Source organism: Rhinoderma darwinii, chromosome 1 (genome assembly GCF_050947455.1).
Source record: "Rhinoderma darwinii isolate aRhiDar2 chromosome 1, aRhiDar2.hap1, whole genome shotgun sequence".
NCBI classification, from domain to species: domain Eukaryota; kingdom Metazoa; phylum Chordata; class Amphibia; order Anura; family Rhinodermatidae; genus Rhinoderma; species Rhinoderma darwinii.
Genome location: NC_134687.1, coordinates 21225941 through 21298029, shown reverse-complemented (window position 1 = coordinate 21298029; position 72089 = coordinate 21225941). Strand labels below are relative to the sequence as shown.

The following is a 72089-nucleotide window of genomic DNA, read 5'->3' as shown; positions in this document are numbered from 1 at the left end:
GTGTGTGGGGGGCACTATGGGGGGATTATACTGTGTGTGGGGGGCACTATGGGGACATTATACTGTGTTTCTGGGGGGCACTATGGGGGATTATACTGTGTGTGGGGGGCACTATGGGGACATTATACTGTGTTTCTGGGGGGCACTATGGGGGGATTATAATGTCTGTGGGGGGCACTATGGGGACATTATACTGTGTTTCTGGGGGGCACTATGGGGGCATTATACTGTGTGTGGGGCACTATGGGGGCATTATACTGTGTGTGTGAAGGGCACTATGGGGGCATTATACTGTGTGTGGGGCACTATGGGGGCATTATAATGTGTGTGTGGGGCACTATGGGGGCATTATACTGTGTGTGTGAAGGGCACTATGGGGGCATTATACTGTGTGGGGCACTATGGGGGCATTATACTGTGTGTGTGTGTGAAGGGCACTATGGGGACATTATACTGTGTGGGGGACACTATGGGGACATTATACTGTGTGGGGGGCACTATGGGGGCATTATACTGTGTGGGGCACTATGGGGGCATTATACTGTGTGTGGTGCACTATGGAGACATTATACTGTGTGGGGGACACTATGGGGACATTATACTGTGTGGGGGGCACTATGGGGACATTATACTGTGTGGGGGGCACTATGGGGACATTATACTGTGTGGGGGGCACTATGGGGGCATTATACTGCACTACTTTCTCATATACTTTTGTTTTTAATCCTTAACATTATTTAAAAAAATCCTCTGCTTGCTGTCAGCAAATGAAAACTTGTTTACTTTCAGCTATTGAAAGTTTGTTACAATTGTATCCGGTCTCGGAAATCATTTCAGAAAAAATATATATATTGTATCTTTCATTTATTGTAAAGGGGTTGAACCATATAAGAAAAAAAGGTCTACTTTTTATTCCCAAAAATACCTCCGCTCCTTCACTACGGGGCTGCGCTGTTTCTGGAAGAGTCGTCTATAATCCATATATTTTCTATACATTTTCTATAGGTGGCATTTATGGTCTGATGCGCATGAGATGTAAAATACAACAGTTTATACTTTCTGATGCGCTGAAATGCAGTAAAATAGCAGTAACTGAGGAGGTGACAGCGCTTCATATTAGATGAGATCTTTATATTGTGTTTTCTTCTAGTGAGGACCAAGAAATCCAACATTGCAAGAAGATAAAAGTGTCACCAGAGGACGAGTCATAGTCTGGAGAGATGTTCATGTGCAGCTCTATCATATGTAACATATATATATATATCCGGTGTCCTGCTCTGTCATATGTAACATATATATATATATCCGGTGTCCTGCTCTGTCACACATGAGGATCAGCTGCTATCTCCAGGGGACTCCAGGGGGGACTCCAGGGAGGGGACTCCAGGGGGGACTGACAGGGGGGGACTGACAGGGGGGGACTGACAGGGGGGACTCCAGGGGGGACTGACAGGGGGGACTGACAGGGGGGACTGACAGGGGGGACTCCAGGGGGGACTGTCAGGGGGGACTGACAGGGGGATTGCCCTAACCCAAAAATGTAGCATTACATGGTGCCCATTAATATAAGAGGACCCTGCGTGTAATGTCTAGAAGCACTGGGTCCCCCTTGTGGCCGCTGTCCGCTATGACTACTGGAGGGACACCCCTCTACTATCTCTATATACCCTGATAGCACATGTGGGGGGCAGTGGTATTATATGATGTACAGTGTCCATACATAGAGATTTGTGGAGTCACTCCGGGACTAGCGCCTCTGAGCAGTCCCTGTGCCTGGTAACTACAACTAAATGTAGATAATGCCAGTGGTCCCTGAAGAATAAGGACAACAGGAGATACAATCTCTCCTGCCTGATTTCCCTGCCCCTCACCCGTCCCCATCCCCTAATCAACAGCAGATCCATCTACAAAGACCAGATATACAGAATATTATACGTAAATCATTTCTTCTGCCCAGCGTTGGGACCAATGGTTTACTTCCCCGGAGAAATGCTGGGGCAGAACTTCTGGGGGGTCATCAGTATGTGCCCCCACCAGACCCTCTGCTTGTCTCCACAGCAGCATGGACGTCACAGTATCACCGGTCACCATATCTAGTCTTATGAATAGTCAGTAATGCCGTTGTCTGCCGTGAGTTGCCAGTAGATGCACCGAACGTCTGTGGTGATGACAAGCATGGGGGACATTGTAACATCTTCATTATTTGGCGTAACATTTGTTTCTTCTTTCTCTGTTCCCACCTGCAGGGACATGAAAATAGTGGAATCTCTGCCGACATACGGCGTTCATTACTACAAAGTAAAGGTCAGGGACCGTTCCTCTATAAACACTCCAGAAAAAGTGATATTCTTCTTCACAGACTTTATTACTCGTCCTGGACGACCCTTTAAGGGGTTTTCCCACCTTGGACATTTATGGCATATCCACATATTTATGTCATAAAGGCCCGATACATGCAGGTCCCACCTCTGGGACCCACACCTATCTCCCTGACCCCCGTCCTATCTCATCCATCTCCCAATGCTCCCCGCCACTGTCTGACGAGGTGGTCAGGAGTTACGGAAACAGCATAGCTCGCCGTGCTCCACTGTTTCCGTAGCTCCCTACCACTTCGTCAAACAGTGACCTGGCCTCATCAGGAGCTGGAAGAGGTAGGACGAAGGTCAGGGGGCCCTTTTGTAGAAATAGGGTGTGGGTCCCAGTGGTGGGACCGGCATCTATCGGACAATTATAGGACTTGCCATAAATGTCCAAGATACGAAAACCCCTTTAATGAGGAGGAAAGAATTGGCCGCGCTCCTGCAGTGTTTGATCTTTTATGAAGATATTGGGCTGGAAGTTTTCATGTTACTTTCCTTTGCTTTGTCTGCTGCAGCTTGGCATTGAGCTGCACCCCCCGGGCTACTGTACATTCTGGTTGTAGCGTCACTTAGGTCTACTCCAATAGTTTCTTACACAGATAGGAGGGGACATGTTGTTGCTAAAATGGTTATAATAACCAGTCATTAAAAACCATTTTACCCTAAATAATGAAACATTTCTATAGATACAAGTCCTTGAGTTTTCCTCTTATGTCAGATTGTTAAAAAATCTTCTCTTCAATCATTTCCTAGTAATATCCGGTCCTGAGAAAGCCGTATACTGCCGGTATGTCTGCACTGACATTTCTATCACCAAACCTTCCCTGTTACCCATGGAATTCCCAAGTGCTTGTTCTCAATTCTGGAATGGACACTTGAAGGAGGAGGATTCTGCCAGTGGATAATATTTTTTTCCACATGTTCCGCTGTGTTGTATTGCTGCTTGTCTGGAGCCGGAGACGCATCCAGGAGAAAGACACGAGGCGCACAGGAGGGTCTTACTGCACACTAGGGGGGGGTCTATATTTGTTTTACTATAAGACCGTCCCTCATCAGCGCGCCCCCCGGCTTACAGGGACTTTACATCATAGTAAATGGATCTTTCCATCCCCATAATTGGATCTTTGTATAAATGCTTTGGCTGACAGATCTCATGTTTATCATCATTTTCCCTATTCATAGATTCTGATCTTATCCATCCTTTTATAGATTTGGGGTGAATGTTATTTTGCCATAGACATTTGGGGTGTTAAATATGTCTGTCTCCTTATGAGTGAAGTTGATGCCTTCCAACATATGGGCAGCTGTCGGGATAGGTTGGCACCTGACATTATTATATAGATTACAGTGGACACTTTGTTTGCTGACCGTCCTGTGTGACATGTAAGAGCTCAATAATAACCCCCATATTTGTGGTCTGTGCATCAGTGAAGAGAAGATGGGACATGTTCCTGTCAGTGGTTATACAGGGACCAGCGACATGTGATTGTCAATACAATATCCGGCCTTCACAGGATCCCAGTGCACATAACTCCTATAACCTATGTCCAGTATATATGGCGGTGAGAAATAACTGCCGGCAGCGCTATCACGTCTCTCCCATCCCCCTCAACTGAAAACATCAAACTGATTTTTTTTATTTAACTGTCAGCAGCGCAGGTAATGTGCACTACAGATCCCAGCATGCTCTACTGCCAGAAGGAAATGAACTACATGGATGTATTTAGACTTTTAAAACATCTCTATTGGTTCCTCATTGAACAGAGAAGGTGGAAGAAACACACATTGGGTACAATCTGTCCATGCCAATCGATACACATTTTTATTTTCTAACCTACAACTTGTACAGTGAGAGCTAGAATGTGATTGGATGCCATGGGCAGCACCACTTAGGACCTTGTTGCCATGGACAGCATCACAGAAGCGTCGTCACCCAGTCACGGAATACTCAGCAGGAACGGTCAGTGCGAGGCCGGCATCGAGGAGAGAGGAGCGCTAAGCACTACTGAGATTGTCCCAGCTGGGTTCTAATTTGTTTTTATATCTTTGTTATTTGTTTATTATATTTTTTTATTTTTGTTAGTCCTTCCAGACCCGCACTTCCAAGTGTGTGGAGGAAGAGACAGCCAGATGGCTGCCCCGGGGGCTGGTGGAAAGTTCCAGCCCCGGAGATATCTCCATCGTCCCGGGAAGACCCCGTACAGCCGGGAGCCTAAAAAAAGGCAGACTGGCTTTTTTGGACATCTGAAAGCAGCTTTAAGTCTCGTGCCATATATTAAAAAGCTGTTCACAACACCTCAAAAAGAGTCGGGCCGATACCTGAGACTAAAATCTCCACCACCAACACCTGCAGCCACCACCTGCGCAGCAAGGCACGTTCCTCAGGTACCAAAACCCACCAAAAGATCAGGTGAGGTTCGGACCACTGCCCCATTGCCCAGGAGACCAACTGCCTTTAAGAGCTTCCTTGCAAGACAGTCATCGATCTTGTCAAGTCAGAGAAGGTCAGCAGTGGCAAGAACATCTAGGGTCCGCAGTGCACCATATGCCTTACCACCGCGCATTAAGGTGACTGCGAGACAGCTGTATGACGGCCCACTAGGGGAGCCTATGGGTTGTGCATCACGCAGGATGATGAGGGCCATGCTGAACACCCCATTGGCGGATAATCGCAGTTCGTTTGTCAGCGATGAGGGAGACTATGTCCGGTACACCTTCCACAGAGATACCATCTTTCCGGAGAAGGAGTACCATGGCAAAATATCGTTTCGCCTAAAAAGAGACTAGTGGTGGAGTCTCCTGCAGCGTGCAAATACCATCTTAGTGCACTAGCTGCTAATCCAATTGATTTGATTTTCCGGTTTTGACCTTGGCTTGATTTTTGGACTATGCTTTTTGACTGCCGCCTGCCCTGACCTCGGCCTGTTTATGGACAATGCTTGTATGCTGCCTGCCCTGACCCCGGACTGTTTATGGACTATGCTTGTTTGCTGCCTGCCCTGACCTCGGCCTGTTTATGGACTATGCTTGTATGCTGCCTGCCCTGACCTCGGCCATGTATTGACTATGTTTGCTTCCGGCTCCACAAGTGCCACAGCTGTGTTGTTTATCAGTCCACTCTCCGCAAAATATATTTAGTGCCCACCAGCTTTCTAGGCTGAGCACCCTGGCTACTTACGGACAGTCTGGCCTAGATCTAGAGTGCTAACCATTACACTATTGGAACCTTCTTTAGGTCGTGATGAGGCTAGGGGTCCCAAACCACAAATCACCACTGCCTGGGGTCCCCTTTTTATGCCCTGTTTACTCCTAGAACACGGGTACCTTCAGTGTCCCATGCTTTAAAGGCCAGCCCTCCCTGATTACCCTTAGTACCCTTGTGTCCATGCTGCTAGTGGACAGTCTGGCCGAGATCCAGAGTGCTAACCATTACACTATGGAACGTGTTTTAGGTCGTGACCCCTAGACCAGACTGCAAATCCCTCACCAGGGCTCTCTACTACTGCCTGGGGTCCCCATTTTATATCCCCTGAGTATCCTCCTAGTACACGGGTAACTGTGCCCCCCCTTGTTTCTAGGCTGGAAAGTACTGAGCATGCTCAGTTTCCACATATCCTGACTGCTGATGGACAGTCTGGCCTAGATCCAGAGTGCTAACCATTACACTATTGGAACCTTCTTTAGGTTGTGATCCCTAGACGAGGCTAGGGGTCCCAAACCACAAATCACCACTGCCTGGGGTCCCCTTTTTATTCCCCCGATTTCTCCTAGAACACGGGTACCTTGAGTGCCCCCTGCTTTAAGGGCCAGCCCTCCTGATTACCCTTGGTACCCTTGTGTCCATGCTGCTAGTGGATAGCCTGGCCGAGATCCAGAGTGCTAACCATTACACTATGGAACGTGCTTTAGGTCGTGACCCCTAGACCAGACTGCAAATCCCTCACCAGGGCTCTCCACTACTGCCTGGGGTCCCCATTTTATATCCCCTGAGTATCCTCCTAGTACACGGGTAACTGTGCCCCCCCCCTTGTTTCTAGGCTGGCACGCACTGAGCATGCTCAGTTCCACACATCCTGACTGCTGATGGACAGTCTGGCCTAGATCCAGAGTGCTAAACTGGTCATAACACTTTAATTTCTCTTCCTGTGATCAATGGGAGATGCAAATGTCCTATATTGGTGAACTGACTCTTAAAGGGCCCATGCCTATCCCTGGGACAACTTACTCTAGTAATTGACTCTTCTCTGGGCCTCAGTACTAAGATAACTACATCTAAAAAGATAGACGAGGCATCCTTTCCCTCTCACAGTATTCCAGCTGATGGAGTAGACTTGTTTATCCCTGAATCCTCTGCTGACTGAGGAGTTCATGAAGCATCTGTTAAGGCCGCAACTAGGAGAATGTAATAGAAATTGTCCACTCTCTAAAAAAGGAATTGCTCCAATCAGGAGACCATTGCCAAATCACAGAATGAACTGATGAATAAAAATGAGGAAATGGAGAAAAACAATTCTGGACATAGAGACCGATCCCTACTCAACCACAATTGACTTTGAGGAATCCTGGATTTGGTCTCTAAGTCCCCGACTTCATGAGATTTCTGCCTCCAGATGTCTCTACCGTAGAAAAAACACTGGCCCCAAAGCTGAAAAATCTCCCCCCAGAGTTGGACGACTTTATATAATCTCATCATCACATCGAGATCATTGCCTACAAATGGAGATTCCCATCAAACTAGTAATGTCCAAAAACATCCATCATTATGTCTTCACAACACGGCCCGCAGCTCTGAAAGTCTGAGAGAAATGGAAACTCCTGTCCCATCACCACCGAGAACCTCCGTCACCACCAACATAAGAGAGAATCCCGGAAACTCAATCATGACTGGACTGTAGCTGGACGGGGATGGTAAGTCTAAATACTCACTGTTTCCCTGATGATAATTTAGGATGTGCTAATACTCGTTACATGACGTCTCTTCAGGATTCTGTAGTCTGAATACATGTTCACACCACCACTCTCATTGTTTTACCTTCACCTTTTAGGCTGTGTTCACACGGTGCAGTCATGTCACATGTTTTTGCCAAGATTCCATGGCAAAAATGCAGCTTCTTTGCAAAACCCCTGTGTTCTTGTTGAGTAGTGAAAATCGCTGCAAAAACCGTGATATGACCGCAATGTGTGAACACAGCCTTAACTATACACTTGATGTGATGCTTCATTGGAAGTTAGACCCTGTTCACATTACGTTATAGCCTTCCGGAGGACTTCTGCAGTGTACCTGTGACGGAAGTCTGCAATGTATCGCACTGTTTAGGTACACAGTGGCAAATGGTGGCCAAACCCCACGGCAGAAGCGCTACCTGGAGCCGGAGCTAATAATGAGAATGATAAGTGACGTCACACAAGAGGACAACTCAAAACTTAGATTTAAAGGCCATATTTTAATTTGAGGGGAAAATGTTCATTAATTATCAACTAGTGAAGATTTTTATCTTTAGCCCCTTAGTGACCACCAATACGCCTGTTCATGGCAGCCGAGTCTAAGTCCTGCGCGGGTGTCCTGCAGGCGGGAGCGGGAACTCAGCGGTCATTAGACAACAGTAGCAACCAAAGTTTAACTTGATTGCGGCCGTTTAATCCGTTAAATGCTGCAGTCAATAGCGACCGCGACATTTAACTTGTTTACAGGGGGAGGAGCTCCCTCTCTCGCCCATCGGCGGCCCGCAAATGCAATCGCCTGCCTCCGATGGGGTGTCATGGCAGCCGTGGGCCGAATAAAGGCCCCTAGGCCTGCCCTGGCTATATACCAATTAGGACGTGCCAGATTTACACTGACAGGAAATAATTCTTTGGTAGACTAAGTTACCAAAGCATCAGAGCGTAAAAATGATTAATAAAGATTACAGTTGAAAAATATAAAAAAAAAATGTTCCTATAAAAAAGTGGTTTTGTTCAGTAAAAGTGTAAAAAATAAATAAAAGTGCACATATATGGTATCGCCGCGACCGCAAAGACCCAAATAATAAAGTTAACATGTAATTTAAACCGCTCTGTCACCAGTTTATAAGTGCCCTATCTCCTACCTAATCCTAAACAAATGCTAATTTGTTCTTAATGCCCAACTGGGCGTTTTTTTTTAAACTTTTGACCAAGTGGGCATTGTAAAGAGAAGTGTATGACACTGCCCTATCAGCATCATACACTTCTCTTCATTCATATCCAGCTATACTCCCAGCACAGCGTGATCTCGCGAGATCACGCTGTGCCGTCACTCCCACAGTAACTTTACCGGAGTGGAGGCGATGTCTTTTCATTCTCCCGACACGCCGGTAAAATTAAGTGACGGCACAGCGTGATCTAGCGAGATCACGCTGTTCTGTGAGTATAGCTGGACATGTATGAAGAGAAGTGTATGATGCTGATTGGTCACTGATTGGTCAGCGTCATACACTTCTCTTTACAACGCCCACTTGGTCAAAAGTAAAAAAAAATGCCCAGTTTGCCATTTAGAACAAATTAGCATAAAACTAAAAGTTGTCATAAGTAATTTCTAGGGGTGTGACAATATATGTTTCTCCCAGATGGGATTTGAAGTTGCTGACAATATACTTACCCATGATATTCATCTTTGTCATCTTGGTAACTGCTATTCCAGACATTTTCTGTCTCATTTTCTGTTATGGTGACATCATGTACGCTGTTATTTGGCTAATTTTTACAGATTGCTTGGGGGGAAAAAAACCACTATAAATCTCAGGATTGTTCTCAAACATAAGACATGTAAATTGTGTATATTCTATAAGGGCCAAGTTTCTCTTCTGCAGGACATTATTACCGTCTTGGCCATTATAACTGTTGGGGTCACTATCTGGCACTATTGTTTTTAGGGGCAGTATTGAGTTGTGTCTGGAAGAAGTCCTCATTGCGATTTAGGACGGTTAGAGAAGAAAACTGAAAGAGAACGACTCCAATCATAGAAGACGTCACCAGTGAGTCCAAATCTTTCCCACTAATGTGTCTAAAAAATTGCCTCTAAATAGAATTGTTCTTATGATGTTTCATTGAATCTGTAGACCTTGTGAGGCCGGGTTCCTACGTAGAGTAAACGTTGCAGAATTTCCGAATGAAATTATGTGTGGAAATTCCACAGTATTTACAGGAGCAGAAAAGTGAATGAGATTTGAACAAATCTCACGCACACTCTGTAGAAAAAATCTGCAGCGAAAACCTTTCATAAATTGACCTGCAGTGTGAAGTTTAAATCATGTCAATTAATGCTGCGGATTCGCTGCTCTTTTGTTGCGGGTTTTCCCCATTGAATACAATGGGGGTGTTAAATCCGCAGCAAATACCAAGTGCTGTTACTTTTGCGGTGGAACCGCTGCAATTCCGCCGCTAAAAAATCACTAATTAAATAAAAAGAAACCTTTTTTTTTTAAATTTTATAAAAAAGCTAATACTTGTCATAGCGACGCATTCTTCTGTTTTCCGTCTAGGTCGGCCTCCTGGGATGACTTTTCATCACATGTGACTGCTGCAGCCAATGACAGGCTGCGGCAGTCACATGGGCCGCAGCATCATCCCCGGAGGCCGGACTGGTCAGCGGTAAGTATACAATTTATTATTTTTCTTGTAGCGGAGATTGCACCCGAAAAACTGCACCACAATTTGGTGCAGTTTTCTGGGCGGAATTCCCTGCGGGTTTTAGGTCGGATACGCTGTATACTTTTACACAGCATATTCTGACCCGTGGGAACAGCCTAAGATAATTAGGAGGGGGCACTCATGAAGCCCTTGCACTGGGCCCACCAATGTGTTAAAATGGCCGTGTACTAGAGGGGGTTCCTGACAAGAGATGCTCCACTATGACATCCGTATACCCTAATAGTACATATAGAAAAGGGATGTCTGACTGATACAACCACATTAAATCACTGTCCATAAGGCCCCTATAGATTGCAGACACAGATCTTTTTTGTGGGTCCCCCCAGTTCATCCCTTCAGGAGCCGTTTAGTGGGTGTAATATTATGGTCCCCATAAATTGTCTTTCATGGACTGTATATTATTTTTGTATTGACTTGGGAATATTTGCATTCAGATTATTTTATTTAATAAAATGTAATATTGCAGAATTCAGTCAGATTTGGGTTTTCATTGGACGCTGAGATTGTAATGTAAGTCACAGCGACTCCACATAAATCTCATTGTATTTCCATATCTTTCCAGGCGCAGAAATCCCGGTCTCTTCCCGTTGTGCCCCTTATGTTTTATATACCAGTGATTTACACATTTTATCACCATCCATCTCAGGTAATGACAGAAAGCAGCGGAGGAATCAGGAGATCAATGTGTAAAGGATGTGATGTTCTCCCAGAGGTAGTGGATCCCGGGGATCAGGAGATCAATGTGTAAAGGATGTGATGTTCCCCCAGAGTTAGTGGGTCCCGGGGATCAGGAGATCAATGTGTAAAGGATGTGATGTTCTCCCAGAGGTAGTGGATCCCGGGGATCAGGAGATCAATGTGTAAAGGATGTGATGTTCCCCCAGAGTTAGTGGATCCCGGGGATCAGGGGATCAATGTGTAAAGGATGTGATGTTCTCCCAGAGTTAGTGGATCCCGGGGATCAGGAGATCAATGTGTAAAGGATGTGATGTTCTCCCAGAGGTAGTGGATCCCGGGGATCAGGAGATCAATGTGTAAAGGATGTGATGTCCTCCCAGAGGTAGTGGATCCCGGGGATCAGGAGATCAATGTGTAAAGGATGTGATGTTCTCCCAGAGTTAGTGTATCCCGGGGATCAGGAGATCAATGTGTAAAGGATGTGATGTTCTCCAGAGTTAGTGGATCCCGGGGATCAGGAGATCAATGTGTAAAGGATGTGATGTTCTCCCAGAGTTAGTGGATACCGGGGATCAGGAGATCAATGTGTAAAGGATGTGATGTTCTCCCAGAGTTAGTGGATCCCGGGGATCAGGGGATCAATGTGTAAAGGATGTGATGTTCTCCCAGAGATAGTGGATACCGGGGATCAGGAGATCAATGTGTAAAGGATGTGATGTTCTCCCAGAGGTAGTGGATCCCGGGGATCAGGAGATCAATGTGTAAAGGATGTGATGTTCTCCCAGAGTTAGTGGATCCCGGGGATCAGGAGATCAATGTGTAAAGGATGTGATGTTCTCCCAGAGTTAGTGGATCCCGGGGATCAGGAGATCAATGTGTAAAGGATGTGATGTTCTCCCAGAGGTAGTGGATCCCGGAGATCAGGAGCCAAACAAGTCATAATACAATGCAGAACATATAGAGATTATATATATATTGTTTGTCGTCAGCATGGGGGGGGGGGGGGTTTACTTGTCACAAATTATTTCTTTGTTATTATCTAATAATAAATTCTATATTCAGTTTATAGAGAAAAAGACATCAAACAGTGAATTTAACCGACATCGCTGGACTTGATGAACGCCGGATTATCAACTGTCTGGATTATTGGACAGATATTGTATATACACCGATCAGCCATAACATTATAACCACTGACCGGTAAATGGAATAACATTAATGATCTGGTTACAATGGCGTCTGACAAGGGGGGGGGATATAGGGCTCTTCCACACGCTGCGGAATTGACACGTTTTTTTTCCGGACGGAATTTCGGACGGAATAAACGCAGCAGAATACAGTAGCAGCAAAGAGGATGGGATCTAACAAATCTCCACACGCTGCGTAAATATTCCGAGCAGAGTTTGGCCTGCGGTGCGTATTTTTCGGACCGTCACATGTCAATTCCTGCTGCGGAAAGTGTCCAGAATTGCTGCGTTTTTCAGAGGAGACGTCTCCATCTCCCAACATTGTGAAAAACGCAGCAAATTACGCACCATTTTCTGCCGTAAAAAAGTCAGGAAATGGTGCGTTTTTGCCGCAGCGGAATGTCTGCGTTTTTCAGCTCGAATTTCTGCAGCAATTCCATTGTGTGTGAACAAGCCCTTATTATGCAGTAAGTGAACAGTCAGTTCTTGGAGTTGATGTCTTGGATGCAGGAAAAATGGGCAAGTGTAAGAATCTGAGCCACATTGACAAGGGACAAATTGTGATGTCTGGACCACACACACACACGCACACACAAACGCACACACACACACACGCTATAGGTATAAACTGCTTTAAAAAGGACTTATCAGTAGATATTTGTATTCCCCATTAAATAACTATTCTGGAGAATCTTTTCTTAGAACTCTACGTTGCGTCGTTCCTCTGTTATTCCTCCTGGTAATGTATGAATAAATCAACAACTGGCAGTTATCATTCCCCGTGTCATAGGGGCGTGTTTCTACAGACTCTGAAACTGTCCAATCAGTGCTGAAAATATCAGGCAGTGCAGAGCCACACCCTATTGACAAGGAGAATGGTAACACCCAGTTGTCAATTTATTCATACATTTTCAGGAGGAATAACAGAGGAACGGCACAACGCAGAGTTCTAAGAAAAGATTTTACAGAATTGTTATTTCTTGTGAAATTCTAGTATCCACTGATGAGTCTTTTTTAATGCAGTTTTCACTACGGGAAACAGGTTCAGGAGAAGTTTATTGGTTGGCGGCCAATGGATTTTCACGCTGAAGTTTCAGATCTTATTTCCCATTTTCCAGGCTGCGGGGGGTAGAGAGCAGCGGCGTGTCGCCTTTTCCTGGTAACATTGCCTCCAAATCTAACTGAAAATCTCCTTTTCACAGCACAAGGATTTGGGAGCCGAACTCTGAGCTCATTATTCATGCGGCTGCGGCAAAACTGACAAGACGATATAATATCATTCTCTCCGGCCCATGAGGAGCTGAAGACATGAAGTGACATGAAGTTGTGTTATTCTTGGGGGAGTCACACGGCTGAACCACGCAGAACCCCTATAGTGAGGTGAACATTTCCAGCTGATGTCATTATAGAACTAGAAAAACTCCATCTTCTGATATTTCATAATGGGAATTACTACATAAGGCCAGATTCACACCAACGTGGGGGAACTCGGACATGAAAATAGACTTGAGTCTATTGAGGGATCTGTGAAAATTGAATAAAATAGGACATGTTCTATTTTATACCGGATCCCTTCACACGGTTGTTATAACGGCGGTCACATGGACGTTCTCTACATTCATCTGAATTCAGCCTTAGAAGAATGAAAGATCAGTCCATGTGAAGAGCAATAGTGAGAACTGGAGCTTTATATGAAGAACATGACATTTATCTATAAAGTGCAGCTAAACGTCTGACAAACTTCTGACCGGTCATAGAGAGATGTCAGAAGTTTGGATTGGTGGGGTCCGAGCACTGAGACCCCCACCAATCTCTAGAATGAAGCAGCTGAAGGTCTCGTGTGATCGCTCAGCTGCTTCGTGTCTGTTCGGCTTTTTCCGGAAAGCCGATGTAGCGGAGGACGGGCTCATAGACTTTCTATTGACTCCGCACACAGATACATTTATTTCCAGAAATACCAGAACAGACAGGAACGGCTGAGCGTCACACGAGACCTTCACCTGCTTCATTCTAGAGATTGGTGGGGGTCTCAGTGCTCGGACCCCCACCAATCCAGACTTCTGACCCGTCACTATGAGATGTCAGAAGTTTGTCAAACGTTTAACTTCACTTTATTTGTATAAATTCCAACAAGCAAACCAGCGAGATCCAACTTCCCCGTATCATGTGCAGATTTACAGATCATTGGAGGAGAAATGTGCAGTTCACAATAGTCAGACGTTGTCCCCGCCATAACCGCTCCGTTATATAATAGTAATATCACTATACATTGCCTAGATAGTAGTGCCATACAGAGCGCACCGAGTACCCAACACAGTGCCTAAATAATACTGCCCTACATTGCTCACATAACCATGTCATCCAGTATACGCAGAATACTACTATACAGTGCCATATAGTTCATGAAAAAGACTGCCATGCAATGCCAGGCCTCTGTGGTGTGTGCCATGCTGGCACTGGTCCAGATAGCAGGACTCATTGTGTCTGGAAGTTACATATGGAAGTATAGTATGTCCCCCAGACCCCTGTGGTGCCCCCCATACTTCCATACATCACTTCCAGTAGAAAGTAGTCTTGCTGTCCTGAAAGTGCCAGCATGGAAGTATGGCATGTACCACATAGGCCGAGGGTGAGGGCCATTCTTCCAAATGTCACTTTATACTATTTATTTTTATTATTATTGGGTTTATGATTTCCTTTTCCATTCTAGAACCGTTGACAGTCGGGATGATCCACAGGAGGATTCTGATAAAACCCAAATTGAGGCACCAGAATAGAAATCATCTGATAGTAGCACCAGCACCGCCCAGCAACAAACCCCTGAAGAGGTCAACATTCTGGCAGCATCGTGAGTGGCTGCAGACACGCGGCCAAGTCGGCCTGCACCGCGGTGTAGTATGGGGCGTGGCGACCCGGCGCCCACAACCAATCCATGATTAACACCAGTGTGCCGACTATCTGACCCGAAGAAGAACAAATGTCCAGGGGCCGTCATCCTTCACAGTCTCGCGCCCCATCTACGACATGTGCCAGAAGACCGACAGCTACACTGGTAGAACATGCTGATTGCAGCGGTGGAGATCTTTGTTGGTTCAAACGACCCGTGGGACCTGTATGAGCATGTGGAGCAGCACAGATGGCGGGTGGCGTGTCCTTCTACCCCGACACATTACACAGCTGGACCACCACAACACCCTGACCATTACCAGCCGTATAACAGTCCTCCAACCTTGTTTCAGCAGGACGGGGACTATCAATCTGAATACCACGGCCCCCCACCCACTGGCCAATCACACAGTGGCCCATACCCACCAGCTCACACTGGATCTGGACATGCAGAGTGCAGCTCAGGACCTCCAGCAGCGTCGACCTCTCTGAGTGCTGAACTGTTTGACATGTGATCTTCTTTCCTCATGTGATTGTTCTGCTCAGGTCTGGGCTGTTGTAAATGTCATTTTTGCCCCATGTCGGTGATACTTGTTTATTTTGTTTATTGAATATAAATGTTCTTAAAACAAGAATGTCTGCTGTCATATATAAGGGACTTGTTTTGGACTGTGGTCTGGTTGGGGGATTATGTCCCGGTATTAGAAATTGATAAATTATCCTCAGAAAAGACACTGAATATCCGATCGATGTTGGAACCGCACAACACCGCCAGAGAGCTGTTCAATTGTCCCGGTGCCGGAGCTACAACGAAGCAGCTGATCTGCGGCGCTGCCGGGTGTTTCACCAACACTGATCTGATATTGAGGGCGAGTAAAGGTCATCAATAGAGAAATTTCCTGCAACCACAGGGTCGGTGGGTTGCCTATAAGGGCTTGTTCTCATCTGCGTTGGGGGCTACACCCGGGGCCTCCGTCGCAGATTCCGTGAAAAGCAGTGGAGAGAAAAGTCCTGCGCTAGTCCTATACTTTTACACTTTATTTTTTTACTTCAGATATTACTTTTCAGTAACGAGGGTGTCCACAAGGATGAGTATGGGGTCAACAGCACTGGGTGTCCAGGATCCCAGGCTGCATGCCTGTAAACCACCATAGGGGGCACACTGCTCTCTTAAGTACCGTCATTAGTATATTGGTGACTCAGAATGACGGGAATCGGAGGCAAGTGGTTGGCTAGTTCTGTGGGCATGTGTACTACAATGGAGGCGTGCGCCTGGCCCTGTAATGTGGCTGGTGCTAATATAGGTACGCTGTGTCTGCTGCTGATATGGGTACACTGTGGCTGCTGCTGATAAAGGGGCACTGTGGGTAATGCTGGTATGGGGCACTGTTTCTGGTGCTGAAAAATGGGCAGTATGGCTAATGCTCATATAGGTGAGCTGTGGCTAATGCTGTTATGGGGGCACTGTGGCTGCTGATGATCAGCATGTACTGTGGCCGGTGCTGATATGGGGGGACAGTGGCTGGTGCTGATATGGGGGGACAGTGGCCGGTGCTTATATGGGGGGACAGTGGCCGGTGCTGTTATGGGGGGACAGTGGCTGGTGCTGATATGGGGGCACTGTGGCTGGATCCTTTACATGGGCTATATTGACTGTGACTGGGAAGTGTGTGTTTGCGTTGGACCATGTGTGTGTCTTGGGGGGGTATAAGCGTGCGGCTACATACCAGACAATACACTCCATTATAAAAAATAATAAAGTAATAAACAGATTATTATAATATGACATTTCTCAGTCAGAGTAAATCACAAAAAATATGGTATTTATTTAACATTAACAATCTGGGGAACTTGGACGATGGACTGGATCGGCTTTAACCGGCTGAATACAGAAGAAAACTTTCCGCCTTCTTACGACAACTTCTGTTTTATGACTTGCGGCAGCTTCAATATTATTATACTTGTTTTACATTTGTGTTTGTCTTTAGTCTAATTCCATTGCACTGATTTCTGTGATTTGTAATGTATTTGTTGTCATTTATTATTACTGTTTTTTATATATTTTTGTTATTTTAGAATGGGCTGTCTGTGTAATACATGGAAATGCCGGGTCCTCCAGAGGTGGAGAATCTCTTTGTAGCTGCTCTCTGCTCCGGCCTATAGATGAGAGTCCTGAAAGGGGGACCCCACTATTAACTCTGTATTCCCTAAAAAACCCCAAATCCTAATTCCTCTCTGGTTTCCATGTCTAGTATATTCTGTCCGGAGGAACAGATTCATTCATTGCTATTTATTTTTAATGTTTCAAAACACAACGGCTTTGACAAATGAGACTCGTAAACTTTATTACCGGTCGTATAATGTAAGAGAAATATTTTTCCTGAGAGATGAAATGTACCCGGCTCTGCAGTCAGTGTCAGGCAGGATTTATATCACTGATGATGAATATTCATAATGACTAAGGGATAAAAAGACAATGTACAGCATGTGGTGTGTGTGGTGTGTGTGGTGTGTGTGGTGTGTGTGGTGTATGTTGTGTGTGTGGTGTATGTGGTGTATGTGTTGTGTGTGTGGTGTATGTGGTGTATGTGGTGTGTGTGGTGTGTGTGGTGTGTGTGATGTGTGTGGTGTGTGTGGTGCATGTGGTTTGTGTGGTGTATGTGGTGTGTGTGGTGCATGTGGTGTGTGTGGTGTATGTGGTGTGTGTGGTGAGTGTGGTGCGTGTGGTGCGTGTGGTGCGTGTGGTGCGTGTGTGGTGTGTGTGGTGTATGTGGTGTGTGGTGTATGTGGTGTGTGTGGTGTGTGGTGCGTGTGGTGCGTGTGGTGCGTGTGGTGTACGTGGTGCGTGTGGTGCGTGTGGTGCGTGTGGTGTGTGTGTGGTGTGTGGTGTGTGTGGTGTATGTGGTGTATGTGGTGTGTGGTGTGTGTGGTGTATGTGGTGTGTGTGGTGTGTGTGGTGTGTGTGGTGCGTGTGTTGCGTGGTGCGTGTGGTGCGTGTGGTGTGTGGTGCGTGTGGTGCGTGTGGTGCGTGTGGTGTACGTGGTGCGTGTGGTGCGTGTGGTGTACGTGGTGCGTGTGGTGCGTGTGGTGTGTGGTGCGTGTGGTGCGTGGTGTGTGTGGTGCGTGTGGTGCGTGTGGTGCGTGTGGTGTGTGTGATGCGTGTGGTGTGTGACAGGGAATAGATCTTAAAATGTGTAAAAGCAACAGGGCATCCTTGTCCAGGTCCCGATACTATAAAGCAGTAGTCCCCAAACATTGGCTATCCAGATGTGCCAAGACTACGACTCCCAGCATTGTGTGAGCTCAGCTGAAACATATGTTCTACTTCTATAAAAGTCTGATTTTTTCTACAATTCTTTTTTTCTGGGACATCTATTTTGTCTCCCTCTGTAGAAACTGCCCTACAGAACTGACTGTAATTGACCAAACAAAACTAAGCCACATAGCTAAGCCCATCCTCTTTGGCACTAAAGTCAAAATATGGAGATAACTGTGGTATGAAAGGCTCCGGCCTCTGTCTCGTTTTTAGAAAATTTGAGTTCTTAATTTTGTTTTTTGCCATCTTTTCCAGGTTTTAAAGGGGTTGTCGTTTTTTATTCTGATGACCTATCCACAGGATAAGTCATAAGTATATGATGGGTGGGGGTCTGACACCTGGACCCCGCGGCTATTCCTGCTGCCTCTGGGTACCGGATGTTATGCAGTGGCCGGTGTGGGAAGCAGTTGGCTCTGGATACCGCAGCTCGGCTGCTATACTGTGATCAAATGCATTCAGAGGGTTAACTTCAAGCTCCTGGTCCCCAATGCAAAGTCTGTAGCAGGGACCTCATCTACCATGTGCCATTTATAATACTGGTGTCTTCTTATATGGCAGAGGAGTCTTTGGGCCTCCTCAGGCACTAGGGGTTGGTGCCACTGCTACCGCTGCACCCCTATAGCTCTGCACGTGAAGGGGGGAGTTATTACGTTTCTCTATTTCAGGGCTTTTCAAACTTTTTCTACTCGGCCTCACCGACCAGAACATGGTGATCCCAGGACCTCATGACCCATGGTCATAGTTTGCAGTGAGGGGGGTAGGTATTGTGCTTGTCTTTGGGAATTGACCTTCCTTAAATTTTAATTTTCTTTAATTGTAAATCTGAACGTAGTAAATCTGTTTATACAGAGCTGAACACATGACATGACTCATCCTCCTCTCCATCCTTCCCTGTTTCTTTCCAGGATGTAACTCATTAGTTTTAACAGAGTCAAAGTGAATGAAGTAATTATACAATGACCTAGAAGATGGCCCCCGGAGACCAACGCGTACCCGTCCTGTTGTATTTTATTCACTTTGTTCTCAGTGTTTAATTTCTATATTATTTATGAGGAAGATTAGCCACAGAACATTCTTGATGACAAATGTTACTATTTTTAGATCTGTACTTGGCAATATGGCAAATTGGGCTTGGACCCCCCTATTAGACCTACAACTATCAGACATTTATGGCTTATCCTGTGGATATGCCATAAATGTCTAAGGTGGGAATACCCCTTTAAATATTTTTATGGCATAAAGTACTGTCCCTTTAAGACAAGCATATTAAAGTCTGTTATTGTAGAAGTTATTATATATATCGTCACACAAGCAAGAACTATTTACTGTAAATACGGACGGCAAGTAGAGAATTATCCACATTTACATAATGGTTTGTGGATTTTGCATTATTTTCGGATTTCATGGATGTGGTTTATTTGAGTCTTTAATGTGATGATCTGGATGAAGTGTTCAGCTGAGCAGTGAAATTAGAGGACGGGGGAACTGTCCCTTGGGGTAAGACCTGCGGGGGCAGAATTGATGATTTTCTAGGTAAATAATAGAAGACCCCGCAGCTGCGCTGTATAACGTGTGCTCGGTAGAGTAGAGATATGAGACAAAGTGGTGATCATGGGGCAAGTATTTGTCTTTACGTCCTGTCAGTCACCCTGCAGTGTCCCGGTACAGTCTCCCAGCTGCTGTATGTAAGTGGTCGGGTGGCTGAGGAGTTCTCTCTATGTAATCCCTGTGTATTTTCTGGGGACCAGGAGTTCCAAGTGTGTAACAATATGCATTTCCTTTTATCTGCTGCAAATCTCATTTATACCTAAAGGTGATGTCGTGCAAGGGTTAATATATTCTCACTTTGTACAGGAGCAAAATAGATGGTCACATGCTTCTACTCGAAGCCAATCCGCTAGCTCTGTGGGAGGAGTTAGAAGTTCCAGAGGGCAGAACCAGCAGAAACCGGTTTAGAGTAGGAGACATGTGTGAGGTCGGCCATGAGGTGAAGCGGACAGACCTGCTGTCTGGTGATTCTGCCAACTTTAGCTCAGGCTGGACTAGGCCACACATGTCCAGTTCCCTATCTAGAAGCTTCTAAGCCTGGCGCTGCCAGTGAACTCCCCGGTATCCGGTTGTCAGGGCCTTCATCCGTTTTCCAGCTTTGGAGCGTCCGCGGTGTTCCACAGTGCCGTGAAATAATAAGACAAATCCAAAGCTGTTCCAGTCCACACCGGGAGGGAACGTTTCTCTGTGCCAGAGAAGATAACGCTGTACAAGAGCTTCTCTGCAACGCGTTACGCCTTTAATGGTTCCGCCAGCGTGCGCACTTTCCGGCTATGAAGTTGAGATCCGTTTTGCTGTACGTTCCACAGGAGGGTATCGTGCCAGCGCCAAACCATGAGTAAAAGCCTCTCAAGAAACCATCCACAGTGAGCAAAGATGTGAAGGCCCTGCCCTCGGGAGATTCCATAATATTGGACTGTGTCCGTCGCCCATTTCAACCGCGAGTTCTCCTCATCATCCCAGCCACTATTCAAGCTAGAGACAATTCTACCATCTCAGGGAATGGTGACCAAGTATTTCACACCTCTTTGCCAGTCTGTGTACCACTCCTCTTCTCCTGCACATGACTGTATGTGCCATTAATCTGCACAGACCTCATCAGTAAAGTTTACCATCTTGTTATAACCGAGTTGGTGTCTCTTTACTGCAGACTTGCACCTTGACAAAAGCTGTGTGGGTTCAGAGGTAGAGACGCAGGGGGCGGCCACGCCACCCGTGACATCAATCTGATATCTGCAGGACCACAAGTCCCAGCCAGCCCTGCTGCCACTCATGCACCATCTGGTCTCCCTCTGCATACCGCAGACACACACCCCAAAAATTGTTAAAAGGGTTCTCCCGGGTATGGCAGTGCCATATATGTGGAAGAAAACTGCTGTTCGGGCACACTGTAGGGTTCAGAAGGGAGGGAGCGCCATTTGGCTTTTGGAGAGCGGATTTGCTTGGTAGTAGTTATGTTTGGAGTATTGCTGGTGTTTCCTTTTATAATGTGGGGGTACATGTAAGCTGTGCAGAGTATATCAGGGGCATTGTCAGGGGGTATAATAATGGGGTAAAAAAGCTGTAAAATAATCCATAGATGTGTGTTACGCTGTGAAGCAATCCTTTCTGCACAGGCCGGTATCGCACTGATATATGTATTTTCTTATCCCCTTTTGGTCCACACTCAGCACCTTTGCAGTTTGGGGAGTTTTGCTGGGAAAGTGCTGTCCTGGTATAATACGGGCGCCCTCACTTCCAGCGGATATGTTTGGGCCTCCCCTTCCTGGTTCCCTAATTTTAGGGCCTTGATAAATCGCCTCTTGAAACAGAAGAAATGTTCCCCTCTGATCTGCACAACTGCATATTTTTTCTTTCCCGGCTTATTGGAGCCTTAACTGATTTAATTTTTTCATAGACGTAGTGGTATGAGGGCTGTTATTTTGCGGGACGAGCTGTAGTTATTATTGGTACCATTTTGGGTTACATGTGACTTTTTTATCACTTTTTATCCTATTTTTTGAGAGGCCAGGTGACCAAAAGAACTGCAATTCTTAAATAGTTTTCTTTTAGGTTTTTTTTATACAGCGTTCACCATGCATTATAAATTACATGTTACCTTTAATCTGCGAGTCAGTCCGATTCCGGCGATACCAAATTTATAGAACTTTTTTATGTTTTACAACTTTTTGCACAATAAAATTACTTTTCTAAATAGAATGTGTTTTTTCTGTCGCCACGTTGTGAGAATCATAAAGTTTTAACTTTTTCTTTGACGGAGCTGTATGAGGGCTTGTTTTTTGTTTTTTTTTACACTTGAAGGTCCAACTGTCTGATTGTTTTTTTTTTAATACATTAGACTACTGTAATGACGGGGTAGGGAGACAGACAGGTGAGCCCTAATCTACCCGCCACTCAGTCCCTGCCTACATGCACGGCCCGTCCTAGGCGACGGCGTACAATTGGGCGACAGTCCCTATGCTCAATAAGTGTACGACAGACAAACAGACAAGGGTACACAGAAGCTAAGGGAAATGGGGCAGTTGCCCACGGCAACACCGTGAGCAACAGGAGTAGTGAACGAGCCGAGTCAAACCAGGAGTGTACGAGGTACCAAACGCAGAGCAGGAGCGTAGTCAGTAAAGCCAGGGTCAATATGAAGCAAGGTCAATAATAACAGCAGGAGCAGCAGAGCCAGGAAACAAGACAGAATCATAGGCAGAGGACAAGCAGGAAATGAAGGTATAAATAGACAGAGGGCGGGAGCTAGAACCGTCTGGCCAGGCTGTGATAGGTTCTCCCACTCCTGAGCCTACCAGCCTGAGTGGTAGCAGATCGAGTCACTCTATCAGACCTAGGAGCAGGTATAGACTGATTAATCACGGGCGTCGACACAGAAGCTGTGTCTGGCAGAACCTTTACAACTACCTATGTAGTGCAATGTATTAGATCTGTCAGTCATTTACTGACAGCAAGCTGATTAGGCTTCGCCTCCCAGCGGGGCCTAATCTGCTTCCGTAATGGCAGAGCAGGAGGCCATTGCTAGGCTTCCTGTTGCCATAGCAGCAGAAACCCTGATTGCATGGCAGGGCTAGCGATCAGCTAGCAAACTCTAAAATGCAGCCATCGCTTCCGATTGCTGCATCTAAGGGGTTAGTGGCAGGAATCGGAGCTAGCTCCGGTTCCTGCCGTTACAGGTGGATGTCAGCTGTAACATACAGCTGACATCCACCGCTGATGACGCCGGATCAGCTGCTGAGAAGCCTCCATCTTGCCTTTGACTACGGAAGCCTTTCAGGAGCCTGGAAAACGTCCGTGCTAGGTATATCGGGAGGCCAGTATTAGGCCTCCGGTTGCCATTGCTGCCACGGGAAACCCTGGCAATTTCATTGCTGGGGTTCCGATGGGGTGCAAACAACTTAAATGCAGCAATCGCGTTTGACCGCTGCATTTAAGGGTTTAATGGCAGGGATCAAAGCTAATTTCGGTCCCAGCCATTACAGCCGAATATCAGCTGTAAGATACTGCTGAATTCCGGCGATGATGGCACGGACTCAGCTTCTGAGCCGGTGCCATGCATATGTCGTATGGATACTGCAAAATGCGGGAAGCAGTAGCTTACCATGACATATCCATCCAGCAAATGTCGGGAAAGGGTTAATTGTATTGAGCAGCAATACGTCTCCCATACTGTACCAAAACTACCAAGAACGCAAATCGCACCCATCTGTGTTGGTGTCAAACCCTGGCCGTAACCTTTTAGCCACATCAAATGCTGTCATATGTGGTCTTGTCTTTCAAGATGATAACTACTTATATCCACTTTAGACAGTCAGATGAATGAACATGTCACTGCCTCCCACAAGATCAGCACACTCCTCTCCTGCTTCTTGGATCTGTCCAATGATCTGATTGGCTACAGAGTGCTCTATCTCCGCCCACTTCAAAACACTGTAAATACTAAAGAAAATAAACAAAAATTTAATTGAAAACTACAGAATGTCACGCAATCAAAGCACAATACACAGAAATGAGTATAAAAAACATGTTAATAACGATTCCAAAAACAAAATCTTTAATGTTTCATGAAAACTGATCAAACATTTGGACAATTTACATGACATATGCGAGAAAAAATAGCTAAGAGCAGGTGATTTATTTCATATTTAATCTTAGGAAACGTCGGTCACTTTAAGATTGTCATGACTACTAGCCAAGCTTCTGGATGGTCCTGGTTTTGATACAGAGCCAATCTCATTTCTCGGTCTGCGTCCTATCAGGGCCAAGGGTGGAGTTTTTGAATCTGTTCAGTTTTCTCATTGTTACTTGTGATTTCTTGTGTTTGCATGTTTCTGATCAAGCTCCTGTATCACCTTGACTGTTTGGACTCTTTGAACTGGTCCTTGGCTTTGTCTTTGGATTTTCCCTCTGCTCACTGATTTGGACATTCTGCTCTCGGCTGGTTTTGACCTCTGCAAGTCCTGGTATTCTTCTGTTTTGGGATTTGGACTTTTAGTATCTCCTTGTTGTGAACTCCGCTTGCTGTTTACCCTCTATCTGTCTGGTTTCCGTTCTGGCATTGCCTGCATTGCACCTCCTGCCCAACACCATATTCTGTAGAAGCAACCTGGGTTCTATGCAGCCAAATCCAACCTGCCTTGAGGTGGGCTCTGGTGAAGACCATAGAGTAGCCTTAGACTATGCTGACCAGGGTGGTGATGGACTTGAGGTAGCTGATTTACCTGCACACTTGATCCAGACAGTCTCCAGCTGCCTTTGGGGAATTGCTCGTATAGCAATTCCATAAACTTGCACTCTGGGGATTTTCTCAAGTAGTGATTCCTTGACATTTAACCTCCCTCGGAAAGGAGAGGCCGTCTCAGTGCCAGGATAAATGGAGACCAGAAGACAAGACACGACTCAAAAAGAAAGGATCCTTCTGTGTGACACCAAGTTTCATTAGAATTCCAGACAATTACTATCCCCAGAAATGATCCCAAACCTCTCATGGATCATATAGGAAAATATCGATCAAATCCTAAAGAATAACACGGTGCAAACCGCACTCCCACTTACAGTATATATAATATGGAACTCTACCGATTCAGTATGCAGTGATATATTGTATCTTTTTATATTACTCGTCATCCTTACACCATGTAAGGATTTCATATCCGTGTGCATCATAGGAAAGTCGCCATCACAGCGAACAATATTGTGGCCAGTCACGTAGAGAGGGATACGGACACTATGGTGAAGAAAACGAATGGGACGGCTTTGGATATGTTCTATGCAGAGGGAAATTTATGTATCAATTTCTTTCGGTTATAATATCTTTCCCACAGCGTTACCTTAAGGCCTCCTTCACACACAGAAAATCTCTGTCATATTAAACTGCACCAAAACACTTCTAAAAACACCAGCGTTATTAAAATGAAACATGCATTTTTAAGGCATTTTTAGTGGCGTGTTTATGTGGTGTCATTTTGTATGTGCTTTTTTTTCTGGCATTTTTGAAGTTCTATTTAGAAGTCTATGGAAAAAACGCCTGAAAAAAACGTTATACTGTGTGTGAATCCAGCCTGAAGAGGGTTGTCTGGGATTAGGGAAAGAAACCCCCCCCCCGCGCTCCCCAAAACAAACAGCGTGAAGCGAGTAGCGATGACTGGGTGAGGTCTGCAGGAAATGTGCATGTGAGGGCAGGTTCACACCGCAGATGTTTAGGCTGAAAATACGAGGCTGAGATTAAAAGAAGAGACTCTGATTCCGGCCGTTTTTTAGAGCTGATGTTCCAATCATTTTTGAGCGTATTTTGAGGAGATTTTTCAGAGAATTTTTTAAAGTGTCACAGGAAAAGGGAGAAATCAGCTTCTAAAATGCTTCCGAAAGGGACATGTCCCTTCTTTTTTATAAAGCGTATTTTTACTTGTTTAATAATTCAGCAGCAAAAATATCGGCCTCATATGAGCTGTGCGTTGTATGTCCTATGTTATGGAATAAATATATGTATAATGTATCTGGGACCTCAATGAGTGCAATGCTGAAGAGAAGAACATGTATTAGAATATATGTTGGGTATTATTGAAAGGTAATGGAATAGATTTGCAGACATTCTGTAGATAGTAGAAATTGGGGCCCTACAAGGACTTACCAGACACAAAGGAGTCTGTTTATATGATGTTTGAGTTCTGTGCATACAGCCAAGATAGATAAGGACCAGACACCAGATTAACAACTAGATGTAAGAGATAAGAACTATGTACATAGAGACATAAATCACGAGGGAAGAAACCACAAGAATGTAAATGATTAATGTGTGTCTGCACGTATTCATGTGATATTTTTACTATATAAACTCTGTGTCTCTGCAAATAAAGTCAGAAGTATTTTACCTTGAGAAACGTCTCAGTGTATCTGTTGCTTCTCCGAGCTCGCACCCCCCCCCCACCTGATTTGAACCTGCATGGAGATCAAGGCGTAAAGTGACCTCATTGCGATCACAGAAAATGGCGCCCGAAACAGGGACTTGACCAGAAGGACGGCACCCCACCTAGGGGATCTCCCGGGACTTGAATGGCGACCACCCGGACGAAGGAACGTGCAGACCAATGCTGCAGCAAGGTAAGAAGACTTAATTCTTACAAACTCTGCTCTGCACCTTCCTGTCTGGTAGGTCACCTTCCCGGTAGTACTCCTGAGGGATAGAGGGGCCACATGAGGGTATTTTTAGTGTAAAAATCTGGTCAAGTCTATATGTAATCCTACCCTCAGGATAAAGTGCCTGATCTCCATGACAGTATTTGTATGAATGTTGTAGAAACCCAGTTTTGTGTCACAAATGCATTTTAGAATAAGGAAATTGTTTTTGGAAAAAACTTCCGATAATCCGGCAAATTACCAGAAACATGTGTACATGCTTCAGGTGACTACGGGGATTATGATAGGCTAAATTTAAGCCCGGAAATCGAAAATTTTGTGCAATCTGATAATCCGGAAAAATGCCGAAAATGTGTGTACAGCATTGAGGTACTTGCAGAGATTATCATGCACTGATTTTCAGCTCAAAATTCCAGAATTTTGTGCAATCTGATAATCCGGCATGTCAAATGAACAGCTTGATTTTACGTTTGCCTTGTTATTTGGATTAGGAATATTTGTCATATTACTGTTATGGTGTGGAGGATATCTCCTTGAGTGGTGTCTCAGACGAGGAAAGTTATAAAAGGACTGTGAAAGGGAAAGATCCTCTGGCCAGAGTAGAAGAGTAAGTACGGAAACTAGAAACTGTCTAAAATAGATGAGAAAGAAATTCATCTGTCAGTAGCTAAAATCTGTAACAAAATAAGAAGTATCAAGTGGATAAGTAACTGTCGAAAATAGGCAAGAAAGAAATTTGCCTATCAGGAAACTTACCCCTTGAATTACTTAGGGTGTGCCAAAAAAGGCCACCACTTACAGTCAGATGAGGAACTTGGTGTTCCTATTAAGAAGTTTCGAAGGGATAAGTAACTGTCTAAAATAGGTGAGAAGAAATTCACCTATCAGGAAAATTACCCCCTACGTAACTTAGGGTCTGCCCATAGGCGACCACTTATAACTATGGGGAACTTGGTGTTCCTATTACGAGATGAGCACCCACAAGGACTGACAGCCAAACAGGTAGTAGCAGAAAGAGGAGGTAAAAAGGCAACGCAAGGAACGAATCAGTTAATGAAGGCATGTGGAATGGGAAAAGCGGGAAGATTAGATCGGGAAAAATATAGATGATATAATGAGCAGATCCTTTGTGGGATTATTGTTTAGTTGGTTGTAATTTGGCTCAGTTGGATAGTGAATTAGCAAGCACCTGTTAAAATGGTGTAAATTTATTAGGGGATTGTAAATCCAGAACCACACAGAGTCAAATGACAAAGCAGATTGGAGTAGATGGATTGTAGCATCTTTTAGAAAGCAACAAAGAGCCTACAAATGTATGTAATGTTAATACACTGAAGTAAAAGTGCAGGAGGTTGTCAGAGGAAATTCATATATTATAAAGTAAAGTTTAAAGCAAAGGAAGCTATAGAAGTAGTAGTTGTTTTAAAGTTGCAAATGACCTTATAGTAAATTCCCATATGGTATAATTTAGAATCAACTTGTGTGATAAGAGAAGGGGGAGGTGGAGAACAGCTGCTAGTGAGATAAGAAATGTAATCTTATTCTTGAAATGAATGGACACAACATTAAATGCTGATATAGATATTTTGTATGACTTTGTGTCATATTGTATGTATTAGAAAACAGGACCAGCCGACGCCCGGTAATGGCGTCCGTACCTCATGTTGAGTGTGTCCTCATTGTTGGTGGGAAACCCCCTGCGCACTGTTTCCAAGGGGAGAGGCTGCCCCCCCCCTGCCCCTGATGTGGCCACGCCCGGCCCATCCAAATCAGTATGAAATAATCACCTTGTTAATTTTGTCATTTGTAGTGTCTTTTCTATTTACAGAAGTTCCAGTTTTAGTTCACTGATGAAACAACACGTCATCATAATATAGAGATGGTGGCCGTCAGATTGTACGGTTAAACATTAACGTAGATAATTCCTATACAATGGTGTGATAAATGATTGCAGATACGTATGTTGTTTTGCCGGCATTGAAAGTGTTAAGATTGTGAGAAGTTGTGAGAAATGAGTTTGTGACCCCCCTCCCTCCCCCCTGAAGTGTGCTGTGTTTGGGAGGAGGAGGAGGGGGGCTGACTGGGTGCAGTCTGCAGGGCTGATGAGACAAAGGGATCTCAATTTGCACTGCTGAGATATATATATATCAGTAATGTCTACAAACCGAAATACATTTCTTCTCTTTTGCGCAAGCGCTGTTGGTTATAAGTTACGATATTTATGTGTTATGATGTGATCAGATTTCATGTGTTTTGATAATTCAGATGTATTAAACTACAGATACTGTGAGACACGGGGGTTTTGAAAATGTATGTGCCCCCACCGTTATACTGTTTATTGGTTTGCAGTAATTAATGTGATCAGAGATAATATTTTCTGTTTTATTGAATAACTAACTACAATTGTTTTGTTTTTGATTTCACACATGAGTTATGTCATTGTAAAGATCAAATGTTTGTCAGGAAAAAGGCATTTTTGTTTCAGGCTGTTGTACATTACAGGGGGTTAAATTAGTGTTATGTTGAGATGTAGTTTTGGACTCTGCTACATCACTCTCGCAGAGTCCACAAAGGGGGGAAGGGTGAAGGAACTGATCAGGTACAATTTTAGTTTATGTGTAAGAGACCATCCCCCTCCAGCAAAGTTACACAGGAGGCGAGGTGACATCACTCACACGAGTCTTTATGGATTTAGATGAGGGAGAAGGCAAAACAAAACTTGTCTGGACATTGTTAATTTGATGTAAAGTTTTTGGGAATGTTTTATTTTTATTTGTTTTTGTATTAATCAAGTATTTGTAGAACCTGATAAAAGTGAGATTCTCAAAGTATTGTGGATTATCAGCTGAATGAGGAGGAGTTGTGTTTGGTAGCGGCTTGTGACACCAATCCATGGAGTACCTCTACGCAAGCATATACTTTGTACTGTACTGAACAAAATGGACATGCCACTGCGGTTCTCACACAAAGTCATGGACCACAGCAGCGCCCGGTAGCATGTTATTCAGCTAGACTAGACCCTGTGGCCCGAGGTTCCCCATCATGTGTGAGAGCTATCATTGCTGTAAATTCAATGTTAAACAAGGCCTCAGATTTGGTCCTGGCATTTCTAGTCCAAGTTTTGCACCACATGATATTACTGCTATTCTTACTCAAATACAGCCGAAGCATTTGTCAACTGCAAGACATTTGAGATTAACCTGTGCTCTTCTTCTCCCTGAGCAGGTTACTTTACACCGCTGTACTACATTGAACGCAGCTACCTTACTGCCTTTGGAGCAAGGGGGAGAAGACGTAGGTAAAGTATGGTCACAATTTTTGCCTGAAACTGATGAACATGATTGTATGGCCCTTATGGCCCAGGAAACAGCGGGGGTTCGCACATGTAAAAGATACCCCACTCCAAAACCCAGACCTAATACTCTTTGTGGATGGTTCAAGGTATTGTGTAGAAGGATCTTTTCTTACAGGATATGCAGTAACCACCGAAGATGTAGTCCTAGAAGCAGCCTCCTTACCAGCGTCCCGCTCAGCACAAGAAGCGGAGCTTAAGGCCCTGGCAGCAGCATGCCAACATGCAGAAGGAAAGACAGCAAATATATACACTGACTCTCGATATGCTTTTGGGATTGCACACGATTATGGCCCCATATGGAGGGCTAGACAGTTTTTGACCTCTGCAGGTACACCTGTAAAGAATGCAGACTTTGTAAAATACTTGATGGAGACCCTGATGTTACCCACAGAAGTAGCAGTAGTAAAAATTAAAGCTCACACTAAGGTGAGTTCACCAGAGACAAAAGGGGAAATGCCCTGGCAGACGAAGCGGCAAAGCAAGCATCACAGAAGCACACACCCAGACCTATATATCCGTTCCAGAGACTGCAGATAGACTATATTCAATTACCCAAAGTTGGTACCTATGAGTATGTGCTTGTTTGTATTGATCTCTTTTCAGGATGGCCAGAGGCTTTTCCAGTCACCAAAGCTACAGCCGTAGCCACAGCAAAGAAACTGATCAACGAGGTGGTGTGCAGATATGGAGTTCCAGAGGTGATCGAGAGCGACAGAGGAACTCATTTTACGGGTGAAATCATGAACTATGTGTTGTCAGCTCTAGGCATAAGTCAAGCCCTACATACACCATACCATCCACAAAGTAGTGGGAAGGTTGAGAGACTAAATGGGACTCTCAAATTGAAAATCCAAAAAGCAATGGTAGAAACCGGGAAACCATGGACCGAGTGTCTACCATTAGCCTTGTTCTCAGTAAGATACACGCCCACAAAAAGAACAGGTCTCAGCCCATATGAGATCTTATTTGGGTCGGCTCCCAGATTAGGATGTTATTTTCCACAGGTGCTCCAAATGCAGTATGGTAGACTAACAGATTATGTATAAACGCTGAACAAACAATTGACCAAGGTGTATGCACAAGTCTCTGCTTCCATTCCAGGTCCTGATTCAGTTGACGTATAAGCTAGAACCAGGAGATTGGGTCGTTGTCAAAAGACACGTGAGGAAAAGTCTAGACCCAAGATTTGATGGTCCTTTTCAAGTCCTACTCGTTACAAACACCTCAGTGAAGCTCGAAGGAAAGGCAAGCTGGATTCACGCCAGTCATTGTAAAAAGGTTCTTCAGCCAGAAGAATGAAGATCTTTGCGGTTGTTGCGGCGGTTGTTGCGTGTGCTCTTATACAAAAAGGCAGAACTGCTACTCCTGTACACGTAATCAGTACAGAATCACTGGAACAGTTCAGGACAGGGTGGGCGAATGCCACAGTGGATAGAAAGCAGGGTAACTACACCTGTAAGGCCAATGCCCCGTGTTATACTACAGATGTGACTACAACCGAAGGGACTTGGAGAAAAGGACCACATGGAGGGACTGTGTACCTTCACATAGACAAAACAGCCAACATTAGCATACAAGAAGAGACGGCTGTTGTTTTGTTGTTATGAACCAGATTTACAGTATCTATAGAAATATACAACCAGTAAAAATAGAAACGAAATGATAAATAAGACTTATGAAAGATGCAACAAGGAGAGGCTCAACTCTACGATTGTAATAAAAGAAACTGATGGGATGATATTATGTATGAATAATAGCCAAATAAGAAATAGAATATATTTTGTATTCTTGATAACAATTTTAAGAGATAGTTTTAAGCCACATATAACAGTACAAAGTCTAGAAAGAATCGCACACACTTGTAAGAGCGCTGTAACCCAACAGCAGAAAAAGAATGTACACTTCAATATTTCCTTCCCTGAATCCCCCAGCTGTCATAGACAAAAAAGAGAATGGTATGACACGCTATTAGGAGGGGTAGGAACGGGATTAGGAGTATTGAATGGTATACAGTTAGAAACAGTTATGAACAAATTAAACTCAGTGGGAGATGACACATCTACTGCATTAAGGATAGGTGCCTCATGGTTACCTACTACCTTTGCCATACAACAGAAAGGGTTAACTATAGATGAACTGTTCCTAAATGTTTTTAATGAAAGTATGCTAACCGAATATAGAACATTACAGAATGTATCAACTTTTGTAAATTGGACAGTATGTACGCTTAAAACGATGTGGCAACAAGAACAGATGAATAATTTTAAGAATAAATTGTTTAGTAGTCATGTTAGGCAATGGACAGACATTCTGCCCATAGGAAAGAGAAATGATACGTGGTTATTGTTACAGCCTGAGTATACTGAGTGTACACCTAAATGGTGTGCAGGAAGACTAATAGCATTTAATGTGAAAAATCCTACTCTATTATGCAAATTTATTGTTATGCCAATGGTAATGATTGATCCGGTGACATTATTAGGACAATATTGTATCCTGGAAATGAAAGGAACACTCATAGATTCTCAAAATAAGACGAGGAATATAGATTTGTGCCAGTTAACAGAGCAAGGATATGTATGTAATGAACAGTCAGGGATATATGAACCCTGTCTAATGCAGCACCAGGATAATGTATGCGCACTCACTATAATCCCAGAAGATAACCTACAGGTTTATATTGAAGTAGGTCCACAGCATGTATGTCTAATAACTAACGACAAGCAGACCCTTAGCCAGTTTAATCTCACAGGACCATTTTCAGGATGTCTATACAATGTGACGCATTTGACTTGGGGGAACCAAACTATAGTGTTCCTGCCTACTTTAGAAGAAATAATGTCCACTGTATGGGTACCTGAACCTTTGCCCTATGGAAATTTTAGTTTGCCACTGGAAGAGTTAAAACAAGTGTTACAAAAGTCTAAAGACGTAAAGAAATTGATAGCAGCCCATAATGTAACTCTAAGTAAAGTGAAAGTATTGGCTACAATAGCAGCTAAGGAAGTAATAAATTTATCGTCAGCAATAAAAGATGCTAGTGCCCATCACTGGTATGACATATTTACAGGATTTTCCCCCACTGCCACTAAGATACTGCATGTGTTATTCCAACCCTTGATATGTTTCATAATATTGTTTATATTGCTTACATGTTTCAATTGTTATGCATTTTGCAAAATAAGGGAAGCATTCAATCAGAGGCCTATACATTAGGATGAAAGAGTGTTGTGAGATTACCCCACCTACATACCTGTGTGAATCAAGTGAAGAAATGGATCGAAGCCTTGCTATCAGGAGATAGAAGTAGCATTGGAATTTAGGTGTTGGTAAAATCACAAAAGGAGGGATTGTTATGGAATAAATATATGTATAATGTATCTGGGACCTCAATGAGTGCAATGCTGAAGAGAAGAACATGTATTAGAATATATGTTGGGTATTATTGAAAGGTAATGGAATAGATTTGCAGACATTCTGTAGATAGTAGAAATTGGGGCCCTACAAGGACTTACCAGACACAAAGGAGTCTGTTTATATGATGTTTGAGTTCTGTGCATACAGCCAAGATAGATAAGGACCAGACACCAGATTAACAACTAGATGTAAGAGATAAGAACTATGTACATAGAGACATAAATCACGAGGGAAGAAACCACAAGAATGTAAATGATTAATGTGTGTCTGCACGTATTCATGTGATATTTTTACTATATAAACTCTGTGTCTCTGCAAATAAAGTCAGAAGTATTTTACCTTGAGAAACGTCTCAGTGTATCTGTTGCTTCTCCGAGCTCGCACCCCCCCCCCACCTGATTTGAACCTGCATGGAGATCAAGGCGTAAAGTGACCTCATTGCGATCACACCTATTTATATTAGTGGTAAGCGGTTTGCAGGCGCATTTCTAGTGTATTTCGGAGCGTAACACGAGCATTTTACACTCTGAGATCTGCCTGAAGATGCGCCGTGTGAACACGTCCTTTATGTGTAAGCTGGGAATACTCCTTTAAGACCCATTTACACCTAAATTATTCTTGTTACAAATGTTATAAATGCACAAAAAGATCAATGTTAAATAATAGCAAATAGATTTTGTATCCATAAAAATTCCCAATGTGGCGGCATCTTCAAATAGAATGACCTCCTGTGCCCGCACAATCACCGTGACGTGACTGTACATCATGTGGCCTTATGTAAGACAATCCATGGTGTCCAGTTATGTCATGGGGGCTTAATGGGTTAATGTTATGGCTGAACGGTGTATAATCATCAAGGGCATAATAATAGGGGTTACAGAGGTAAAAGTCTCCCCGGGGGCCGGTGTCTGAGGGGCCCAAAAGAAGACACTAATATTATAAATGGCGCACAGTCTATAAAGATAGTCGCCTATTGGTCAGTGTCTGTAGCGTCCGGAATAAAGAGAAAACGTCATTTCAAAACGAGGTTGTAATGACGAGACGACACTTCAAAGACAGAGGTGACAGTTTTACACACAGATCCAATTTATAGAAGTGACACTAATGATATAATTCTTCTGCAATGTGTCCCCTTCTATGTACAGATGTGGAGATCTTTAACTTGACTTCTAACGCATTAAATACACAGCGGCAAGAAACTTTCATTTCACTTTTTCAATGGTTTTCAATGACTTAAGTGACAAGTTATCAGTCAGGATAAGGATGACTACATCTGTACATGACTCCAAACACACAAGAAGTTCCTCCGCTCACCAGGCCGCGCGTGTGTCCAATAAACTCTCGTTGCGCGGATAATATTCTGGTAATTTTGTGGAGCATTAAAAAGGTGAAAATCCAGAACTCAAACTAAATTATATAAAATTAATCCTTTATTAGTAAAACAGTTTCTATCCGTCCAGTAAGAGCTCACACGTGTCATACATTACATGTTCTTAGTCGTAGCCCCTATAATAACACATGTATCTTCCATGTATATAAAACAGCAGTCCCATGTAACGCCTATATCCAGTGTATACACACAGTCTATCCGTCCAGTAACAGCTCACACGTGTCATACATTACATGTTCTTAGTCGTAGCCCCTATAATAACACATGTATCTTCCATGTATATAAAACAGCAGTCCCATGTAACGCCTATATCCAGTGTATACACAGACAGTCTATCCATCCAGTAACAGCTCACACGTGTCATACATTACATGTTCTTAGTCGTAGCCCCTATAATTACACATGTATCCTCCATGTATATAAAACAGCAGTCCCATGTAACGCCTATATCCAGTGTATACACAGACAGTCTATCCATCCAGTAACAGCTCACACGTGTCATACATTACATGTTCTTAGTCGTAGCCCCTATAATTACACATGTATCCTCCATGTATATAAAACAGCAGTCCCATGTAACGCCTATATCCAGTGTATACACAGACAGTCTATCCATCCAGTAACAGCTCACACGTGTCATACATTACATGTTCTTAGTCGTAGCCCCTATAATAACACATGTATCCTCCATGTATATAAAACAGCAGTCCCATGTAGCGCCTATATCCAGTGTATACACAGACAGTCTATCCGTCCAGTAACAGCTCACACGTGTCATACATTACATGTTCTTAGTCGTAGCCCCTATAATTACACATGTATCCTCCATGTATATAAAACAGCAGTCCCATGTAACGCCTATATCCAGTGTATACACAGACAGTCTATCCATCCAGTAACAGCTCACACGTGTCATACATTACATGTTCTTAGTCGTAGCCCTTATAATAACACATGTATCCTCCATGTATATAAAACAGCAGTCCCATGTAACGCCTATATCCAGTGTATACACAGACCGTCTATCCATCCAGTAACAGCTCACACGTGTCATACATTACATGTTCTTAGTCGTAGCCCCTATAATTACACATGTATCTTCCATGTATATAAAACAGCAGTCCCATGTAACGCCTATATCCAGTGTATACACAGACAGTCTATCCATCCAGTAACAGCTCACACGTGTCATACATTACATGTTCTTAGTCGTAGCCCCTATAATTACACATGTATCCTCCATGTATATAAAACAGCAGTCCCATGTAACGCCTATATCCAGTGTATACACAGACAGTCTATCCATCCAGTAACAGCTCACACGTGTCATACATTACATGTTCTTAGTCGTAGCCCCTATAATAACACATGTATCCTCCATGTATATAAAACAGCAGTCCCATGTAACGCCTATATCCAGTGTATACACAGACCGTCTATCCATCCAGTAACAGCTCACACATGTCATACATTACATGTTCTTAGTCGTAGCCCCTATAATTACACATGTATCTTCCATGTATATAAAACAGCAGTCCCATGTAACGCCTATATCCAGTGTATACACAGACAGTCTATCCATCCAGTAACAGCTCACACGTGTCATACATTACATGTTCTTAGTCGTAGCCCCTATAATAACACATGTATCCTCCATGTATATAAAACAGCAGTCCCATGTAACGCCTATATCCAGTGTATACACAGACAGTCTATCCATCCAGTAACAGCTCACACGTGTCATACATTACATGTTCTTAGTCATAGCCCCTATAATAACACATGTATCCTCCATGTATATAAATCAGCAGTCCCATGTAACGCCTATATCCAGTGTTTACACAGACAGTCTGTCCAGGCAGGAGGAGCTAATCGATGATGTAACAGATACTGCAGCCGTTTATGATGTCACTGATGATGTCATAGACAGTACTAGTCGCTGGGTTCTATGTACACCTGGATTACACTCACTTTACACTTGATATTTGATCAGTGTGTTTCCTACAGATCACGATTTTTGGACTGTTTCTACAATTTTTGGAATAACATCTGGACCAGGACTGTGATTGACTGTGTGATTGACAGGTAAGATGCAGCATTGTATTATTTATCAGCTATAATGTCAGTGTTATTAATTATACATGTTACTGGATACATGAAATATCTACGCTCTAGAATTCTCAGATAAGACCAGATTCACACTGGACATCACTGCAGCAATTTATAACCAGCATCTCACCACAACTATATGATTGTAGAAGGAATTATTTCTGATAATTGTCGGAGTTGTTTTTTTAGAGAAACAGTTCAAGTTCCAGTAAAATGTTTCTATGAACAGAAGTAAAAACTGAACATGAGGATTTTACATTCAGATTTCAATGTTACATATTTTCCCCATTAAAGTTACAACTTACTATTTCCTGAAAATTGCAGCAGTCAGTAATGTGTGAATAGAAATGTGAATTCTCAAGTATTTTCCAGAACAGACATGTCAGGAGAGACGTCAGATCCTCTATAATTTTATATGTATGTTCTGTCCTTTGTATAAAATGTCTTTCCATGACTTTATTATTGATGGTCTGTACTTAGGATAGTCCATCAATATCAGATCGGTGTAGATCTGACTCTCACCATCCCCATGATCAGCTGAGTAAAGGGGCCGCACCACCCTGGTCAGCCCCATGTCCTCTTCATTGTTTACCAGGAAAGCTCCATGCATTTGGTAGTGGCTGTGCTCAGTATTGCAGCTCAGCTCAGAGAGCTGCAGTACCAGGCACAGCCACTACAAAATATACGGTGCTATGCCTGGTAAGCAATAAAGGGGCCCCTCATTCAGCTGATTAGTTGGGGTGCTGGGAGTCGGACCCTCATTGATCTGATATTGATGCCATTTGTCAAGGCTTGGCCATCAGTATCAAAGTCCTGGAAAGTCCCTTCAATGTTCATGTTCCACATTTGCCAGATTACAGACTATGTTCACTATAGAATACGATGAGGTCACAACCACCACATCCTCCACCAAATAACTCTGTCATGGAGAATGATGCTGAGATATTTATTATAGACATTAATATATGAAGACTAATATAAAGCTCTATAGTAAGAAAAATTATATTTATCTATCTATCTATCCCATATCTATCTATCTATCTATCTCATATCTATCTATCTCATATCTATCTATCTATCTATCTATCTATCTATCCATCTATCTATCCATCCATCCATCTATCTACCATCCATCTATCTATCTATCTATCTATGTATCTATGTATCTATCTATCTATCTGTCTTTCTCTCTCTCCCTCTCCCTCTCCCTCTCTCTCTCTCTCTATCTATCTATCTTATATACTCTTTGGCATATTTAAGGGTCCGGGTATTCTAGAACTTACCTAAAACATAAAATATTTGAGTACAAAACTGAAATTTCTCTTAAGCTTTATTCATGAACTCAGTGAGAGAATATGTGATGCTGAAAGTAACGACTCCCCCACAACAGTTCCCACTTTTGCATATGGCTGATTCCGTTCCTTCATGTGATTTGGGTAGATAGGTAACTTCTAATATTTGGAGCCAGTCATAGTTATCAGAGTATAAATGGGAAACCAAGTATCTGACCTGTGTGGAGTAAGGAAGGATGCTACAGTCCTCCTATAGTCCATTCAGGTGGTTCTGTGACTGCGGTACAAGGTAGAGAACTTCTTTAACATGTAAATTATGTTTCCACTTTGGTGTAACTTCTGGTAACATGACAACTACTCTTGTATCTACCCTGTGATTAGAGGTTTTATATTATTTCTTGGATTTTGTCTGAACAGAAGATCCCTGGATTTGGACCAGAACTGCTGCTGCCGGGGAAGCCTCCTGAATACAGCGCGCAGGCTTGATCTAGCTTTATTTTAATTTACCTTTCATGTCTACAGATGTGTCCATCCTTAAGGCTCTGTTCACATCTGCGTTGGAGTCCCGTTCTAACGTTCTGTCAGACACAAACTGACACCGACGGAAACCGGAGGTTTTTGCTTCCATCGCCATTTATTTCAATGGTGACAGAGCCGATGCCCGTGGTTTCCATTTGTGTCCGTTGTGCACCGGACCCGTCACTTTGACTACGCTATTGCTTCCGGCAAAACAACGGGTCCAGTGCACGAAAGAGGCAAACGGAAACCTCAGGAACCGGCTCCGTCACCATTGAAATCAATCGTGATGGAAGCAGAAACCTCTGGTTTCCGTCAGTGTCAGTTTGTGTCTGCTCAGGGTCCCGTTTTGACGGAAATCTCCGATGGAAAGTTAGAACGGGACCCCAACTTAACCCTAAGGCTGGATTCACACGAGCATGTTCGGTCCGTAAAGGACGGAACGCATTTCGGCGCAAGTCCCGGACCGAACACAGTGCAGGGAGCCGGGCTCCTAGCATCATAGTTATGTACGACACTAGGAGTCCCTGCCTCTCCGTGGAACTACTGTCCCGTACTGAAAACATGATTACAGTACGAGACAGTTGTCCCGCAGCGAGGCAGGGACTCCTAGCGTTGTACATAACTATGATACTAGGAGCCCGGCTCCCTGCAGTGTGTCCAGGACTTGCGGCCGAAATACGTTCCGTCCTTTATGGACCGAACATGCTCGTGTGAATCCAGCCTAAATCTGACATATCCTGAGATGTATGACGCGAGATGTTACACAAAGTATACCCCCGACATATGCCGTCCCTCAGTCTCCGTCACACATATATTCCCGTGTTAATAGAATTGTATACATTTAACATACTGTACACGTTTCTTACTGGATGGCGGTGACGGACGCCTCTGATATATGTCATGTGTTGGTCATCTATAGACTCCATTGTTAAATAGTGTATATGTGTAATGTATACGTTTATAAGTGTAACTTCTGGTAGTAGAGAAAATGGGAGGAGTCCACCAGCTCACCTGTGCAGGTAATTTGCCTTGCCTGTAGCGCTCGGGTCCTCGTGTCGGCACACGTACTGGATAGACAAGAAAAACAGAGGAAAAGGATCCAGCGCTGAGACCATATGAGTCTATTAAAAATGGAAACTTCTTCCAAGTTTTATTGGACAAACGAAGTTAAAAATAGGATAGTCCGTGTATCTTTGGTATCCGTGGTTCATTGGGATGAATAAGCAGGTGCCTACGCGTTTCAGACGCGGTCTGCGTCCTTAATCATGGCTTTCCGTGAGAACTCTGTCAAATGTCAATGGATATTATATCCGGTCAAGCAGGTGAATTTGATTGCGGTCCACACAGATTACTTTGCTGGAACGCTTCGCCATTATTTAGTTCTGACGGCTGATCTGATAGATATGAAGTCCAGGAATCGGGAGCGGCTAATTCAGGTATAGTATTTCTTGTCTTCATTTTGTTTTGAATTTACAAGTACTTTAGATTGTGCCGCAGCCTTTAATTGTTGGTTCATGAAGGTGACATGAATATGGCCAGAGTTCAATTGACTAATAAACGGATTGGGTTAAAATGTACACCAGGATCCCCCACCATATAGCACTGTTAGCACTAAAACATCATTTGTCCATACATAGCACCTATGCTGAGAAGTTACAGGCATTTATCCTGGAGGCAGTGATGTTTCTAATGTCACACAATTTTTTTCTATTTGACAGCAATTTTTATTTACAAATGAAAGGCGTCTCCATGGGAGCCAAATTTCCCCCTCCCTAGCTCACTTAGTGATGGCGTGGTGGGAAGAAATATCGATTTTTTCAATAAACAATCCTTTTGCAGGTAATATCAACTGGTACGGAAGGTACATAGACGACCTCCTATTTATTTGGGAAGGGGACACCTCAGACATCCCACACTTCATAACTTTCCTAACTTCAAATACATCAAATCTTGGATTCACCCACACATGGAACAAAGACAACATCACATTTTTGGATCTCGAGTTGATGGGAAAAGCAGGAACTCGAATCTGCACTAAAACCTTCCGAAAACCTCTGAGTGGAAATACCATACTACATGCATCAAACAACCACCCCAAGCACACAATCCAATCCACCCCAATCGGAGAAATGAGCCGAGCAAAACGTAATTGCAGTTCAGAAGTCTACTACGAAGTGGAACAAAAACAAATTCATACAAGATTACACAGTAGAGGATATCCCAATTGGTCCTTGAAAAAGGTGCAAGATGTAATTCATAAAAAATCTAGAGACATCCTACTGTTTAAAGAAAACCTACACACAGTATCGGATTCAAACAAACCAACTCTGGTCCTGCAACAAAACAATCAGTACAACGATATAAAAAAGATCACGTTTACTCATGCTGATGGAAGATGACAGTTTGGAAGACATCCTCAAAGACGGGTGTAGAATTGTAGCCCGGAAAGCACCGTCTCTAGGTAGCTTCCTTTCACCATCCTTCTTCAATTCTAAAATAACTAAAACCACCTGGCTGGAACAGAAAGGCTTTTACAAATGTGGGAACAACCCATGTAAAGTCTGCCTCTTTGCACTTCCAAAAAAAGTGTTCCACAATACAAATAATACAAACGTCTTCACCATTAATAATTACACCAACTGCAATACAGAATCAGTAATCTACATTATTGAATGCACCCAGTGTAACCTCAAATACATAGGATGCACCAACCGCAAATTTAAAACAAGAATGCTAGAACATCTAGGATACATACGTAATCCGAATATTGTCAACATCTCAAATGTCGCTAAACATTTTATCCATCAACACAACAGATTGACCAACTATTTCAAATGCTATGTCATTGAAAAAATTCATACTCCAAAAAGAGGGGGAGATATTATACATAAGACACGTACAAGAGAGGCATATTGGATTTTTAGGTTACAAAAGAGGAAGGAATTGATGTTCCATTATTGATTTTTGGAATTTTTGACTATAATACACAAGAAAGTGATAACAGTTAATTCAAACTAATCATTCTAGCATCGCTGTCTAGATAATGCAAGGAACTAAAATAACGAATTCAAGCTTACCAACGGGAATAAACACATAACTGCATTATCTTTCCCCCCAAAACATTACTAACACAAATAACTAAAAATACATTAATAAATTATTTTATCATTCGAGGATCATAAATATATAATACACATACGCAATGTATGCCGATAAAATTATTATCATTACAACAAATGAGTTTATCATTAAATTCCTATTATACAAGTTCAATACCATTAGTACATAAACCAATACATTACAATGTCCTAAAATGAGAGATCGCTATTATATGCACGAACGTGCACAAGAAAAACACATCAGACTTCCAGACAATAAATATGGGTGCATAATGATCCCTAAAAGGAATAAGGAGCCAACGTTTTTCCTGTATCGATCAAAATATATAACAAGTTGAGAATAATTGAATGCAAACAATATCATCCAAGTCCTATCTTCCAAATCAATGGCAATAGCTAAATGAACCAATTCAAGGCAATTAACGGGAATCAACAAAACATAAATATTTAAGTAAATAGCAATATGATTGGCCGCCAGAACACATGATAGAATTAGAAAAACGTAATGATATAACGCCAAACAAACGTGTTTGTCATTAAATTCTCATCATTCAAGTAGAAAACGACAAGTTGTGTTAATATCAAAATCCATAGAAATATTACCAGAAAGAAACACCCCATCAAAGCAAAATAAAAAACAATAAAATATACAATAGGGGTATAACATCATCAAAATGACATGAACCATAATACGTGTTCAGGACATTCCCCAGTTAAGAAGTAAACAAATAAACCAACTAATAATACCAAAAATAATTAAAAAGCAATATATACAAAACACATCCTACTAACATCTTAAACATTTTTGATATTTCCAGCAACAACGCAACACGTTTTTATCTAACACTTTTCTCACATATATGTATTTGAACCCAATCCGTCTATTAGTCAATTGAACTCTGGCCATATTCATGTCACCTTCATGAACCAACAATTAAAGGCTGCGGCACAATCTAAAGTACTTGTAAATTCCAAACAAAATGACGACAAGAAATACTATACCTGAATTAGCCGCTCCCGATTCCTGGACTTCATATCTATCAGATCAGCCGTCAGAACTAAATAATGGCGAAGCGTTCCAGCAAAGTAATCTGTGTGGACCGCAATCAAATTCACCTGCTTGACCGGATATAAAATCCATTGACATTTGACAGAGTTCTCACGGAAAGCCATGATTAAGGACGCAGACCGCGTCTGAAACGCGTAGGCACCTGCTTATTCATACCAATGAACCACGGATACCAAAGATACACGGACTATCCTATTTTTAACTTTGTTTGTCCAATAAAACTTGGAAGAAGTTTCCATTTTTTATAGACTCATATGGTCTCAGCGCTGGATCCTTTTCCTCTGTTTTTCTTGTGTAACTTCTGGTAACATGACAACTATTCTTGTATCTATTCTGTATCAGAGGTTTTGTATTTTTTTCTTAGATCTTGTCTGAACAGATCCCTTGATTAGTCCCATATCTGCTGCTGCCGGGACAGTGTCCTGAATATAGCGCTCAGGTATTGATCTCTCTTTCCTGTAATTTACCTTTCCTGCATATTAGTCACACACGTCCCAAATTATCAGGTCAGAAAACAGACGTCACTGTTGTGTATGACTGAAGCCATTCCTCCATGTCACATAGGCATATAGACCCCTGACACGTGGCGGCCGTTATAGTTATCATCAACACTCTTATTCTACTGACACCAAGAAGTTCACTAGTCACATAATCTTACTCCTGGATATAGAGCCGGACATAGAAGACAGGGGTCCTCATAGCGAAGATCAAACCGGGCCCTCCATTATGGGGCCACAATGTAGCTACTGAGGACAGACGGGTGTGATGTTTGTTTACCTCTCCATTCCCTTCTCATGACCTTTGGGACAATTCTCCACCGCTTTGCTGCTGCCAATGTAGTTCCTCTGGAGAGCGGAGTCCTGCGCAGGTTGTCACCACCCAGCCGCAAAGAGGAGAGGACCAACTCCATTACCTGCTATATAGTGACCCCAAATCCACTGCTGCCTAAATCTATAACTGACAAATTGTATTTTCCATGAAGTGTAATCTTATATTATAATATTTAATTACAATTAAGCTCCAATCCCAGGGAGGATGTATTATCTCTTCTATGTATATAATACTCGTCATATGTTCTGGACTTGTCTGTTCTTATTACAAGTAAATCATTGTATTTCCCATAAAATTATAATATTGGAGCATCTCTTCTTAGGACTCTGCATTTTACCATTCCTCTATAATTCCTCCTGGAAATATTTACATATGGGGGATACAATATCTCTTGTCTATAGTCCGTGTCCCTAAACATTATGACACTGTCAGCACTCATTGTATAGTATCAGACCATGGCATTGAGAAAAGGGAATAACATCACCCAGCTGTCAATTTCTTCTTACATTTCCAGGAGTAATAAAAAAGTAACAGCCCAATGAAGATCTCTGTGATGGTCTCAGGTCCAGGTGTAGGAGGGCGGCTCAAAAAATAAGGAGAGCGCCCAACTACTGCCCAGCATATAAAGTAGGAGAGTCCAAGGTAAGTGCCGAATATTTCTTTACCTCTACACACGTTATATCACATATTTACTGGCTGGAGGGTTTATAGCAATAATGGAGATTTTCTCCAAGAGCCCAATTTCAGTTTTCTCACATTGTCCCTCAGAAAACAAGGTTGTTCTTCCTAATATTCCTCGCTTCAATGCTGGGGGTGGTAGATGGAAGAATAGAAAAAAATGTCCCTCACAAAATGTAGTGACCGCTTATTACTGACAAGCTACAAACCTGTAATATATTAGGATCAGAGACCAAGAGCCTGGAAACCCGGTGTGGTCAACTATGGCATCCAGACTAAGCTGCCACCTAAACTTATATATTGTCAGATAACCCGGTGCATGCCCAGAATATTCATTACATGTGTCAGGATTCCTCCAGGTGATGGCACATTGGGGATTTGTTCAGGTTGTGACCCCCTTATGCCAGTCATGGACACCAGGGCCTGTGTGTGACTACAACCTCTTCACCCCTATAGTTATGTTCCCTGGGTCTACGTTACATTACAAAATGTGTTCAATGTCTGACTCGCCCTGTGATAGGAAATGACACGTGTGACAGTAAATATATTATTATACATTCTAGATATGGGGTTATTTTATGTATATGCAGTAAAGCCATTATGTATATTACAGACATATAAGACATGTGAATATGCGGCCCCAGTGACAGCCGACATGCTAGAAGATCCACCGTATATATGTAAGTATTATAGCAAATAACAACCTATAGAAATCCTATAATCTGATGTCATCCAGAATGTTCCTATAGAGACACATGACAAGCGAGGCTGCGGGAACAAATTCCCCAATGTTGTCAATAGGCTGAACATATATTTGTTGATATGATGGCCCATACTAAGCTCAACTCATAATATCTGCACAATTTACATTTTCTGTTCCAGATATTGTTGTGATCGGCTGCCTGCTGCCAGGGGGACTCTCTGAAGTAATATTTCATCTATATGAGGTATGTCCATCATTAGTTACTATATACAGTACCCACCAGTAGCTCTCTACACTGAAAGAGTGACGAGAGGGCAAAATGTCAACACAAGGATAGTAGAGGGGAACATTGTATACTTGGTAGGAATAGGCATAGTGAAAGTTAGGGGTTTATTTGCCTAAAATTCTGGCCACATGGCCCGGTTTGGGCCTGAACGTAGGTGTAAGGTAATTGGGTGAGGAGATTGGGGGTAGTGAAGGGGGATTTTAGGCAGAGCTGCCCTGCCAAGAACATTTGGGACACGTCAAGACCTGGTAAAATTATCTACAAGGGCTTCAGGGAGGTAGCGTGGGAACTACGGTGGCGGCAGTTTCTGCAGTTCCTTGCAGCGGGCACATTAATGCGTTCGATCTCACGGCGCCACAGACTGGAAGTTCGATAGGCCTAATCTAGGACTACTATTTTAGTGTGAAACTTGAGGCGGCCGTACCAATATGATGCAGTAGACAAGGACTTGAGTGAGTTGCATTACCCACTTATGGTCTGCAGGCATAGGTGACAATGGATACTGGCAAAATGTTTTTATATTTACAGGACTCAAGCGGAAAGCAGTGGAAGGGGCCAGGATATCGCCACCTATAGAGCTCCCACAAGTCATGCAGCACAGGGACCGGGACTTGGGGTGTAATGGACTGTTTAGATGTGGTGGCTAAAAGTAAGTGTCCTTGCATCGTGGAAGCAAGGCAGCTATCCTCAATGGTGTCAGCATAGAATTTTTTTTAGGGAATATCACATGATGATGGGGCAAGTGCCAGGGGCCTTGCACAGCGTTCCTGGGTGGGTGAGGGCAGCATGATCCCAGGAGGGACTCATAATTCGAACATGGAGCCAAAATGTTTACTACACAAGGAGGGCACTGGCACGATGTTTGTAATTACAGGAGCAGCACGTAAAGAGCAGCAGAGAAGGCAAGTCACTATGGGGACCACCGGAAGCACAAGATGTCAATATGACTAAAAGTGAAGCAATGTAGGAAGAAGATAACAGCAACTGTTGAGTCTGATTCTGATCTGTCAGATGATTATGAGTGGTCTGATGTTGAGGTTAGAAGGGGTGAAGGTGCTGTAAAAAATGTTCAAACATGATGAGGGAAAAAGACAAGGAGGCACAATACTAAAAGCCAATCCTTTAGTGGAAAGAAGGGTGAAAGTTTGGGGCCAGGACACTTCTACATGTTTGCTGACCTCTATCTACTCACACTTGTGCCAGGAAGTGTTGGGGAAAGGAAAGGTTTGTCTACTTTTTGAGATGTCTAGGGAGATCATTGCAGCAAAAGAGGATGGGTATCTCTCAAGGGGAAGAGGGGCAAAGGAGGTTATTAGGGATTGGTTGAAGGGATTTTTTGGGTATTGCAGTGTTAGGGTATGTTCAAACGCACTTTTTACGGACGTAATTCAGGTGTTTTATGCCTGGAATTACGGCCGAAAATACTGCTTGAAAGCGTCGGCAAACATCTGCCCATTCATTTGTCGATTTTCATTTTCACAGACTAATTCCAATAAATTCAGTAAAAAAGCTGTGGGGTTAAAATGCCCACTATACAGCTAGATAAATTCCTTGAGGGGTGCAGTTTCCAAAATGGGGTCACTTTTTGGGAGTTTCCACTGTTTAGGCACCACAAGACCTCTTCAAACCTGACAAGGTGCCCAAAATATATTGTAATAAAAAGGAGGCCCCAAAATTCACTAGGTGCTCCTTTGCTTCTGAGGCCGGTGTTTCAGTCCATTACCACACTAGGGCCACAGGTGGAATATTTCTAAAAACTGCAGAATCTGGGCAATAAATATTGAGTTGCGTTTCTCATGTAAAACCTTCCGTGTTACAGAATTTTTTTACTACAAATGAATTTCTGCAAAAAAAATGTAATTTGTAAATTACACCTCTACATTGCTTTAATTCCTGTGAAATGCCTAAAGGGTTAAGAAACTTTCTTGATGGGGTTTTGAATACTTTCAGGGGTGCAGTTTTTAAAATGGGGTGATTTATGGGGAAGTTCTAAAATATAAGGCCCTCAAAGCCACTTCAGGACTGAACTGGTCAATGAAAAACAGGTTTTAGAAATTTCTTGTGAGAAATTGTTGCTAAACTTATAAGCCTTGTAACGTCCTAGAAAAATAAAAGGACGTTCAAAAAATGATGCAAACATAAAGTAGACATATGGGAAATGTAAACTAGTCACTATTGTGTGGTATTAATATCTGTTTTGCAAGCAGATACATTCAAATTTAGAAAAATTCAAATTTTTGCAAATTTTCTCCAAATTTTGGTGTTTTTCACAAATAAATACTGAATTTATCGAGCAAATTTTTTCCCTGACGTAAAGTACAATATGTCACGAGAAAACAATCTCAGAATCGCTTGGATAGGTAAAAGCATTCCGAAGTTATTACCACATAAACTAACACATGTCAGATTTGAAAAAATCGCCTGCGTCCAGAAGGCCAAAACAGGCTGCGTCCTCAAGGGGTTAATATCGATGCTGAAAAGTTTGACGTTACAGGCCCAAAGCCTGAGGCTGCAGGACGGAGAGAGTCTGATGACAACATTTTCTGTTCTGATTTCACTCTGTGACAATAAACGATAATATTCTAGTACAGTTGTATGAATAAATGGTTTGGCCTTTTTGTGTTTTGATTTTTTATCCATAGAAATTAATGATAACAGCAAAAATATACCTGAATACATTATATTAACACTTGTCTGGTCAGCGAGAAATCCCCAGTCAAGGTGACCGTCCTGGATTTCTTCCCTGCCTGTACTATATGATGGTAGTCACCTCACCGGTCCTGGATTTCTTCCCTGCCTGTACTATGTGATGGTAGTCACCTCACCGGTCCTGGATTTGCTTCCCTGCCTGTACTATATGATGGTAGTCACCTCACCGGTCCTGGATTTCTTCCCTGCCTGTACTATATGATGGTAGTCACCTCACCGGTCCTGGGTTTGCTTCCCTGCCTGTACTATATGATGGTAGTCACCTCACCGGTCCTGGATTTCTTCCCTGCCTGTACTATATGATGGTAGTCACCTCACCGGTCCTGGATTTCTTCCCTGCCTGTACTATATGATGGTAGTCACCTCACCGGTCCTGGGTTTGCTTCCCTGCCTGTACTATATGATGGTAGTCAGGGGCGTAGCTAGAGGCTCATGGGCCCCGATGCAAAAATTCTTACTGGGCCCCCCCCCCCCCCGCAAACTTCTCATGGCCGACGGTCCGCTTTCAGCTGCATCGCTGGGTCTCCTAAGTGACCCAACAATGCAGCACTAACAGCCGGGGCGTCACTAAGGCTGGGTTCACACACACTATTTACGGACGTAATTCGGGCGTTTTAGCATTGAATTACGTCCGAAAATGCGGCTCAAAAGCGTCGGCAAACATCTGCCCATTCATTTGAATGGGTCTTACGATGTTCTGTGCCGACGGTCATTTTTTTTTACGCGTCGCTGTCAAAAGGCGGCGCGTAAAAAAGACGCCCGCGTCAAAGAAGTGCCTGTCACTTCTTCAGACGTAAATGGAGCCGTTTTCCATGGACTCCATAGAAAAACAGCTCCAATTACGTCCGTAATGGACGCAGCGAAAGACGCCTGCACATGCCATTATGGCTGAAATTACGGTGCTGTTTTCTCCTGAAAACAGCACAGTAATTTCAGCCGTAACAGACGCTGCCGTGTGAACATACCCTCAGGGCTTAAAATGTCAGGGGAAATAGCCCCAATACATATGTGTCCACCCGAAAAAAAGTGTGTATAGGAGACAGCATAGCATATCTATAGCACTACGACCCTATAAACTATGGATAGGATTAGATACAGTGGCTGAGCAGACAGTATCACACATGATAGGATTAGATACAGTGGCTCAGAAGGCAGTATCACACATGATAGGATTAGATACACAGCTCAGCAGACAGTATCACACATGATAGGATTAGATACAGTGGCCCAGCAGACAGTATCACACATGATAGGATTAGATACAGTGGCTCAGCAGACAGTACCACACATGATAGGATTAGATACAGTGGCTCAGCAGACAGTACCACACATGATAGGATTAGATACAGTGGCTTAGCAGACAGTATCACACATGATAGGATTAGATACAGTGGCTCAGCAGACAGTACCACACATGATAGGATTAGATACAGTGGCTCAGCAGACAGTATCACACATGATAGGATTAGATACAGTGGCTCAGCAGACAGTATCACACATGATAGGATTAGATATAGGGCCCAGCAGACAGTATCACACATGATCGGATTAGATATAGGGCCCAGCAGACAGTATCATACATGATTGGATTAGATACAAAGCTCAGCAGACTGTATCACACATGATAGGATTAGATACAGGACTCAGCTCGCTGACATTGCGGCTCCAGTGCTGGACCCAGGATAGGTAAGAATAATAATTTTGCTTCTTTATGTGTTACTGATTATTTTTGTGTTTGTGTTTTTTTACAGGTTCGGTTGTTGGACTTCGGATTCGAGGACTTCAATGACGGCGTTTTTATTATTCTCAATTAAATGGTTAATGAGGGTTGTTTTTTTATTTCAATAAAATATTTTTTCTATGTGCTTGTATCTTTTTACATTTTATTATCACCGCCTTAGTAATGGCCGCTGGCTGATTGACAACCTCCATTACTAAGGCGAGGCTTAATGTTAGCCGGTGCAGAGGCTACACTAACCCCCATTATTACCCCGGTACCCACCGCCACCAGGGGTACTGGGAAGAGCCGGGTACAAACCAGTACCCGACCATCTGTAGTGACGGGCAGGCACCGGGGTGGCCGCAGGCTGGTAGTATTAGGCTGGGGAAGGCCAAAAACAGTGGCACCTACCACCCTGATAATGCTGCCTGCTGCTGCTGTGTTGTATCTGGCTGGTTATGAAAATTGGGGGGGACCCGACATCGTTCTTTCCAATTATTATTATTTTTTTTAAATGACGTGGGGTCCCCCCCATTTTCATAACCAGCCAGATACAATAAAGCAGCAGCAGGCAGCATTACCAGGGTGGGAAGGGCCACTGTTTTTGGCCTTTCCCCTCCTGATAATACCAGCCTGCGGCCACCCCAGTGGCCGACCATCACTACAGATGGTCAGGTACTGGATCGTACCCGGCTCTTCCCAGCACCCCTGGTGGCGGTGGGTACCGGGGTAAAAAAGGGGGTTAGTGTTAGCCTCTGCACCGGCTAACACTAAGCCCCGCCTTAGCAATGGATGCTGTCAATCAGCCGGCGGCCATTACTAAGGCGGTAGTAATATAGTTTAAAAAAAACCCACAAAGACATAGAAAAAATATTTTATTGATATAAAAAAAAAACCCACACAACCCTCATTAACCATTTTATTAATAAAAAAAAAAGCCGTCATCGAAGTAGTCCTGGAATCCGCCGTATTCCAACGACCGAACCTGTAAGAAAACACACAAAAAATGATTAGTAACACGTGTGTTAGGGTATGTGCACACACACTAATTACGTCCGTAATTGACGGACGTATTTCGGCCGCAAGTACCGGACCGAACACAGTGCAGGGAGCCGGGCTGCTAGCATCATAGTTATGTACGACGCTAGGAGTCCCTGCCTCGCTGCAGGACAACTGTCCCGTACTGAAAACATGTTTACAGTATGGGACAGTTGTCCTGCAGCGAGCCATGTGTCTGTGCACATACCCTAAGGCTTAGATACAGGGCCCATGTGTGATACTGTCTGTGGGACCCTGTATCTAAGCCTACCACAAGGTAGGCTTAGATACAGGGTCCAGCAGACAGTAATCTTATACAGTATAAGATTACTGTGTGCTGGGGCCCTGCATCTAAACCTAGTGTGGTAGGCTTAGATACAGGGCCCAGCAGACAGGATCACGCATGGGCCATGTATCTAAGCCTACCATGTGATTGGCTTAGATACAGGGCCCAGCAGACAGGATCACACAATCTGTGATCCTGTCTCATGGGCCCCCTAAGCCTGATACATCGTAGGCTTAGGGGTTGTGCAGTCCCTAAACATTGATGGCCTATCCACAGGATAGGCCATCAATAGCTGATGTGTCGCCCGGGACCCGCAAATCAGCTGTTTTGAAGGGGCCGCAGCACTCGTACGAGAGCTGCTTCCCCTTCATTTCACTACTCGCTCACACTGTGAATCGCCGACACCGATTCACAGTGTGACCGGAATGAAGTGACAGGAATGAAGGGGAGAAGCTCTCGTACGAGTGCTGCGGCCCCTTCAAAACAGCTGATTGGCGGGTCCCGGGAGTCAGACCCCGCCAGTCAGGGCTAACCTTACCTTCCTCTTCGGCCGGGGCGGTAGTTCTGTAGTCTCGATGCTGTGCGCGGCGGCATAGCGCTGTGACGTCATGCGCTGCGCACAGCGCTTGACGTCAGGACCTCCGCTGCGATCCGGAACCAGGAAGGTAAGTAAAGTATGTTACTATAGTAACAGGGGCCCGCGGCCCGAGTTACTATAGTAACTTTTTATTGATGTGGTGCGGGGGGCCGTGGGCCCCCCTGGCTTCGGGGCCCGGTCGCAATTGCGACCGCTGCGACCCCTATAGCTACGCCAGTGATGGTAGTCACCTCACCGGTCCTGGGTTTGCTTGCCTGCCTGTACTATATGATGGTAGTCACCTCACCGGTCCTGGATTTCTTCCCTGCCTGTACTATATGATGGTAGTCACATCACCGGTCCTGGATTTCTTCCCTGCCTGTACTATATGATGGTAGTCACCTCACCGGTCCTGGATTTCTTCCCTGCCTGTACTATATGATGGTAGTCACCTCACCGGTCCTGGGTTTGCTTCCCTGCCTGTACTATATGATGGTAGTCACCTCACCGGTCCTGGGTTTGCTTGCCTGCCTGTACTATATGATGGTAGTCACCTCACCAGTCCTGGATTTCTTCCCTGCCTGTACTATATGATGGTAGTCACCTCACCGGTCCTGGATTTGCTTGCCTGCCTGTAATATATGATGGTAGTCACCTCACCGGTCCTGGAGTTGCTTCCCTGCCTGTACTATATGATGGTAGTCACCTCACCGGTCCTGGATTTGCTTCCCTGCCTGTACTATATGATGGTAGTCACCTCACCGGTCCTGGATTTGCTTGCCTGCCTGTACTATATGATGGTAGTCACCTCACGGGTCCTGGATTTGCTTCCCTGCCTGTACTATATGATGGTAGTCACCTCACCGGTCCTGAATTTGCTTCCCTGCCTGTACTATTTGATGGTAGTCACCTCACCGGTCCTGGATTTGCTTCCCTGCCTGTACTATTTGATGGTAGTCACCTCACCGGTCCTGGATTTCTTCCATGGTAGGGAAACTAGAATTTGATTTGGATAACTCACACCATTAACATCTGCTCCTTGTTCACCCCTCTGTGGATTTGGAAGAACCCAGCCTCCCACCAACATCTTTCTATTAGAACATTACCGACTCTGCTACATCTAGCCACCTTTGGTAACAATTGTTCTTTGATCAATCGGATGGGCTCCTTGTGGGTGGGTCCCTGGCCGGCGGCCAATGATAAGGGAGCCATAACTTTGTGGTGCTAAGTACTCCATTAGACCTTTGTCTCAAACCAACAATGTATATTAGTCATACTTGCCAACTCTCCTGCAATGTCTGGGAAAAGGGGAGACGTCCGGAATCCCATAAGAACAGACAGAAGTGTCTGTACTGGGGTATGTATTTATTTAGGGGGTCTACAGTTTGTATTTAAGGGGTCTGGTCTGGGGGTCTGTATTTGTTTAGGGGTTTCAGTCAGTATTTGTTTAGGGGGCTTGGTCTGGGGTCTGTATTTGCTTAGGGGGCTTGTTCTGAGGTCTGTATTTGTGGGGTCTATGTATAGGGAGTGTGGTCTATTTATAGGGGGTGTGGTCTATGTATAGGGGGTGTGGTCTATGTATAGGGGGTGTGGTCCAGGGTCTATATTTGTGTAAGTGGTCTGTATTTAGGAAGCCAAGTTTGATATTACTGCATTACCCATGCTGGAACCTTTATTACTCAGCGTCACCAATGATATAAATCCCTTATCGCTGATTGGCCGCCAGTGACCCACAGACCGATGTGCTGGACTTTTAGTTCGTGGCCGTGCTGGACTATTAGTTAATTTTCCTATTAATGAGGCTTGATACTTTATTTGTCACATAACATATTACCAGGATTTCCAGACCATCATCATAATGTATATAAACAAAAAGAACAATGATCTCTGGACTAAAGAGCTCAGTATATGTAAATATATATATACGGTGCCAACCAGACATGGAAATGTGAGGAAAAGAAAAAACAAAAACCTGGTAAAAAAGGCACTCGGCTCAATAAAGTCGCAATTTAATTATCAAAAGTTTATTAATATATATTTAAAATGATGCAATCTTGCACAAAAACCTACAAACAGACATCACAAACCCGGCCGGGTAATGAATGGCAAATAAATCAGTTTTAAGAAAAATTCTCATTTAGCTTGGCCATATAACAAATAGTATCAAGTAATAAGTTACTTCAATACAGGCCACACAAGTGGATAAATCAGATACAATGTAGTGAGTGGAGGCAACATACTAACCAAGGTAATTTACAAATGACATAACATCCATGGATATAAGCAAACCTGCTGATCAGATAGCAGTATACAGATGGGCTTACTAGCAGAGATATACATGCAGCGAACCCATAGAGCACATGAATAGATGCAAGAGTATATACTTATCAGTAGGTAGTATATGTGGAAGTCCATAGGGTTCTCTACAGGTGAAAACGACCAGGTCACTCCATGAGAAAATAAAGCTCTCGTGTCTCCTCAAAGCTCCAGTGTAAAGTAACTGCAGGCAGCAGATAGAGATCAGTCCACTCCGTGCCGTTCCTCTGTAACCTCCCAGCACAGGGAAAGATAATCATGCAGCAGGTGTGTCGACACTCCAACATGCGAGAGTCCACAGGACCGAATCCCCTCCTGGGACAAGCAAAAGCAGGAAGTGGCAAGTCAGAGCCGTATCCTCCACAACAGGGCAAGTGCTAGCAATGCGTTTCCCAGCTTTGACAGCTTGTATTGCCAGTAAGGTTCACACTTAGGTGAAATATCCTTGTGTCCTTGTATCCAGCTCAAAGGAGTCTTAGCTCCAAATAGGAGAGCAGGAGTGCGCAGCTTCCCAGCTTTCCGTCCATTCATCATGTGCTACGTCCAAGTCTCATGCATAGTATCCATGTGGGTTAGTTACCTCCAAGTTGCCATTCACCGGTATGTGACGTCACAGAATTGCCAACATGTTTCGTCACAGACGTGACTTCCTCAGGGCGTGTATTACAACATCAGAACCAACCCTCTATATCAAGGGATTGTTAACCAATAGTATTTGTCGAGTAGTAATACACCTATTAACCCTAGTGCTCCCAAATGGGACCAGGGTACTTAGTGTCAACAGTATATCATTATCAATAATACAATACAATGTATGTCTATAAAATTGTCTCCATTGACTGTCCCCATCAAAAATAAAAACGACAAAATTAAATCAAAAAATATAATATAAATAAATATAAAAAAACAAACAAAAAAAAAACAAAAAAAAAAAAGGGAAACAATATTAAGAAAATGAAAAATAAGGCACATGCACCAGAGATCACTGCTGTAAAGTTAGAGAGCCAATAGTCAGGAATAACGAGCACATATCCCCCCCTAGAGATAATATTTATTTATATTATATTTTTTGATTTAATTTTGTCGTTTTTATTTTTGATGGGGACAGTCAATGGAGACAATTTTATAGACATACATTGTATTGTATTATTGATAATGATATACTGTTGACACTAAGTACCCTGGTCCCATTTGGGAGCACTAGGGTTAATAGGTGTATTACTACTCGACAAATACTATTGGTTAACAATCCCTTGATATAGAGGGTTGGTTCTGATGTTGTAATACACGCCCTGAGGAAGTCACGTCTGTGACGAAACATGTTGGCAATTCTGTGACGTCACATACCGGTGAATGGCAACTTGGAGGTAACTAACCCACATGGATACTATGCATGAGACTTGGACGTAGCACATGATGAATGGACGGAAAGCTGGGAAGCTGCGCACTCCTGCTCTCCTATTTGGAGCTAAGACTCCTTTGAGCTGGATACAAGGACACAAGGATATTTCACCTAAGTGTGAACCTTACTGGCAATACAAGCTGTCAAAGCTGGGAAACGCATTGCTAGCACTTGCCCTGTTGTGGAGGATACGGCTCTGACTTGCCACTCCCTGCTTTTGCTTGTCCCAGGAGGGGATTCGGTCCTGTGGACTCTCATGTGTTGGAGTGTCGACACACCTGCTGCATGATTATCTTTCCCTGTGCTGGGAGGTTACAGAGGAACGGCACGGAGTGGACTGATCTCTATCTGCTGCCTGCAGTTACTTTACACTGGAGCTTTGAGGAGACACCAGAGCTTTATCTTCTCATGGAGTGACCTGGTCGTTTTCACCTGTAGAGAACCCTATGGACTTCCACATATACTACCTACTGATAAGTATATACTCTTGCATCTATTCATGTGCTCTATGGGTTCGCTGCATGTATATCTCTGCTAGTAAGCCCATCTGTATACTGCTATCTGATCAGCAGGATCGCTTATATCCATGGATGTTATGTCATTTGTAAATTACCTTGGTTAGTATGTTGCCTCCACTCACTACATTGTATCTGATTTATCCACTTGTGTGGCCTGTATTGAAGTAACTTATTACTTGATACTATTTGTTATATGGCCAAGCTAAATGAGAATTTTTCTTAAATCTGATTTCTTTGCCATTCATTACCCGGCCGGGTTTGTGATGTCTGTTTGTAGGTTTTTGTGCAAGATTGCATAATTTTAAATATATATTAATAAACTTTTGATAATTAAATTGCGACTTTATTGAGCCGAGTGCCTTTTTTACCAGGTTTTTGTTTTTTCTTTTCCTCCATCATCATAATGGCCTAAAGTCTTCTTATATGGCGGAGGGGTCAATAGGGCCATTCAGTAACCGGACCTGCAGCTGCATCACGCTATGTCGCTGGATTGTATGCCGGGCTGCCTATTGTCCGGGCAGCGTCTGAATACTCATTACCTGTCTTATTAGCTCCAGTGTTAGGCCCTGTTCACATGGCGTGTATTCGCCGAGTTTTTGACGCGTTTTACGCAAAAAAGCATGATTGAAGCTTCCCATTGACATCAATGGAAAGCGCATTGTTAGAGCGTACGACACGTTCTTTTTTACAAACGAGTGTTTAAAAAATGCGGAGTGTAAAAAAAGAAGCGTCAGGTCAATTCTTTATCTCGTAAATTGTGCCCAAAACACGCCGGAACGTGCACAAAACACGTCAAACAACGCAAGAAAAATGCGTAAAAAATGGCTGTATTTTAAAAAGCGCTTTACAAAACCCCTAGCGTTTTTGACGCGTTTACACTCCGTTTTTTTAGCACCGTGTGAACAAGGCCTAAGGCCCTGTTCACATCAGCGTTGCCCTTTCGTTGAGGCGTTCCGTCGGAGGTTTCCACCGGGTTAACCACTCAACGGAAAGGCAAATGGAAACCTTATCTTTGATCTCAATGGTGACGGAAACTTTGCTAATGCTTTCCGTTTGTCACCGTTCCGTTGTTTTGACGGAATCAATAGCGCAGTCACCTACACATTTTGTTTAATGCGATGCTTAAATAGCATTTAGCCCTAAAATGACATCCAGACATCCGTATTTATGGTAAAGCTGAGAGGCAACTAATACAGACACCATCACAGCTCCCACAGAGGTCGTCATCCAGTGATTGTGAGGAGAAGTGAATAATGGAAGCTTTATACAAGATCCCTGCATTGTCATTACCACTCCCCACCACTAGATGTCAGCAAAACACACTAAAACACTTGTTCATTATGGCTGTACATAGTGGCTTGTCTGTATTAGAGCTAAGGCTCTGTTCACACTTAGTTATTGCCTTGATATTTGATATGCTGTTTCCTGTATGCCTCTGCATGTAATAGTGACTATGCTATTCCATACAGAATAAAGGCCAGCCAGTGCTTTTGAGACATTCTATCCTCACTGTTCCTCTCTCTTATCACAGTCACACAATTATTGGCTGCAGCCGGTCACATGACACATTGTTACCCATCATATACACACAGACATATAGTATAATATAGGTGTATTACTCCATATCTGTGTGTGTTCTGTGAGGTAATGTTTACCTGTAGTGTATTATATAACCTGTATATACACACAACACATACAGACACAACACTACTGGCAGCCAGTACACTCCACAGCCTCAACATCACAACTGAGCATGTGCGAGGCTCAAACAACATGGCGTCTGTCTCTAGTAGAAGTCAGTTATACCTTTTCTAATCTGTAATCTCTTCAGCATAATCCTGATAACTACAAGAACATTAATAATACAGGACATTAGTTATAACCGCGCCTTCCAACCATCCCAGATCCAGATGTCCCGGGACCCCCGGCGCATTTCTGGACATTACCTGTATGTGCGTCCTCAGGAGTCGTCAGCTCCCTGCTCCAGCATCATCTGTGACACCTGCACCGAGCCAATCACAGCACAGACAGGAGGAGACCCAGTGGCCAATCATCATTACGGGAATCGCACGGGCCGCCTGATGCCCGGGGGTGTCGCTAGTACTGCAGCGTCCCGCCCGGAGGATGTGTAGCTGTCCGTTGTGGGAACGGACAAGGTAAGTAAAATATGGGGGAGAGCGCTGTGTGGTACTATATACAAGGGGGAGCGCTGTGTGGTACTATATACAAGGGGGAGCGCTGTGTAGCACTATATACAAGGGGGGAACGCTGTGTAGCACTATATACAAGGGGGAGCGCTGTGTAGCGCTATATACAGGGGGGGAGCGCTGTGTAGCACTATATACAAGGGAGGAGCGCTGTGTAGCGCTATATACAAGGGGGAGCGCTGTGTAGCACTATATACAAGAGGGAGCGCTGTGTAGCACTATATACACAAGGGGGGAGCGCTGTGTAGCACTATATACAAGGGGGGAGCTCTGTGTAGCACTATATACAAGGGGGAGAGCTGTGTAGCACTATATACAAGGGGGAGCGCTGTGTAGCACTATATGCAAGGGGGGATCGCTGTGTGGTACTATATACAAGGGGGGAGCTGTGTAGCACTATATACAAGGGGGGCGCTGTGTAGCGCTATATACAAGGGGGGAGCGCTGTGTGGTACTATTTACAAGGGGGTATGGCTGTGTAGCACTATTTACAAGGGGGAGCGCTGTGTAGCACTATATACAAGGGGGAGCGCTGTGTAGCACTATATGCAAGGGGGGATCGCTGTGTGGTACTATATACAAGGGGGGAGCGCTGTGTGGTACTATATACAAGGGGGGAGCTGTGTAGCGCTATATACAAGGGGGGGTGCTGTGTAGCGCTATATACAAGGGGGGGTGCTGTGTAGCGCTATATACAAGGGGGGAGCGCTGTGTGGTACTATTTACAAGGGGGTATGGCTGTGTAGCACTATTTACAAGGGGGGAGCGCTGTGTAGCACTATATACAAGGGGGAGCGCTGTGTAGCACTATATTCAAGGGGAAGCGCTGTGTGGTACTATATTCAAGGGGGAGCGCTGTGTAGCACTATATGCAAGGGGGAGCGCTGTGTAGCACTATATGCAAGGGGGAGCGCTGTGTAGCACTATATGCAAGGGGGAGCGCTGTGTAGCACTATATGCAAGGGGGAGCGCTGTGTAGCACTATATGCAAGGGGGAGCGCTGTGTAGCACTATATACAAGGGGGAGCGCTGTGTAGCACTATATACAAGTGGGGAGCGCGGTGTAGCACTATATACAAGGGGGGAGCGCTGTGTAGCACTATATACAAGGTGAGCGCTGTGTAGCACTATATACAAGGGGGAGCGCTGTGTAGCACTATATACAGGGGGGGAGCGCTGTGTAGCACTATATACAAGGTGAGTGCTGTGTAGCACTATATACAAGGGGGAGCGCTGTGTAGCACTATATACAAGGGGGAGCGCTGTGTAGCACTATATACAAGGGGGGAGCTGTGTAGCACTATATACAAGGGGGGCGCTGTGTAGCGCTATATACAAGGGGGGAGCGCTGTGTGGTACTATTTACAAGGGGGTATGGCTGTGTAGCACTATTTACAAGGGGGGAGCGCTGTGTAGCACTATATACAAGGGGGAGCGCTGTGTAGCACTATATGCAAGGGGGGGATCGCTGTGTGGTACTATATACAAGGGGGGAGCGCTGTGTGGTACTATATACAAGGGGGGAGCTGTGTAGCGCTATATACAAGGGGGGGTGCTGTGTAGCGCTATATACAAGGGGGGAGCGCTGTGTGGTACTATTTACAAGGGGGTATGGCTGTGTAGCACTATTTACAAGGGGGGAGCGCTGTGTAGCACTATATACAAGGGGGAGCGCTGTGTAGCACTACATACAAGGGGAAGCGCTGTGTGGTACTATATTCAAGGGGGAGCGCTGTGTAGCACTATATGCAAGGGGGAGCGCTGTGTAGCACTATATGCAAGGGGGAGCGCTGTGTAGCACTATATGCAAGGGGGAGCGCTGTGTAGCACTATATGCAAGGGGGAGCGCTGTGTAGCACTATATGCAAGGGGGAGCGCTGTGTAGCACTATATACAAGGGGGAATCGCTGTGTAGCACTATATACAAGGGGGGAGTGCTGTGTAGCACTATATACAAGGGGGGAGCGCTGTGTAGCACTATATACAAGGGGGGAGCGCTGTGTAGCGCTATATACAAGGGAGGAGCGCTGTGTAGCGCTATATACAAGGGGGGAGCGCTGTGTGGCACTACATACAAGGGGGTATGGCTGTGTAGCACTATATACAAGGGGGAGCACTCTGTGGTACTATATACAAGGTAGGAGCGCTGTGTAGCGCTATATACTAGGGGGAGCACTGTGTAGCACTATATACAAGGGGGAGCACTGTGTAGCACTATATACAAGGGGGAACGCTGTGTAGCACTATATACAAGGGGGAGCGCTGTGTAGCACTATATACAAGGGGGAGCGCTGTGTAGCACTATATACAAGGGGGAGCGCTGTGTAGCACTATATACGAGGGGGGGAAGCGCTGTGTAGCACTATATACAAGGAGGGAAGCGCTGTGTAGCACTGTACACAAGGGGGGGAGCGCTGTGTGGCACTATATACAAGGGGGGGAGCGCTGTGTGGCACTATATACAAGGGGGGGAGTGCTGTGTGGCACTATATACAAGGGGGGAGCTGTGTGGCACTATATACAAGGGGGGAGCGCTGTGTGGTACTATATACAAGGGGGGAGCGCTGTGTAGCACTATATACACGTGGGGGAGCGCTGTGTTGTAATATATACAAGGGGGGAGCGCTGTGTAGCACTATATGCAAGGGGGAGCGCTGTGTAGCGCTATATACAAGGTAGGAGCACTGTGTAGCGCTATATACTAGGGGGGAGCGCTGTGTAGCACTATACTCAGGGGGGGCGCTGTGTGGCACTATATACAAGGGGGAATGCTGTGTAGCACTATATACAAGGGGGGAGTGCTGTGTAGCACTATATACAAGGGGGGAGTGCTGTGTAGCACTATATACAAGGGGGGGGGGAAGCGCTGTGTGGTACTATATACAAGGGGGAGCTGTGTAGCACTATATACAAGGGAGAGCGCTGTGTAGCACTATTTACAAGGGGGGAGCGCTGTGTAGCACTATTTACAAGGGGGGAGCGCTGTGTAGCACTATATACAAGGGGGAGCGCTGTGTAGAACTACATACAAGGGGAAGCGCTGTGTGGTACTATATACAAGGGGGAGCGCTGTGTAGCACTATATACAAGGGGGAGCGCTGTGTAGCACTACATACAAGGGGAAGCGCTGTGTGGTACTATATACAAGGGGGAGCGCTGTGTAGCACTATATGCAAGGGGGAGCGCTGTGTAGCACTATATGCAAGGGGGAGTGCGGTGTAGCACTATATACAAGGGGGGAGCGCTGTGTAGCACTATATACAAGGGGGGAAGCACTGTGTGGTACTATATACAAGGGGGAATCGCTGTGTAGCACTATATACAAGGGGGGAGTGCTGTGTAGCACTATATACAAGGGAGGAGCGCTGTTTAGCACTATATACAAGGGGGGAGCGCTGTGTGGTACTATATACAAGGGGGTATGGCTGTGTAGCACTATATACAAGGGGGAGCACTCTGTGGTACTATATACAAGGTAGGAGCGCTGTGTAGCGCTATATACTAGGGGGAGCACTGTGTAGCACTATATATAAGGGGGAGCGCTGTGTAGCACTATATACAAGGGGGAACGCTGTGTAGCACTATATACAAGGGGGAACGCTGTGTAGCACTATATACAAGGGGGAGCGCTGTGTAGCACTATATACAAGGGAGAGCGCTGTGTAGCACTATATACAAGGGGGAGCGCTGTGTAGCACTATATACAAGGGGGAGCGCTGTGTAGCACTATATACAAGGGGGAGCGCTGTGTAGCACTATATACAAGGGGGAGCGCTGTGTAGCACTATATACAAGGGGGAGCGCTGTGTAGCACTATATACAAGGGGGAGCGCTGTGTAGCACTATATACAAGGGGGAGCGCTGTGTAGCACTATATACAAGGGGGAGCGCTGTGTAGCACTATATACAAGGGGGAGCGCTGTGTAGCACTATATACAAGGGGGAGCGCTGTGTAGCACTATATGCAAGGGGGGATCGCTGTGTGGCACTATATACAAGGGGGGAGCGCTGTGTGGTACTATATACAAGGGGGGAGCGCTGTGTGGTACTATATACAAGGGGGGAGCTGTGTAGCGCTATATACAAGGGGGGGCGCTGTGTAGCGCTATATACAAGGGGGGAGCGCTGTGTGGTACTATTTACAAGGGGGTATGGCTGTGTAGCACTATATACAAGGGGGGAGCGCTGTGTAGCACTATATACAAGGGGGAGCGCTGTGTAGCACTACATACAAGGGGAAGCGCTGTGTGGTACTATATTCAAGGGGGAGCGCTGTGTAGCACTATATGCAAGGGGGAGCGCTGTGTAGCACTATATGCAAGGGGGAGCGCTGTGTAGCACTATATACAAGGGGGAGCGCTGTGTAGCACTATATACAAGTGGGGAGCGCGGTGTAGCACTATATACAAGGGGGGAGCGCTGTGTAGCACTATATACAAGGGGGAATCGCTGTGTAGCACTATATACAAGGGGGAATCGCTGTGTAGCACTATATACAAGGGGGGGAGTGCTGTGTAGCACTATATACAAGGGGGGAGCGCTGTGTAGCGCTATATACAAGGGAGGAGCGCTGTGTGGCACTATATACAAGGGGGTATGGCTGTGTAGCACTATATACAAGGGGGAGCACTCTGTGGTACTATATACAAGGTAGGAGCGCTGTGTAGCGCTATATACTAGGGGGAGCACTGTGTAGCACTATATACAAGGGGGAGCACTGTGTAGCACTATACTCAGGGGGGGCGCTGTGTGGTACTATATACAAGGGGGAATGCTGTGTAGCACTATATACAAGGGGGGAGTGCTGTGTAGCACTATATACAAGGGGGGAGTGCTGTGTAGCACTATATACAAGGGGGGGGAAGCGCTGTGTGGTACTATATACAAGGGGGAGCTGTGTAGCACTATATACAAGGGAGAGCGCTGTGTAGCACTATTTACAAGGGGGAGCGCTGTGTAGCACTATTTACAAGGGGGGAGCGCTGTGTAGCACTTTTTACAAGGGGGGAGCGCTGTGTAGCACTATTTACAAGGGGGGAGCGCTGTGTAGCACTATATACAAGGGGGAGCGCTGTGTAGCACTACATACAAGGGGAAGCGCTGTGTGGTACTATATACAAGGGGGAGCGCTGTGTAGCACTATATACAAGGGGGAGCGCTGTGTAGCACTACATACAAGGGGAAGCGCTGTGTGGTACTATATACAAGGGGGAGCGCTGTGTAGCACTATATGCAAGGGGGAGCGCTGTGTAGCACTATATGCAAGGGGGAGCGCGGTGTAGCACTATATACAAGGGGGGAGCGCTGTGTAGCACTATATACAAGGGGGGAAGCACTGTGTGGTACTATATACAAGGGGGAATCGCTGTGTAGCACTATATACAAGGGGGGAGCGCTGTGTAGCGCTATATACAAGGGGGGAGCGCTGTGTGGTACTATATACAAGGGGGTATGGCTGTGTAGCACTATATACAAGGGGGAGCACTCTGTGGTACTATATACAAGGTAGGAGCGCTGTGTAGCGCTATATACTAGGGGGAGCACTGTGTAGCACTATATATAAGGGGGAGCACTGTGTAGCACTATATACAAGGGGGAACGCTGTGTAGCACTATATACAAGGGGGAACGCTGTGTAGCACTATATACAAGGGGGAGCGCTGTGTAGCACTATATACAAGGGAGAGCGCTGTGTAGCACTATATACAAGGGGGAGCGCTGTGTAGCACTATATACAAGGGGGAGCGCTGTGTAGCACTATATACAAGGGGGAGCGCTGTGTAGCACTATATACAAGGGGGAGCGCTGTGTAGCACTATATACAAGGGGGGAGCGCTGTGTAGCACTATATACAAGGGGGGAGCGCGGTGTAGCACTATATACAAGGGGGGAGCGCTGTGTAGCACTATATACAAGGGGGAGCGCTGTGTAGCACTATATACAAGGGGGGAGCGCTGTGTAGCACTATATACAAGGGGGGAAGCACTGTGTGGTACTATATACAAGGGGGAATAGCTGTGTAGCACTATATACAAGGGGGGAGTGCTGTGTAGCACTATATACAAGGGGGGAAGCGCTGTGTAGCACTATATACAATGGGGGGAATCACTATGTAGCACTATATACAAGGGGGATTTGCTGTGTGGTACTATATACAAGGGGGGAGCGCTTTGTAGCACTATATACAAGGGGGAGTGCTGTGTAGCACTATATACAAGGGGGGAGTGCTGTGTAGCACTATATACAAGGGGGGAAGCGCTGTGTGGTACTATATACAAGGGGGGAGCGCTGTGTGGTACTATATACAAGGGGGAGCTGTGTAGCACTATATACAAGGGGGAGCGCTGTGTAGCACTATTTACAAGGGGGGAGCGCTGTGTAGCACTATATACAAGGGGGAGCGCTGTGTGACACTATATACAAGGGGGAGCGCTGTGTAGCACTATATACAAGGGGAAGCGCTGTGTGGTACTATATACAAGGGGAAGCGCTGTGTGGTACTATATACAAGGGGGAGCGCTGTGTAGCACTATATACAAGGGGGAGCGCTGTGTAGCAATATATACAAGGGGGGAGCGCGGTGTAGCACTATATACAAGGGGGAGCGCTGTGTAGCACTATATACAAGGGGGGAAGCACTGTGTTGTACTATATACAAGGGGGAATCGCTGTGTAGCACTATATACAAGGGGGGAGTGCTGTGTAGCACTATATACAAGGGGGAGCGCTGTGTAGCACTATATACAAGGGGGTGCGCTGTGTGGTACTATATACAAGGAGGGAGCTGTGTAGCACTATATACAAGGGGGAGCGCTGTTTGGTACTATATTCAAGGGGGGAAGAGCCCACTGACACTATATACAAGGGGGGAAGCGCCGTGTGACAATATATACAATGGGGGAAGCGCTGTGTAGCACTATATACAATGGGGGGGGCACTGTGTGACATTATATACAAGGGGGGTGCTGTGGGGCACTATATACAAGGGGACCGCTGTGTGACGCTATCTATAGGGGTTCTGTGCTATCTACAGGGGGAGTGGCGTTATCTACATGTGGAAGTGTGGCACAATCTACAGGAGGATGTGTGTGGCGCTATCTACAGGAGGGTGTGTGTGGCGCTATCTACAGGAGGGCGTGTTTGGCGACATCTACAGGAGGGCGTGTGTGGCGCTATCTACATGGCGGTGTGGCAATATCTACAGGGGGCACTGTGTATGTGGTGCTTTATTTTACAGTGTTTGACACAATTCTATTTAGGGCCACATTCTTTGGTACTATTTTATTCAGGGGTGCAATGTTTGGTGCTATTATATATAGGGGCACAGTGTGTGGCACCATGATAATTTTATTGTTGTTTATAGGTGTGGAAATGTTAGAAAAGTGAAGAGCTAAAGACATCTGAGTGGCAAATTCTGCAGAAATGGGTCATGGCCGGGAGAAGTCGTCATGAAGTCTGGACCGGATGGAGAAGAAAGGAGAAAAAAAACCTACTAGAATCTGACACATCGTCACCTGTGAGTCACTAGATTTATAGAGAATCTGTCACCTCTCCTGACATGTTTATTATAGGAAATCCTGATATTTCACAAAAAGTCCTTGTGCAGTCCAGGACTGATAGACAAATTGGTGTTACCGTTCCCCTTGTCAGAAGGATGTGTCCCTGCACAGTGTGATACTGTCAGCGATGCTTGGAGACTGTCAGTATGTAGGAACACAGCCCTGTGACAAGGGGAATCGTAACGCCCATTTGTTAATGGTTGCACAAAAAGGTAGTGTTAACAAAAGTTACAGTGCGGCAGGCCAGCGGTGGAGAAGGGGGACCCACGTTTGGGTAACAGCCCAGGGCCTATGGTCTACTTAATCCGCTGTACTGTATTCATTGTGGTAACAGGGAGAGATGAGAATTGTGTTCAATTTTGGTGCACTGTTTCTGTGTGGGGGCATTATACTGTGAGGGGGGCACTATACTGTGTGTGGAGAACTATGGGGACATAATACTGTGTGTGGTGGGCACTATGGGGGATTATACTGTGTGTGTGGAGAACTATGGGGGCATAATACTGTGTGTGGGGGCAATTTAAGGCATAATACTGTGTGTGTGGGGGCACTATGGGGGCATAATACTGTGTGTGGGGCACTGGAAGGCATTATACTGTGTGTATGGAGAACTATGGGGGCATTATACTGTGTGTGGAGAACTATGGGGGGATTATACTGTGTGTGGGGCACTGGAGGGGGCATTATACTGTGTGTGTGGGGGACTATGGGGGGATTATACTGTGTGTGGGGCACTGGAGGGGGGCATTATACTGTGTGGGGGGGGCGCTATGAGACATTCTGTGTGGGAACAATTTTGTGGATTATTCTGTGTGTGTGTGGGCACTATGGAGGCATTATATACTGAGTGTGGGACACTATGGGGAAATATTTTGTGTGGGGGGCACTATGGGGACATTATACTGTGTGTGGGAAGGGCACTATGGGGGATTATTCTGTGTGTGGGCACTATGGGGAATTATTTTGTGTGTGGGGCACTATGTGGGATTATACTGTGTGTGGGGCACTATGGGGACATTATACTTTGTGTGGGGCACTATGGGGGATTATTCTGTGTGTGGGCACTATGGGGAATTATTCTGTGTGTGGGCACTATGGGGGCATTATACTGTGTGTGGGCCACTATGGGGGATTATTCTGTGTGTGGGCACTATGGGGGATTATTTTGTGTGTGGGCACTATGGGGGCATTATACTGTGTGTGGGGCACTATGGGGGCATTATACTGTGTGTGGGCCACTATGGGGGATTATTCTGTGTGTGGGCCACTATGGGGGATTATTCTGTGTGTGGGCACTATGGGGGATTATTTTGTGTGTGGGCACTATGGGGGCATTATACTGTGTGTGGGGCACCATGGGGGCATTATAATGTGTGTGGGCACTATGGAGGCATTATACGGTGTGTGGGCCACTATGGGGGATTATTCTGTGTGTGGGGCACTATGGGGGCATTATACTGTGTGTGAAGGGCACTATGGGGGCATTATACTGTGTTTGTGAAGGGTACTATGGGGGCATTATACTGTGTGTGGGGCACTATGGGGGCATTATACTGTGTGTGGGGCACTATGGGGGCATGATACTTTGTGTTGGGGGCACTATGGGGGCATTATACTGTGTGTGTGGGGCACTATGGGGGCATGATACTTTGTGTTGGGGGCACTATGGGGGCATTATACTGTGTGTGGGGCACTATGGGGGCATTATACTGTGTGTGGGGCACTATGGGGGCATTATACTGTGTGTGTGGGGCACTATGGGGGCATTATACTGTGTGTGTGGGGCACTATGGGGGCATTATACTGTGTGTGGGCACTATGGGGGCATTATACTGTGTGTGTGGGGCACTATGGGGGCATTATACTGTGTGTGTGGGGCACTATGGAGGCATAATACTGTGTGGGGGGCACTATGGGGGCATAATACTGTACTACTTTCTCATATACTTTGTTTTTAATCCTTACCATTATTTAAAAAAATCCTCTGCTTGCTGTCAGCAAATGAAAACTTGTTTACTTTCATCTATTGAAAGTTTGTTACAATTGTATCCGGTCTCGGCAATCATTTCAGAAAAAATATATATATTTTTTATCTTTCATTTATTTTAGAGGGTTTGTACCAAATAAGAAAAAAAGGTCTACTTTTTTCCGAAAAAAATACCCCCGCTCCTTCACTATGGGGCTGCGCTGTTTCTGGGAAGAGTCGTCTATAATCCATATATTTTCTATACATTTTCTATATGTGGCATTTATGGTCTGATGCTCATGAGATGTAAAATACAACAGTTTATACTTTCTGATGCGCTGAAATGCAGTAAAATAGCAGTAACTGAGGAGGTGACAGCGCTTCATATTAGATGAGATCTTTATATTGTGTTTTCTTCTAGTGAAGACCAAGAAATCCAACATTGCAAGAAGATAAAAGTGTCACCAGAGGACGAGTCATAGTCTGGTGAGATGTTCATGTGCAGCTCTGTCATATGTAACATATATATATATATATCCGGTGTCCTGCTCTGTCACACATGATGATCAGCTGCTATCTCCAGGGGGGACTGACAGGGGGGACTCCATTTAATGTAAGGCCACATCATGTAATGCTAAATGTTTGGGTTAGGGCAGTCCTCCAGGGGGGATTGTCCTAACCCAAAAATGTAGCATTACATGGTGCCCATTAATAAAAGAGGACCCTGCGTGTAATGTCTAGAAGCACTGGGTCCCCCTTGTGGCAGCTGTCCGCTATGACTACTGGAGGGACACCCCTCTACTATCTCTATATACCCTGATAGCACATGTGGGGGGCAGTGGTATTATATGACGTACAGTATCCATACATAGAGATTTCTGGAGTCACTCCGGGACTAGCGCCTCTGAGCAGTCCCTGTGCCTGGTAACTCCAACTAAATGTAGATAATGCCAGTGGTCCCTGAAGAATAAGGACAACAGGAGATACAATCTCTCCTGCCTGATTTCCCTGCCCCTCACCCGTCCCCATCCCCCAATCAGCAGCAGAATCCATCTACAAAGAACAGATATACAGAATATTATACGTAAATCATTTCTTCTGTCCGGCGTTGGGACCAATGGTTTACTTCTCCGGAGAAATGCTGGGGCAGAACTTCTGGGGGGTCATCAGTATGTGCCCCCACCAGACCCTCTGCTTGTCTCCACAGCAGCATGGACGTCACAGTATCACCGGTCACCATATCTAGTCTTATGAATAGTCAGTAATGCAGTTGTCTGCCGTGAGTTGCCAGTAGATGCGCCGAACGTCTGTGGTGATGACAAGCATGGGGGACATTGTAACATCTTCATTATTTGGCGTAACATTTGTTTCTTCTTTCTCTGTTCCCACCTGCAGGGACATGAAAATAGTGGAATCTCTGCCGACATGTGGCGTTCATTACTACAAAGTAAAGGTCAGGGACCGTTCCTCTATAAACACTCCAGAAAAAGTGATATTCTTCTTCACAGACTTTATTACTTGTCCTGGACGACCCTTTAAGGGGTTTTCCCACCTTGGACATTTCTGGCATATCCACATATTTATGCCATAAATGGCCGATACATGCAGGTCCCACCTCTGGGACCCACAACTATCTCCCTGATCCCCGTCCTATCTTGTCCATCTCCCAATGCTCCCCGCCACTGTCTGACGAGGTGGTCGGGAGTTACATAGTTACATAGTTTGTACGGTTGAAAAAAGACACATGTCCATCAAGTTCAAACTAGGGATGGGAAAGGGGAAGTAAAAAATGTCTACACATAGGAGCTAATATTTTTTTGTTCTAGGAAATTATCTAACCCTTTTTTGCAGCCATCTCCTGTCCCTGCTGTGACGGCTCCTGCGGTGACTATTCCATAGATTCACAGTTCTCACTGTAAAGAAGGCTTGTCGCCTCTGCAGGTTGAACCTTTTTTTCTCCAGACGGAGGGAGTGCCCCCTTGTTTTTTGAGGGGGTTTTACATGGAACAGGATTTCACCATATTTTTTGTATGCGCCATTAATATATTTATATAAGTTAATCATGTCCCCCCTTAGTCGTCTTTTCTCAAGGCTAAATAGGTTTAGTTCTTTTAATCTTTCCTCATAACTTAGATTCTCCATGCCCCTAATTAGCTTCGTTGCTCTTTTTTGTATTTTTTCCAACTCCAGGGCATCCTTTCTATGAACTGGAGCCCAGAACTGAACTGCATATTCTAGATGGGGCCTCACTAATGCTTTGTAAAGTGGTAATATTACATCCCTGTCCCGCGAGTCCATGTCTCTTTTGATACACGACAATATTTTGCTGGCCTTTGAAGCAGCTGCTTGACATTGCATGCTGTTATTTAGTTTATGATTTACAAGTACACCCAGATCCTTCTCAACAATTGACTCCTCCAGTGTAGCTCCCGCTAGGACATATGATGCATGCAGGTTGTTGGTACCCAGATGCATAACTTTACATTTATCTTCATTAAACTTCATTTGCCAACTGGACGCCCAAACACTTAGTTTGTTTAAATCCGCCTGCAATTCATGAACATCTTCCATAAACTGAACTATATTACATAGCTTGGTGTCATCTGCAAAAATAGAAATAGTGCTATTAATCCCATCCTCTATATCATTAATAAATAAGTTGAATAATAGTGGTCCCAGCACTGAACCCTGGGGTACACCACTTATAACCGGGGACCATTCAGAGAAGGAATCATTGACCACAACCCTCTGGATACGGTCCTTGAGCCAATTCTCAATCCAATTACAAACTATACTTTCTAAACCTATAGTCCTTAATTTACTCATTAGGCGTCTATGGGAGACAGTGTCAAATGCCTTTGCAAAGTCCAAAAACACTAAATCCACAGCGGCCCCTCTGTCTAGGCTTCTGCTTACCTCTTCATAAAAACAAATCAGGCTGGTTTGACAACTTCTGTCCTTTGTAAAACCGTGCTGGCTGTCACTTATAATACTATTTATTGTCACATAATTCTGTATATAGTCCCTCAATAGCCCCTCAAACATTTTCCCCACGATGGATGTTAAGCTTACTGGTCTATAATTACCTGGGGAAGACCTAGAGCCCTTTTTGAAAATAGGCACCACATTTGCCCTGCGCCAGTCCCTTGGCACTATACCACTATACCACTATAGCACTATATTGCCCTGCAGTGTCTGATCTTTTATGAAGATATTGGGCTGGAAGTTTTCATGTTGCTTTCCTTTGCTTTGTCTGCTGCAGCTTGGCATTGAGCTGCATCCCCCGGGCTACTGTACATTCTGGTTGTAGCTTCACTTAGGTCTACTCCAACAGTTTCTTACACAGATAGGAGGGGACATGTTGTTGCTAAAATGGTTATAATAACCAGTCATTAAAAACCATTTTCACCTAAATAATGAAACATTTCTATAGATACAAGTCCTTGAGTTTTCCTCTTATGTCAGATTGTTAAAAAATCTTCTCATCAATCATTTCCTAGTAATATCGGGTCCTGAGAAAGCCGTATACTGCCGGTATGTCTGCACTGACATTTCTATCACCAAACCTTCCCTGTTACCCATGGAATTCCCAAGTGCTTGTTCTCAATTCTGGAATGGACACTTGAAGGAGGAGGATTCTGACGATGGATCCTATTTTTTTGCCACATGTTCCGCTGTGTTGTATTGCTGCTTGTCTGGAGCCGGAGATGCATCCAGGAGAAAGACACGAGGCGCACAGGAGGGTCTTACTGCACACTAGGGGGGGTCTATATTTGTTTTACTATAAGACCGTCCCTCATCAGCGCGCGCCCCGGCTTACAGGGACTTTACATAATAGTAAATGGATCTCTCCATCCCCATAATTGGATCTTTGTATAAATGCTTTGGCTGACAGATCTCATGTTTATCATCATTTTCCCTATTCATAGATTCTGATCTTATCCATCCTTTTATAGATTTGAGGTGAATGTTATTTTGCCATAGACATTTGGGGTGTTAAATATGTCTGTCTCCTTATGAGTGAAGGTGATGCCTTCCAACATATGGGCAGCTGTCGGGATAGGTTGGCACCTGACATTATTATATAGATTACAGTGGACACTTTGTTTGCTGCCCGTCCTGTGTGACATGTAAGAGCTCAATAATAACCCCCATATTTGTGGTCTGTGCATCAGTGAAGAGAAGATGGGACATGTCCCTGTCAGTGGTTATACAGGGACCAGCGACATATGATTGTCAATACAATATCCGGCCATCACAGGATCCCAGTGCACATAACTCCTATAACCTATGTCCAGTATATATGGCGGTGAGAAATAACTGCGGGCAGCGCTATCATGTCTCTCCCATCCCCCTCAACTCAAAACATCAAACTGATTTTTTTTATTTAACTGTCAGCAGCGCAGGTAATGTGCACTACAGATCCCAGCATGCTCTACTGCCAGAAGGAAATGAACTACATGGATGTATTTAGACTTTGAAAACATCTCTATTGGTCCCTCATCGAACAGAGAAGGTGGAAGAAACACACATTGGGTACAATCTGTCCATGCCAATCCATACACATTTTTATTTTCTAACCTACAACTTGTACGGTGAGAGCTAGAATGTGATTGGATGCCATGGGCGGCACCACTTAGGACCTTGTTGCCATGGACAGCATCACAGAAGCGTCGTCACCCAGTCACGGAATACTCAGCAGGAACGGTCAGTGCGAGGCCGGCATCGAGGAGAGAGGAGTGCTA

The 72089-nt window shown here is 44.5% G+C and overlaps 1 long non-coding RNA gene across 1 annotated transcript; it reads left to right on the top strand.

Moving 5' to 3' along the window:
• Positions 1–42900: 42900 nt before the first annotated feature.
• Positions 42901–44997, top strand: LOC142718176 (uncharacterized). The gene is made up of 4 exons (XR_012872363.1): positions 42901–42988; positions 43895–44022; positions 44672–44738; positions 44941–44997. It is a non-coding gene; the product is annotated as an uncharacterized LOC142718176 (long non-coding RNA).
• Positions 44998–72089: the final 27092 nt, after the last annotated feature.